Here is a 72089-nt window from a genome sequence, read left to right on the forward strand (position 1 = left end):
CCAGTCTGATAATGACCAATCAGAGTAAAACACTGCCATACTGGTGTGTACCTCCTGGATCCAGGGTGTGGAGCTGAGGAAGGACTAACGGTTTGAGCACGGGATGAAGCGTTCTCACGAAGTTGAACTTGTCCAGACTGCTGATGTGACTTGAGAATGAAAAGGACAATCGTGAACCTGGTACCCATGTCATCAGTAAATGAGAGGCAATTCCTCTTAATATCATCCAAAGTACCCTTAGGCTGGAGAACAGTGACAAAGAGAGGAGGAGAGTGGTATAGCCAGATGGCCTATCTTTGTTCTTTGGGCCTGTAACAGAATACCACAGACTGGGTGGCTCATAAATATCAGGAATTTATTTCTCCTAGTTCCGGAGGCTGGAAGTCCAAGATCAAAGTGATGGCGGATTCGATGTCTGGTGAGGAGACGCTTCCTGTGCATGGATGACTGTCTTCTCACTTTTATAAGGACACTAATCCCATTCATGAGGCCTCTACCCTCATATCCTGGTCATCTCTCAAAGGCACCACCTCCTAATTCCATCACCCTAGGGGTTAGGATTTCAGCATATGAATTCCGGGGGAGAAATAAACATTCAGAACACAACAGCCTGAGCCTCAGTGGGTCAGAAGTTTTGTGGAACAGTGGCAGAATCAGTCTGGAACAGTGTTGGGAGTAAGTAGCCTTTGGGCCCCACTCATCAGTCTTGAGATTTGGAGGAATAAGTAAGTATTTGGGAAGATGGCAGGGGGCAGTGTTTTTTGAGGAATCAGGTTTTAGATGAGAAGCTAGAGGTGATACTAAAAGAGGAGGTGAAGATATTTACCTTGGAATGGGCAGAGTTTGGAAGGAGGATAATAATAGGAGGTTCATTCAGGGAGGACAGACATGACACAATAAGAAAATGTGCAGACATTCAAGGAAAAAGTCACACGTATTCTTAAAAGTTGATTTATTTTTTCAACCTGAAATCAATCTGTATTCTACACTATTAAACAGTCTGACAATCAAAGCAAAACAAAACAGAACATGCAGACAGAGGGGCTAGATGTTGGGGTGCTTAGACTGTGAGTGGTGACTTCGGATGACCAGGTGTAAGACGTGAAGGGATTAGCAAACTGCAGCCTTTCCAGATAGCCCTAGAAGTCTCCTGATGGATAGGGGATGGGGAGGAGAGGAGCTCAGGCCAGTGTGGAGGGAGTGAGGCATGGCCTGGAGTGATTGTATTTCCAAGAAATCCCAAGATAGATGAGGGGGCTGTCGTTGGAATGGGTGCCAAGATTTTGGCCAAATGTTGGAAACACTGACAGTCTCTGTGGGACATAGACTATATCTGTTTTTTCCTGAAGCACAGTACATTTGCAGTGTGACTTAATTGTGCTAGAGTTGAGAATAGCATTCTGTCAACTGGAAGCCACAAATCCCTTATTACAGAGTGGGGAGCAGAGATGCATTTCACTGGCAAGGAAGGGTCTGAATTAGTGCATTCTCATTTTTAGCTCAGCCTGCTGCATGCAGCTTCCAGGTACAATGTCAAGTAGCACATAGGTACTCTGCTGATTACTTCGGTGGTCAGGCTTCAATTAGTTATTTGCAAAATGGGGTGATATGCATTACTCTTCAGACTTTATGGTAGAGAGGTGGGGTGGGCTTAGCCAATGTCTCACTCTGGCACTCAAGTTCTTCCTTGGGGTAAGATATCAAAGGGCTGTGGGAAATTTGGTTCATGGCAGAGCTTGAGTGTAAGGAAGAAAAATTAGTGACCCGAGGGGTATTATGAAAATAACTACGTGACAAAAGAACCAAAGATATATGAAATCTTGATGTAATTTGACTTGCAGATGGCCATATTCCTTCTGGCTCTTTAGTATGATGTCTTGCACAAACTTAGCAAATCTCTAAACAGGTTTGTGGATGAGTCTTTTGTTGCTCAGGTTACCAGGAGAAAGAAACAGCAAGTGTAAACTTTTATCAGGGCTAGTGCTGGAAAGAAATATAGTCATGTGGTGTTGTGATAAGCTGGCTGACCTAAAGATCCCCAAATGGCACCTGGAATTAATGTCTCTACTCACCATGGCGATACGCACTCCATGCCCTGTTATCCGTACGCTGTTATGGCTGCTAAGGCCCAGCATTCTACTGGAGGAAAAGCCCTGGATTAGTTGGTGGGTAATAGAAAGATTTCCTTCCTTCCTTCCTTCCTTCCTTCCTTCCTTCCTTCCTTCCTTCTTCTGCTCACAAATGCTTAGTGCATCATGCCAGCTTTGTGTTAAGCACCGGAATACAAGGATGACTAAGTTCTCTCCCTTTGCAAGCCCTCTCCAGTGCACTTGGCTATAAGCTTGGCTCTGCTGGGGAAGGCTTCCCAGGTGACATGAACTTTGGCCAATGAAAAGGAGTTTGGGGAGAAGAATATTCATGAGAAGGAATGATACGAGTGAAGGTAATAAGGCAGAAAAGTTAATGGTGTCTTTGGGGGAAGACTGAGAAGTTAGCATTAGGAGAGCCTAGGGTGTGTGTTGAAAAGAAGGGCCCAGATTTTGAGGGGTTTCAATTTGAAGTCAAGATGCTTGATTTTTGTCGTGTAGGCAAGGGAAAGCTACTAAAGCAAGGGAGTGAAATGATCATGCTTGCGCTTCAGCAACATCCTTGCAGTGGCTGTGTGGAGGGTTCTAGAATGGAGGAACGGACACAGTTATATGGAAACAGTCGGGACCTTGCTACTCCAAGCATCCTTCATGGAGCATCCGCATCACCTGGGAGCATGTTAGAAATGCAGCCTCTTGGGCATCACCCAGAAATACTGAATCACTTTAATGAGATTCCCAGGTGACGTGTATATACAGTAAATCTAGAAACACTGATTCAGAAGCAATGCTGGTAGCTCTAATGGCATTCATGTAGGTCCCATGGGAGGGGCAACCTGACCTGTTCTTTCTCTTATTCTACAGATTCACAGACAGTTCCAAAAACTCCATTTTTGAAAGGCTGATAGAAATTTAAGAAATTTTTATGTGTATTTCAATAATTGGAAAAATTCTTTTAAGCCATGGCTTTTCAAGACATTTTAGTCATGGACTCTCTTTTCTTTTTTTTTTTTTTAAGATTTTATTTTATTATTTTTTATTTATTTATTTTTATTTATTTATTTTTATTTATTTTTGGGACAGAGAGAGACAGAGCATGAATGGGGGAGGGGCAGAGAGAGAGGGAGACACAGAATCGGAAACAGGCTCCAGGCTCCGAGCCATCAGCCCAGAGCCTGACGTGGGGCTCGAACTCACGGACCGCGAGATCGTGACCTGGCTGAAGTCGGACGCTTCACCGACTGCGCCACCCAGGCGCCCCTAAGATTTTATTTGTTTAAGTAATCTCTGCACCCAATGTGGGCCTCGAACTTACAACCCCAAGATCTAGGGTCTCATGCTCTTCTGACTGAGCCAGCCAAATGCTCCAAGGACTCTTATAACTGTGTGAATGGGTTCCGGAGGGCAAACATAAGAGAATATCTTATCTATGCTATTTTCTTTTCTTTTCTTTTTTCTCTTTTCTTTCTTTGTCTTTCTTTCTTTCTTTCTTTCTTTCTTTCTTTCTTTCTTTCTTTTTCTTTCTTTATTCTTTTCTTTCCTCCCTTCCTCCCTCCCCTCCCCTTTCCTTCCTTCCTTTCTTTTTCTTTCTTTCTTTTCTTTTCTTTTCTTTCTTTCTTTCTTTCTTTTCTTTTCTTTTCCTTTCTTTCTTTCTCTTTCTTTTTCTCCTTCTCCTTTAAAAGTAGGCTTCATGCCCAGTGCAGAGCCCAACATGGGGCTTGAACTCATGACCCTGAGATCAAGACCTGAGCTGAGATCAGGAGTCAGATGCTTAACCGACTGAGCCACCGAGGCACCCTAAGGCTATTTTATTTCTCAAGCTTGGTGATGGTATATGGATGTTCATGTATTATAATCTGTCATTTTTGGTTAGTTGTAATATTTTATATTCAAATTCATAAAGTCTTGATTAAACAGTCATGTTTAGTGATCTACAAAAGAAACAGAACAAGAACCTCAAGACTCATGTCAGGAGTGGGAGTGGAATCGAAATGATGGTGATAGCATTCACATACATAGCGATACTTACATTAGTTGAGGGCACAATAAATACTATTTGTGGGGAAACTTGCTATGTGCTGGACACTTTCAGTATTTTATATGCAACTCATTTAATGTCAATGACTCCAGGAGGTAGGACTGATTTCTTAGCTCTATTTCATAGGGATATTTTAACAGCTGAAAAAACTCAGATATGAAGGTGTCAGCTACTCGGTGCAAAGCCACAGAGGAACTAGGATTTGAACTCAGTTTGGGGAGATCTCAGGTCTTTTTTATTTAAAAAAAATTTTTTTTAAGTTTATTATCCTTGAGAGATAGAGAGAGACAGAGCATGAGCAGGGGAGGAGGAGACACAGAATCCAAAGCAGGCTCCGGGCTCCGAGCCGTCAGCACAGAGCCCGACCTGGGGCTCGACCCCCGAACCGCGAGATCACGACCTGGCTGAAGTCGGACGCTTAACCGACTGAGCCACCGAGGCACCCCAGGTCTCAGCTCTTAAATAGCACACTAAAGTGTAGCGTGGACAGCCTCTCTGCCTGGACAGGTGTGACAGAAGAAGACAGAGGAGGCAGGATCATAATGAAATCAATGTATTCTTTGTCCTGGGCCCGGTCAGAGAACAGCAAGTGCCATACGTTTGTGGCCTTAGAGTGGCAACTCCTGCAGTATTTGTTATCTGTCCTGTGTGCATCTGAACTTGGAAAAATGCAGTCTGGAGGCAGAAATGAATGATAGTGAGAAAAAAGTCTGTGTTTGAATTTCAAATGTAGAGAAAATCCACAAATTGAAACAAACGAACAAACGATAGAAGAACTTTCCTTGGAAACACTACACTACAGTAGCCCTCCCCCACTTTTTTGTGACTGAATTCGTAACCATCCTTCAAGACTCAGGTAAATGTCATCCTGCTGTGAATCCTGTCCCCGTTTTTTGACATGGGAAGTTCCCTCCTTTTATCCCCATCCCCTCTCCTCGGATGCTAATCGCTGCGATTTAGTGAGCAATACCGTGTACTGGCCATGTAAGCACTTCACTTATTTTATGTTCTTTTAATAGTGCTATGGATAGTTACCACTCTCCTCATTTTATAGAGGAGGAAACCGATGTCTTTCGGGATTAAGTCATCTGACATCATGCAGTTAACGAGTGGCAGAGCCAGAACTGAAACCCCAGAAGTCTGACCCCGGAGCTGGATCCCTCCTCACCACAGAGCCATCTGCCTCTCGTCACCTTGATTTGTCTTTTTTTTCCCTCTCTCCTGAAGTCCTTCTAAGCCATTCATTTAAAGCATTGGGGGTATCCTGCACCTGGGTGCTTTTTCCGGTGCTGGGACCACATCAGTGGCTACACAAAGGGGCTTCCAGTCTGAGCACAAGGTGGAGGGCAAGGTCTTCTAGAAAGTGAGGACGGTACAAATAAAGGTCCGGAAGGGAGACCGAGCACAGCCTTAGCAGAACTCCCGCACTGCGGGAGCATAGGGTTCATTGCTGTGAAGGAAGGGGGAGTCTTGAGGCTGGAGAGCTGAGTGGTGTCCAGACCATCCAGCTTCTCTGACGTCTGGAAGGACTCTGGGGTGCAATTTTATTCTGAGGGGAATGGGAGCCACCAAATGGTCTTAAGGAAATTTGGCAAATGTCGAGTTAAACTACATTCGTTTACATATCAGCACTTAATTCGTGACTTTAAAGAAATCAATCGGCCGTTAACTTCACGTTCAGAAAGTCTCATTCAAGAAGTTTTTAAAGAATAACAATGAAAGACATTGGGGAAAAAAACAATAAAATGTAACACTTTATTTTTATTATTATTATTTTTTATCTTAGAAGGAATTCACCAAAGGCTTCATATTATGCTATGGCATCTTTAATTATAAAAATAAGCAAATAAAATAACTTGCATCTGTCATTACCATGATATGTTTCATAACCTTTATATGCACATGGAGCTTAAAAATGTAATTTAACAATAAATAATGACATATACCAGATATGCTCACTGTTTATTCCAGTACTCAGCCAAAAACCTAAATATCATTTAAATTATAAATACATAATGCAAATATAATGGCACAAAAATGTCTAAAGTGCAACCAAATCACGATAGAAGAATCATGCAAGCTGGTCTAGGTCAGCCCCCGAATCACTCTGTGCAGCAAACACAAGACGAAGCTTTGGAAGTTTAAAGGGGAGTCGGAAGGAGTGGGGTCGGATGGGGACAAGAGAAGCAAAAAACTAGCAACATCGTGAGAACTGCTTCTTTCCATACGTGTGGATATATGTATTATAGATACATATAGAAGTATCGCTGTGGGGAGAAAAGGGGGGTACCACGGTTTGAAGAGGTCACAGCAAACAAAGAGAACCTACTGGACTGAAGTAAGAGAGAATTTGGCTAGGAATCCTCGTGAACTACTTGTCGCATTGGGGTCCTGGCTTAGTGGGTTTGCGAAATGGACACAACACACATACTTGGGTAGCTTTTCTGGTTCAGAGAAGTCAGCCTTGCCTGGGGGTAGGGGCTGGGGAGGGCGGGAGGGGGAGAGTCAACTTAGCGTGTGGTCTACCTGATTTCCAAGAGGCTAAGGCAGTGTCCATATGTTTGGGGACCTGGGGATGGGACAGTTCTGAGTATAAAAATGCTCTTAACAATCCGATGTCAGCACGCTTAGAGGCTGTGTGGGGACAAAGGCAGCAACGCCGTGCTGCTCTTGCTGCTGGGTCTGCTGCGATTGCCCTTGGTCCTTGAGCAGCGCGTTACTGCTTTTAAAGGCTTTATGGTAAAGTTGTATTGCTTTTCATTTTTCTGGAGATGTGCCCTCCCTCCTCCCACCAGGAACCCTATCACTCGATTTGGTCAAATCTTGAGTTCAACCTAGTGAGAGTCAAGCACCAATAGTTTCTACCTAAGCGAGTTTGGAGTGGCCCCTGCAGTCCTACCCCTCCTCCCTCTCTCTCCCTCAACATTGACCTTTGGTGGGCAGTGACGCTCTTAAGGGACTGTTGGGTTCAAGGACAGTGACCCTGAGAAACTACTGTTGTTCATAGATAGGTTAGTCATTTGGCTTTGGTGGTTGCCATCTTGTAAACATCACGGCAGAAATAATCAAACCACCAGCTCTTTTTTCCCTCTCTTTTTTTTTCTTTTTTTTCTTTTTTCTTTTTTTTTTGTTTTTGTTTTTTTGTTTTTTTTTTAAATTTTTTATTTTTTTATTTTTATTTTTTTTTTTTGCGATCCTACAGAGATGGCCCAGCTGCCAGGACTACTTTGGCAGGCAGCGTGCTACAGGACAAAAATGTAAGAGGAGTCTATTAAGGCTGGACAGCCCAGGGTTATTTATACCCCCTCAGCCCCAAGTCCCCGGAACTGAAGACCCAAAGGCTGATTGACTCGTTCCTGATCGATTTAATGGAGAGTCTCCCATGCCGTCATCAGTTTGCCAGAGCTATCAGGCACGGATGAGAGGCGGTGAGACAAGAATTGCCACTTCCCAAGATAGAGTAGGCCTTATGACGCCGTAAGTGGTCCAAGCCCAAAGGGATGCTCTTTTCGGTTCCCGTAATTCCCAGTTGGATGTGACAGAGCCGTTTCAGGATAGATCTAAGTCAAGAGTAGCCTCTGGGTTGAGGTGGGCTGGGAGATTAACATTTTACCTGGGGTCCTTCAGATAAACCTGTTGGTTTTTCCTATCTCATACAGGCCCATCTTAAGTTTCGATGTTGAGTAAAACTACTTCTACCCCCTTAAGTTATAAAAAAGGCCACAAGGAGCATTTATGTGGATATCTGGAAGTGAGATAGTTATTCCATTCCCAGGAAAAGAAAAATAAAGCTAAGTTACAAAACTAAATCTATATGCAATAAAGTTATTATATACTGCTTTGTTTAAGCAGAGTCCTCTGGAATTTATGTACAGTACATTAGTTTTCAGCTATTTATATTCCACAGTTCGACCTTAAGATTCTCTGGTTTTAAGACAATTGTTAAAGGTACTTTTAAAGCTCTGAGCAGTTACAGTACATAAAGATGTTAGCTTTTTGTTTTTCATTAGATGCAAGAAGATGCGGGCTCAAACTCTGGTTGAAGAGCCAGGCTTGAGCAATTTGGTAAATGTGTTGGAAAGGAAATTACACACTAGAGGATCAAGACCATAAGATACTAGCTCATGAGAGATCAAGAATTCAAACACGACATTCATATTCGTCCATGGCCAGCACAGATTCATCACACGAATTCCATTTAACATCTTTATGAGCGTTTAAGACATGCATTTAAGTTAAGTTGCTTCTCATCAGCTAACTCTACTGGGGTAACCATCCTAAAAGGCCTCCACATCTTCCAATTACAAGGACTGGGCCTTACGCGAATGCTCTGTGTTTGAGAGTAGTTTGAGGGGACCCGGGAGAAGACATGGTAGAGGGAAGTGATCAAAAGGGTACTCTCTCCTGCCGAGAGGCAGAAAGATCACACGTATTCTGTCTGTGGGAACGCTGCCATCGCAGAATGTTGGGATATTGATTACAGAAGCCTAGTTTCATGCAGTTTTCTGTCAGGGGAATAGAAAATAGGAACTACTTAAAAAAAAAAAAATCAAACCAGGCACAGTACACTCAAAGTTGGTGCGCGAACACCTTTAAAATGATACTAGTTGGGCGAGGTTGGGAACACCTCTCCCTGCTTATGCACTCTCTTGTGAGGTGCGTTTGATGTGGGAGGGAGAGGCCACCTCACCTCGGAGGTTCCTGAGGAGGACTTTCAGCTTCTGTGGCTCGCTCGTGCGCCTCCTGTTGAAGTCAGCTCGCGGGTATGTTTGGGCACAGTGATCTGTCTGCAGGATGTGAAAGAGGCTGGCCATGTTGGGCCCAATTTTCTCCATCAGGCTGTCTCTGATGGTGCTGACTGTGTCTTCGTCACATTCCAGGAGGCTTCGGACAAGTCTGTTATAGTATCTGCAAGGCAGATATAGAGGCAACAGTCAGTCAGCGAGAGCCAGGCAAGACCCGGTCTTTCATCCGGGCTGCAGCCAATGCCATCCGCCGTGGCCAGACCGTGCGTGCGAGCACAAATGGTTGACAGCTGGCGGCCATGTCTGCAAATCTTAACAACGTAGACACGCATAGCTAGATGGGCTCACAAGGACCGTTCAGTGGCTACGTCATCATCTCACAGAGAAGGAACAAACGTGGGAGGAGCTAAAGCGACTCGTCTGAGGTCGTACAATGGGTTAGTGGTAGTAACAAGACTTAGTCCAACGTAAGGAGGTGCGCCCAGCCCCGGCCACTTACATGAAGAGTCACTGGCACAGGAACGGGCAGGTATTTTGATGCCTCTTTGCAATTTTCCTTTTGTTTCGTGGTGTGTGTGCAGGTGCACGTGCACCTGAGCGCATACTCAGACTTCGCTTCTATTTTCAAAGGAGGCCCCTGCCTTGGAGTGTCTCACGCGTTTTACTCCCCAACCTAATTTCCCCATCACACGCTCAGCTCGCCTTGCTAGAGGCCATCGGCTGCTCTCATTCTCAGTCTTCCTTCAGAGGCGCATTGCGGTCAGAAGGCCGAATGCCAGGCAATGAGGACACTTACATGGAAACATTGGTGGTCCTTGACGTTTTCCGCTGCAATAACTCCCCCCGAGTCTTCTCCTACTGCTCTAGCTTTTGCGGGCCTCTTCCTTTTTTTGGACATTTTACAGATCCCTGCTTAGCATCCCACGGGGCAGCAGTGCATGGTCTAGGGATGGTTCTGTTTCCCCTACTAGGCAGTGAACTTATTGAAGGCAGGATTCGTGGCTTTATTTTCGGTAACCCTCATGTGCCGGGGTCCCGGGGCCACACTGCCTGCTTCCTGTCAATTTGTTAATTTATTTCGTGGTCACTGAGGAAAAGGGGAGTTTTAGACATAATAGTTCTTTCCAATAAGTCATGGTTCCAGGAAGAAAAATTAGAGGTAGGTGTGGTTAAGTTCAAACAAACAAAAAAAATCCTTTGGGTTTGGTATAAATCACCTTCATTTTAGATGCAAGTTGTTTAGGCATACCAAACCCTGAAGCTAAGTGTTATGGCTCAGGAACAAGCTGTCTAATATTTACAGCGTATGAATTACTTGTCCTGTTCATTGGGAAGACAGTTCAGGTAATTTTCCAACGCGAGGTGGGACGTGTTTGCTCCACTTGGAGGTGGCACTTGTCAAAACCCATTAGCTCTCTGTGCACTAACAAGAGACTGTCCCGATGACAGTGACCTCCAGTATTTATGTGGGGAGACTCTTTCCTCAGAGGAGCCTGCGGGTCACTGGGGCCACAAGATCTTCCATGAAAAGAAACCTGTTTATTTTTAACTCACCTCGCAGAGCACAGGATCAAACATCCTTCCAGAATAACTTAACCCCCCAGAGAGGTCCTTTCAAGGATGTACGGTAAACAGAGTGGAACACGGGTAATGAAGCAGAGCGGTCACCCTTCCGTGGGCGAGCAGATGAAGCTGGGGGCCGAACGAAAGAGAAATCCTGCTGCCTGGGTCTCAGACACAGTCCTGGCTCTACCCCTCCCACGAGGGAGGATTATATCCAGCTGTTGTTAAAATTGGGATTCTCTGGCACAGAAACACATTTTCCAGCCCTTCGGAATTATAAAGCACATGAGTCAAAGCAGATCTCACTTGGATGGGGAGAAAGATGGTTTTGGAAAAACTGAGAATAAACTACTTTGCACCAACAGCTTCAGATACCTACGCACCCACATAGATCCCCAGGCACCCCTTTACTCTTGGGCTCTGCAAGGACATGGGTCCCCGTGATCTCTGGGTCCATTTCACAGGGCGATTAGATCTTAGAGAATAAGGTTTCTGACCTCTCACCCTCCTGGCCCCCAATCAGGACTTTGTAACTTAAAGCAAACCCTTTCACTTCTAGAAAGAACTGTTCACAACAGATGACCCCCCCCCCCCACCCGCCCTCACTGCCCCTGCCAAATGAGCTACAGAAGAAGGCCTTTCCTTAGACTGACATTGAAGGCTCTTGCCCGGATGACGAAGTCTCACCCCAGTAAGGAAACCAAGCTTCTGTCATTAGCCTCGCCTCTTTAAGGCCAGATGTGCCTCTTGCGTTCCACTTCGTTAAAGCGCTTACTCTCCCTCTTTGAGGGTGCCTACCTTTCGCTACTTTCACTGCTCACCAAGATAAGACACCTGTTTTTGGTGTTTCTGGATGAGGACCTCACCAGCCTGACCGCCCTAGTGACACCCTCCAAATCTACCCTTAGCTTCTCTTGTGGAGCTTTGTTAACGCAACAAGGGCAGGCTAAGAGGGCTCCCTGTAAAATGTCCATGGCTCCATTACCGCTCCTCCAAGTCTGGAAAACGTGTCAACCTGTCAGGCTGCCTTGAGGCCAACATCATTTGCCAGAGTGAGCCACAGTTTAGGCCCGTGGCTCTCCATTAAGGGCTAGAATACACAGGAATGGCACTGACCTCTGGGATTGTGTGGATGAATGAGACAGACCCTTCCCATCTAGAAGTCACTAAGTGAGATTATTTAAGAGATGGTGTCTCCAACACAAGTTGAATTAGCGATTGCCACGTATTTGTCGCGCACCATCGTGTACCCACGGTTTATGTTACTATAGCTGTTGGTAAGATGTGCCTTCTCTTTGAGGAGATAACTTACCAAATTTAATTGTTGATCACCATGGGGCACATTCATTCATTCATTTCTCCTTGGTAGTCTATTTTTTTCCTCTTTTTATTCTACTTGGATTGTGGAGATTTCCTACAAGTTTTACTGGTTGCCATTTTTGAAGCAGAAATCAAATAGCTTGGCTCAAGGCCACATGCATTCTAGGCCCTACTTGGTCAATTCACTAGCTGTGTGACTTTCAGCCGGTCACTTCCCTCTCTGGGCCTCTGTGTTTTCAATCAGTAAAATGAGGCGTTTACAGTCTATGCCCATCTCCGGCTATGACATTCTATGTTTCTAGGGATTTGATACATAATTTCCTTCTTAATTGAACAAGGATGGTGCAGGTCTGCTTTAGGTTCATCCTCTGCAGGAGGGTTAGAACTATTTCAGAAGGGTCCTTTCTTCACCTTTATAGGGGTTGGCAGGATGTGCCGCAGGGACTTGATGGGCTAAGTGTTCTGATCACCCAGCCTGGAAGGACCTTCTAAAGCATGTTTCTTTCCTCCCACTTTGAAAATTCCATCCCTGACCTTTTTTTTTTTTTCTTCGTAAAGAATAACATCAGATATTCTCCATAGCTACTGTTTCAGCCATGCTTTACCCAAATACACACATACTGCCTAGGAACGTTCTGTGTGAGGGTTTATAAATAGTCCTTTGTTTCCCTTGATCAATATTATTCTTCTGTTTCCTGTTCCCTATCCATGCCCTAGAGAGCTGGAAGCTTTGTCAGTTTTCCCACCCTGGATCTGGATTGGTCTGATTTCTTCCCAAGCCTCACGCCTCCCAGCTTGCCTGATCAATTTTGCCTGCGTCCCTCATGGCTAAGAGAGCAGTTTGCGAATTCAGCCAGGGGGACAGCCAACTCTCCTTTGTCTTCCGAGCGCATTTCTCCCGTGGAAAACGTCCCTGTTCTGGCTCCTGGTCCAGTCACAGGCTTTTGGATTCTCCCAGGCCCAAATCTCATGCTAGATAAGTCACAGGAAGGTGGAATGAACCTGTAACTACTTCCCTTTGCAATTCGGTGCCAACTGGCACAACTTAATGTGTCTCTGTGGTGGGACAGAGGCTGGGAAAGCAGGATGTTTCAGGAGAGTGAGGAGCTTAAATAGAGCAAACCAAGCCCAGCATGGAACCGGAAATCTCTACAGTTCGGAGCAGGAATAATATTAACCAGTTGAAGTGAAATAATGGGAGAAAGGGCTGCATGAAGATTCTGGTCTTCAAGAGATGGCCACTTTTCCCCACTGTCCGAATAAGCGTGATTTCCTGAGATGAAAAAGGGACATGACCAGGCTCCTGTGGCCATCTGATAAAGTGGTGTAAAAGAAAGCCCATTGAAAGCAATAGTGGCCTGATTAAGAACTCCTATTCCTAGTCGCTTCTTAGATATTTAAGATCACCAGTCCAGAGTCTTTATCATCCTTTCTATACGACCTCTCCCTTCCTCAACTGAGGAAGATATGACCTCAGTTGAAATCGAGAGGTTTGCATCGCCTCAAAGTTGGTCGCATGCCATATTGTAAGTCACAAATTGTCACAGGATCCTTAACGATCTAGACTTACAATGATGGCTTTGCCAACATACCCCTGCCCCCCGCCAGCTGCCCCACAAACACATACTTTGTCCTTAGCCCCTGTCTACTAAAAATTCTTTTCTTTTCTTTTTTTTTTTTTTTTTTTGTGGTGAAGGGAGACTCCAACAATTAGCCAGCGATTTTATTTTATTTTTTCCTTCTTCTCTTCAGATGTCACAAGAATCTTTTTGGGAGAATTTTAAGACCAAGATCAATATAAAGAGATAGGCCATCTGAGATAAATGTGGGATTTGATTTTCTTGTTCTGAGGAAATCAGCTAGGACCCAAGGACACGGTCGCTTCTCACTACTGAACAAATGATTTTATAAGTTGACATGAGGTTCTGGAGAGCCTTTACCGTGTGCTTCGGTGTGAATCAGAAATTTTACAGAGTTTTAGTGTCAGGGGCCTTTAGCGGTTCCCTAAGGAAGACCTACCTTTCCCGTCTTCTACTTGTATACATGTGTGTGACTAAATCACTGGTAAGCCCCTGGAGGAGCAGGCTATTGGTGCTATCCAAAGAAGGGACAGAACCTGGCTAGGAGATTAAGCAGGGAGGCTCGTGTTAGCTCTCCGGTGGTCCGGGCAATAGGTAATAGGACTGATCTTTGTCAGTGTGTGCAGATTTGGCTGGGGAGTCAAAGGATCATAGTGCTTCAGGACTAGGCGGCAAGTTCAGGCTGTGTGGCATCACAGTAGGGCTCAACGTGTCCCAGCCTCACTGTCCCTGCCATACCTCCATGCCAGCCCCACCAGCACCTCTCCTAACTTGATCGCAGATGGGGAAGCCCAGGTCTTGCTGGGCAACTTTGCAGGTCGTGGAATGAGGATGTCAGCCCTCTCGTGTCTTGGGTGTCCACTCCCGGCTGGTAAAGACAGTGAGTCGGCAACACCGAAAGGCCGGTGCTCAGATATGATTACTTCCGGGGTTTTGGGTCACGTTAGAATACTCAGATGAGAATATGAGCACTCACCAGAAACATCGTTCCAGGAAATTCTGGACTAGAGAAAGAACTAACATGGGTCTGGGAGAGGGAATCATCTAGTCCAGCCATCTCACTTTTCACAAAGGAAATCTGAGTCCCCAAAGAAGTGACCTGGCTTATTCTGGGCTACCTACTGGAATATGTGCTTGGGCTTGGGACTGCTCAGAACACATGCGGATTTAAAAGTCTGCATTATGCTCTCTGTCTCTCAAAAACAAATAAACATTAAAAATTTTTTTTGAAAAAAGGGCGCCTGGGTGGCTCAGTCAGTGAAGCGTCTGACTTCAGCTCAGGTCATGATCTCGTGGTTTGTGAGTTCGAACCCCACATCAGGCTCTGTGCTGACAGCTCAGAGCCCGGAGCCGGCTTCGGATTCTGTGCCTCCCTCTCTCTGCCCCTGCCCTGCTCGTGCTCTGTCTCTCTCTGTCTCTCAAAAATAAATAAACATTAAAATTTTTTTTTAAAAGTCTGCATTATGACATTTGACCGGGGTTTTTATAATGGCCAACTGTACCGTGCATAGTCATAATTTCAGCCAAATGTGATATCTCAAAAGCTTGTGTCCATAAACTTCACAATGCCCTTCAGGCTTATTGTGAGAAACTGACAATGAAAATGCACTCAGGGATGCCACAGATGGAGCTTTCTATTAGCTGCATGGAAAGACTTTTCCTATAACAGTGAGGAAAAAAAAATCCAGGCTGCTTAAGCTGTCACAACCAATCACAAACATATTTTCCCTGCAAAAGCTGGGAAGGCTGCAAGCTAAAATAAGATCATGACTGTGGCAATTAACCCCCTTCTGTGTCTGGCTCTGCCACCGCCCTGCCCCCCCTCCCTCCCCAGTGCAAAAAAGCGGACTCATTCTGTACCTGTTGGAGAAGTGATTGGGGAGCTGGACCACCTCGGTGATGGCTTCGGGGTTCCGCTTGGCGACGCTGCACACATTCAGCTTGCTGTAGCACTCCTCTTGCACCTCAGCAATCATCCTCTGGAAAGTGGAGCATCTCCGAATGGCGAGGAAGACCTTGGAGGTGACCCCATTGGCGATGCACTTTAAGCTCTCTTTGACAAATGCTTTTCCCTGCCAGGCAAGGGGTAGGAGGAGAAGCTTTAGCTCGAGCTGCCCAGAGAGGACGGGGCATACAATATGTGGAACTTAAGGGGGCTTGCCTTGGCGCGGTCCCCTGGCCGTCTGTATGTCTTCGCGTGCCACGACCAGGATTAAAAAAAAAAAATGTCCCTACTCTTATAGACTACCTTCAGAATTGAGCTCCGTAGAGATAATGAGCAGGAGAAAGAAAGAGACAGACCCACAATCAGCCACCCTGCAGCTTGAACGTAGCCATGATGCGGTTTTGTCTTGGGATCGAGACTTTGATAACTCAACTCACAAGCCAGTATGCTGGGTCCTACAGTGAGAACTTCTTTGTTGGAAGAACATTTTTATTTCCTCTTGAAGAGGCGAGGATTTTCTGCTCACCACCCCTCCCTTATAAGATAACCTGTGTCAGCGTGTGACAATCGTGCATTAGAGGGTGGGGAGCGTCTCGTACAGAACCGGCTTCCTGGCCGAAAGTGTGTGTGTGTGTGTGTGTGCATGTGTGTGCACACGTGCACACGCACACGCGGGAGTGTGCGTGCACACGCTGGAGCTGGGGATTTCGGTTGAGGAGGCTGAGAAGCACAGCTGCTTGCCTACAAGACTAGCTCCTAAGAACAATAGTCTAGCACACTGTTAACGACAAGCAGCCAGTGGAAGGCAGGGGTCAAGGTCTGCTTACCTGAGTGTCAAATTTAGCAGCGCTGTACAAGAAGGATTTACAGATGTCGTACATCCCATCTGTATCACAGGTGGAGTTCTCCAGGCAGGCAAAAGCCCCGCAGCCAACCTGCAGAGCACTGTTGAGGCAGCGAACCACTTCAGCTGAAAGAGACAAATCCATCCAATCTGGGTCAAACAGTGAGGGTGATTCGGAAGGGTCGAGGGGGCGCCATTCAAGGACAAGGGGTCAGAAGAACTTCTCTTCGGACGTCTGTGAGGGGGCCAGTAGCTAGACCCGTTCAGAGGGGGTGGGGTCGGGGGCAGGCCAGGCAGATCCCTCCTGCGCGTGGAAGGAGAGGGCAGGAGCTTTCCCTGTTGGTCTCACCATCACATACAATTTGGGTGGCCGGAGGAGTAAGGTGAGAGTCTGTGGAATGCACAGTGCTTGAAACAGCTCTCCAGCATCAGAGGGTATCACTTAGAGCCCGAAAGCCCGGGAAGGCAGGAGGCAATGGCTGGTGGTCAGGTTTAGGAAGTAGAAGGGCCAGGGAGTCCATCTGGCTTCTGAAAAACGCACTCCGGAGTAATAAGAATGGAATTTTAGTCTAAATGGCAGAGGACCATTTGCCAAGGAGTGCGCTTGGAGACCCTTCCAATTTAGGGCTGCTAACTTACCTTCATATTGGCAGAAAGGAATCTGGTCCGTTCATGTTTCACCCCAGCCCCCACCATAGGACAGTGCTTAGAGGTATGCATAATCTCTCTCATATTAAAAGCCATTTCTCCTTCTTTTTTTTTTTTTTTTTAAAAGAAACACAGGTGTGGAATAACAAGGCCAAGGCACCCCTTGTGCAAGACTGGAAGAAAACCGCAAAGAACTTGCATGAGGCTTTCTACATTCTGGATAAGATCTCCCATAAAAGTAATTTCTCTCCTACAGAAAGGGGGGGGGTGTTCTGGCAAGCAGCTCAGCAAGAAATGATCTGCAGCCTTCATACCATAGGATTCTCCTCTGAGATCAAAAGCCTGGTTCGGTTAGGCTTCCCCTCCCCCTCCCACCACCCGCAGCCTCTGGGATGTTACAAGTCATTTCCCTAATTATATATTTCCACGGGTTCAAATTATAACTTTGCTTTAAGCAGTTTTAATATGCATTAGGGTTGCTATTGTTTTAGGCAAGCTCGAATTGTGAATCACTGCATTTCTATAGCAACTAAGTACAAAAGGAAGTGAAGCAAAGCCCTCCTCTGGGCAGGGACCTGTGCTCTTCGGAGAGGAGCGTTGTCTGCAGCATTTGGACACCTGCGATCCCATCTTTGCTGACAGTCAGGGGAGTGGGGGCAGTAATGTCAGAGGGGCAAGCTGGACAAGTGAAGTCAAAAGGCAGAGGTGTTAATACCGGCTTCCTAAGGACTCTTTTCCTTCAGAGACCAAGATAATACACAATTAACTGCTCTGGGAGTCAGCAGAGAGCGAGACCTTCCCCTTGAAGAAACAGCTGCTACATTTCACAAATACTCTTTTTCAAGGGGGCCCTCTGGCCACGGGCTGCACTGCACGGACAGCTGAATGAAGCGCGAGAAAGCCGGGAGGAAGAGAAGGAGCAGTGTCAGGGGTGGGATGTGTAGGGTTTTCTCTGCATCTGCCCGGGATTTGTCAGCCTTGAGGGCTATGGTTCGGTAAATCTGTCTGCAGAGGGAGCTTTCTGTGTGTTCTCTGAAGGGGCAGGGAAGTCCAGTTATGGGGACTTAAGGGTGAAGAAAGGGGGACAGCATCAGACAAACCGTGTCTCACCTTAAGATCGGCTTCAGCTTCTGGAAAGTATAGAGAGCGCTTTGAAGCATGCCAACATTCAGGCCTTTCCCCCGCCCCCTCCCCCCCTCCCCCAAGAGGGTACGTGCCAGATTTCAGGCAATCAGGCTAGTAGGCTTATGCAATGAAATACCCTCAGCAGAGCGCCCGGCTTCTTCGTTAGTTGCATGCAATTTATTAAACAAAGGAGCTCCACTTCCTAAGGCTATTGGATTACACTGGCAGTTTATTGCCATCAGGCATGAAGCACATTTATTATCAAGATCAGCCGTCACAGACACAGTTGCAAAAGCGAGAGGCAAATGAGGACAGCTCTTTGGGGGAGAAACCGGTCCTGGGTTTGCCGCTTACCTGAGTTCTGAGCTGCCACCCGGGATTTCCTGGGGCTCACAGAATCATTCTGCTCCGCCTCATGGGTTGCAGAAGCACTGATCACCAGCACCAGAAGCACTGCTGAGTTTTGGAGCATTCTCTGAGAAGTTTCCGCTAAGTTGTTGGGTTTTTTTTTTTCCTCCCCCCCTTTCCTCTTTCCCTCTCCCGGCTTGCGTGAAGATGTGGATCTGGATACACTGAAAGCCTAGGTGAGGATTTGATGAGGATTTTTTGTTGCTGCTGATGCTGTTCCTGCTGACGCTTTTGCTGCTGCTGTGGCTGCTGCTGCTGCTGCTGTTGTTGCTGTTGTTGGCTGCTGCTGCTGCTGCTACTGCTGCTGCTGCTGCTGCTGCAGTGGCTGCTTCTTGCACCTCTGGCTTTTGCAAACTGGGGGCCCAAGAGCTGCACCCAGGGATTTTATAGCCGTTCTTATCGGTCCTTAGGATCAGGGACCAATCAGGTCCTTCAACTGGTCTGGCTAGCCAATCGGAGGGCACTCTCATTGGGCTGGAGCTGTTTGACTTCTTAGAAATATTTTCCAGCAAATTAAAAGTACCTGCTGCCAATGTTTTACGTGTGTGTGTGTGTGTGTGTGTGTGACGGTGTGTGCATGGATGTGTGAAAAGCTATTTTCATGGCGTTAAGGGATGACTGTGTATTGATCGAACTGAGGGAAAATCATGAAAATCTCAACAAGGTGCTTTTGGAAATACATTTTTTTCCCCAAATGATCTACAGGGGGTGGGGAATGGGCAGCATCAGCAGGATGTGGAGTGTGGTCTCTTTGGATTCGAACTGAACCTCATTACAGCCGTTTCAGTCCGATTTTACTGCACACTGTCTACGTTGTAAGCTACATGCACGGCACTGTCCCCATCTTGTTGGCACATACATATTCACAGGTCTGTGATGCACTTTGGTTGCACGTGGGCATCCTGAGTTCTCACTCACATATATGAACCCCTGAGGAGGGACGCATCTGAGTGGAAGGGCCCTGACGGACTGAGATAGGACAGCTCTGAGTGGTGGCCCCCGTTCTTCTACTGATTAGCTCTGTGACCTTGGTCAAGTCCTTTTACCTTGTTCTGCCTCTGTTTTCCAATCTGTGAAATGCCAACATCGAAGTCTAGCATCACTTCCATCTCTAAAAACTATGATTCTCCAGTTACACAAATTTACCTTGATTCCATCTTCTTAGTCACCAGCAAGATTGCACGCCCAGGAGTGTTAGTTACCGCAGGTGTACACATGCACACCTCCACACACTAAACTCAGCAGGGAGACATCGTGAATGCCTGGAAATTAACAAACTGTGTTTTCAAGCCAGGGGACTTCATAATCACGTTGAAACAATAAGCTGGCGGAAGCAAGATGAAACCTGCTAGGTAAACCAGTTCATTTCTTGGGGGCGGGGAGAGAGTAAGGGGGCAGGCAAGACTGGGAAGGGGTAGGAAAAGAGCAGAATGTGTAGGAGAGAGGGCTGCTAAGCTCTAGACTTAATGGGGAAATTACAGTGGCATCACAAATCATGCCTGGTATAGAAGCTCATATTTTCTTATAAGTAGGCAGCACTGAGGCATGTCCTTAACTTGTGAAGGAGGCTGATGATCCAGGAGAGGACTTATCAGGGTAAAAAAAAAAAGTGGGCATTACATTAAGGGCTGGGGTGCAGTGAAGGGATTAAGCAAGACAACCTTCAGACATTTTCAGGATGTAAATGCAAAAGGGCCATTGGAGATTCATGCAGGCAGGAACAAGATGATCTTGCAAAGGCAGTGGTTTCAGTTTAAATCCTAACACCTTCAAAGGTGGAAGAAACAACGCCAACTCCCCTAACCACAAACCAAGTCTCCGCTCTGTGTGTGTGAGGGGAGTGGGCTTGCTGAGTGGCTACGGCCCCGCCCTCCCTTGCAAAAAGGGTTTTTGGGGAAGGGCCAAGTTTGCTAGAAAAAAGGATAGAGGAAATAAAGGAAAACGGAAATTTCTAAAGGAAAGAAAGGGAATTTTCACATTTTCACTAAATAATAAGTACATTTCCATTTAGGTTGAGTGACAGTGTTGGTATTTCTCAAGTACCTCCTGGGCTGCGTGCTGGGGGCTGAGATACAGAAGAAGATACAGGAAAAGGAAAAGTCAGGATTCTTGTTGTCGAGCTTGCAGTCAAGTTGGGGAGATGGTCAACCTCAGTCGTGTTTCCTAAAGGGTCAGGATGTGAGGACCTTGTGTGGTAAGAGAAGGGCGTGGTCAACGCTGGGTGGCGATGTGGGGAAGGCTTCATGAAGGGGTCTTCAAGGAAGGGTCAGTGTGGGAAAGCTGTAAACTGCTGTTTTTGCTTTTTACAAATTTAGGAAAAAGCTATGATTATTTCATTTTTCAAAGAGTTCGTATCTGGAAAGCTCAGAAATTGTTTTCACTGCTTTAGGCAGGAGTGGTCGATGTATGGTAATGAAATATAATGGTTCAGTGTTCTCTCCTAGAGGGAGAACAAGAGAACAGATGCATGCATCTTTTCCCCGAGGATCTTGCTTTCTGTTCCTCAGCATTCTCCACCTCCTTAGCCATTTCTCTTCGTTAAAGGCAGCGCTGTTTGTTTCTCTCGCTGCACTTTCCCCTTGTTGGCTACTGGCTTTGTAGGGTGTAGAGTGATGATTTCTCCCATCTATATTCTTTTTCCCATTATCTGGTGCGGCCACCAGAACAGAATGTCCTACAAGTGTCTGGATGTGTTTTGTGATTCCTCTGATGTTGATTTATTGTTCCTTCTTGTTTCACTCATTGATTATCACGTGCCTGGAGGTTCATTGCCGGCTGTGTGAAGTGTTTCACAAGGACAGATAAGCTATCCTCTGAAGAAATCCAACAGCAGCCCGCCGCACTGGTGCGAATGTAACCGGGGCGGGGGGCCGGGCGGCGGGGGGGGGGGGGGGGCATCAGGTCATTCCCATCTCTGACATTCTTGAATGTCAAAGGAGGGAACTGGAGTCTAAGTGGAAACGCCCAAGGTAAAGTCTCTTTCCAAAGAGGAAAAGTTGTGAAGTTGACACTGGGCCTTTCTACTTAGATTTCAGTTCAAGGATATCTGAGGGTCCACAGTCATCGTGTTCTCGTCTTGGATTTGGATATAGCAGTGATGTAAGAGTCTGGAGGTGTAAGAGTCTGGAACTCTGGAGGTGATGTCTGGTTCTTTTGTAACTTCTCCGGGGTGGTAGGAGACAATAGGGGGAGTCTGAATAGCAGATTTCAGAGCTCGGATTTTGTCCTGCAAGCAACAGGGAGTCAGCAAGCCTTCTTGAGTAGGAATTGTTAAAGAATGTGTTGAAGTTAGTGTTTGGGGAAGATCTTTTGATCATACTTACGACGATTGGAAGGGAGAAACGAATGGAGGTTATAAGACCAGTTAGTAATATGTTTGTGTTGATAAGGCCCTGGACAGTGATGGTAGCAGTAGGAAAGGACAAGCTATTTTAAATAAAATGGAAATTATCAATTATTCCACGAACTTCTCTTGGGGGGAAAAAAACCTGTCTCCTACTTTAATGGTAATGGGGGCAATATACATCAGGGTGTTTCCTTCCCCTTTCACTGGTTATGATGTTTATAGTTGACAAGATATATGGAGCACGTCTGTTGGTCAGGCACTTTCTGGCTTCTGTGAAAGCAGTAGGCTTACCTAACAGAGGACTTGACTATATTTCCAGTAGATGAGACATCTTCCCCAGCCTGGCCTTTGTGAGCTGGAGGCGCCCCAGGTGCAGTGGGGGGAGGAGAGCGGACGCTTTGCCATTGCCCCTGAGCAGGGAAAGTGCAAAGAGGTGGGTGGGAGAATCTGCCAACACCTAAAGCTGGGTGATGATGCCCTGGCTGTGCCCGTGCAAGGCTGGCGTGAGTTCAGTGAGAAGATTAAGCCAAAAATCTCTGGAGCTTTGCTGGATTTGGCTAGCTTAAAGCTAAGTGGTGAATGGCTAATGGTGAATTGGTGAGAGGAACCCGGGAGCATGGTTTCTTGATAAATCTTTCTTTTGTTGTTAACAGAGTGCTAGACCCATCAAGGCGGGTCTGCCATAGTGACCAAGGTTGGGGCATCATTGTTATTCTGCTTTGGGAATTCTGGGCCTGACTGTATGGTTGGAATGTTGAGTCATGCCTTCCGAACCTTAAGGAAAAGAAGGAGAAGGAAAAGGAAGACAAAGCAGCAAGGTGTGTGTGAGAGTTTGTAGGTTTGCATTCAATTAACATTTACTGGGTGCCTGTCTACTCTCTGCCAGGCATTTCTGCAGATGCTTCTTATCTGTGAGAAATGAACCACTATCCTCTCTTCCCAGAGGAAGAGCCCAAGACCCAGAGAGAAGAATGGCTTAGCCCCTGGTCATAGAGTGGAAGATGGAGCTGGTCTCCTGAGATTTGCTTATTATAGAGGCAGCCCTGGGTTCTTCAGTTGTGCGAGGCCCGCATTGGAGGAGGGGGTATGCAGGCTTAGAGCACTGCCCCTCGGTCTGGGTTGGGGGGAGGAAAAAGAAATAAGCAGGATGACCTAACATGTTTAAACCAGAACAGGCAAGAAGTTGAAATTAGCCTCCGCTTCTGTGAACCTTGGCTTCCCGTTCTTTCAGGTACAAGTTACGATGTCACTTTACATCAGGGAGGACAAATTCATAGTCCTAGAGGCAATCTGAAAATCTTTCGTTTCACAAGAGGTGCCTGAAACGGGGTGAAGAGGTTACTGTGTGTCATTGAATCTGTCGTTACCTCTAGCCCTCCGGAAGGCCTAAAGTGACGTTACTCTGTTGAGACACATGAGGGCGCTCGAACCAACCAGCAAGGCGATGGCTCTTAAAAAAAAGAAAGAAAAAAAAAGTTGTGACTCCTGGCTCTGTTAGCTTGGTCATTGTTTCAGGCCATCAGGATGCTTTTTAAGGGGAGAATTTTATTTTCGTGACATGCACATTGCCTACTAGGGAGATAAGTGGCAGGGAAGTTTTTTTAAATTATCCTACCCCAGTGCTAAGGGGAGGGCGATGTCTGTACCTAACTGTTCAGGGCAGGTGGTAACACGTGTGACTTTGGGTTCTTTGTTTTCAAGAAGGAATTTTATTTCCAGGTGGTGGTGAGCATTGCACCTCATCAGTGAAGAAAACGAAATTTCTTTGACCCCTTTTTCCACTTAGCATTCTTTCTTCCAGTGGTCTTCGGACCAAAGTCAAGGCTGAATAGCTTTTCACTCTGTATCTGACACGTTTTTTGTGCCTGTTCTGTATTGGAAATCTTCCAGGGGAGTGTGGGAGGTCGACGTGGGGGCACGGGCGCTCCCCTGCTTCTCAGTCCTGCCCCCAAAACACCTTAGCGAAGAGGACATTGGCACTCTGTTAGGTGGAGGCATTGGGGCAGACCTGTCACACGACACGTGTCTGAGGAAGTCCTCCACTCAGTGCTTAACGTAGACCCCTCCAGTGAGAGATCAGGGCTTACCGCTGCTAACCAACCAATCCATCTTTAAGCTCTCTGTGCCTGGAAGGGTGTTAGCACTGTGAAAGACAGACAGTGCGGGGCGGGGCGGGGCAAGCCACGGAGACACAGATCTGGACGCAAGGCAGTAAATACACAGTGTTAAACTGTGAGCCCTAATGAGTGAGACCGATGGGTGATGCCAACGAGTTTGTGAAATAGAAATTAAGAAAATCCACGTCAACAACCTGTGCTGAAGCCTCACTCTGACATATTTAGCCTAAAGCCAGCTTGTCGTTTGCAAAATGCCATCCTGGTATAAAGAAGTGTCTTGCAGCCGTTCCTGAGTGCTAGACAAATCTATTATTACTAGTTTATTGGCTGAGAAAAGAGGATGTTGAGAGGGAGCAGCCTTTAGACAAAGTTACCTGGCAAGTCAGCAAAGGGGCCAGACTAGGAGATTATAGATTTCTTTACTTGATGTTTGGAAATCTGGCCAAGAAATTTATTGTGGCAATTCAAATGCATTTAATAATCAAGTTGCATTTAATATGCTTTAGGCTAAAGTGCAATTAAGATAAACCAGTTCCTGGCTCTGAGTGGGTATCATGGGAGTATCAACATATTCCAATGACTATATCAGAGTCGTAAAGTGCAGAATGCAGAGTCAGAATGTATACTGTAAGGGTTTTATAATGGTAGCAAAAATGGTCACCAAGTGCCATTTCGTTTGCTTTCATGGAACTCGGTTTTTGTCAGCTGTTGGGGAAATGAACTCTCTCAGCCCATTTAAAAATTAATTGTAAGGAAATTCAGTGGAATAAATGGAAATCCAAGTGCAGAGGAAACACGTTCTGGCCTCAAGGCAAGCATTTTCTTGAACTTGTCATTCCCCACTCTCTAGTGACAATAATAGGAAGGGGGAGGGAGAGAGAGAGAAAAAAAGTTACAGCTTTGGAGGAAGTGGTGAAATCCTTAAGGGCAAAAATGTCATCAGGGGAGTCGCTGTGCTAAGACAGGGAAATTTAGCTCACAGTAGTGTGGAGCAGTGGATTCTTATTCTTTTCATACAGCAAATTTTAATGATATTCTCATTCCTTATTCTCCTATTTGTGTTTATAATGATTTCTTCCCATAGTCGTAACTTATTGTCTTCAGTGGTCTCTTGTAGATTAACAAAGGAAAGGCAGTTTCCTCTGTGTGTGTGTGTGTGTGTGTGTGTGTGTGTGTGTGTGTGGGGGGGGGGGGGGGGCATTTTGTCCTTCGTTTGGTGTTTAAATCACTCACAGCAGACTTCAGGCTGACTGAGCAGGAAGTGAGAAGCTGCCTTCCATGGGGTGACAAGACTGAGACTTTGTACCTCTCCTTGTGTGTCTTCTTTCAAACAATGCAGTCCCTTTAGAAACTGGGATTGTCTTTCAGCCCCTCTCAAACCCCTTTCCCTCTCACTCCCTAAAATGTGGCCTTTGTCATGAATTGGGAAGAACCACGGAAAGCACCACGCTCCTCTAGAAGCCGTGAAGGCAAAGCCATCCGCTGTTAAAATCGGTGTCCTGAATGGCTTTTCACAGGGAGGGGTTGATTTCCTGACAAGGAGCTGTGCCTTGCTGCAGGGTTCCGTGGCGGTTGCCAGAAGGGATTTACTACAGGGTGAAGAATCCAAACTCTACTAAGTGCTTGGGCATGAAGGCTTGTGGAAGGTTGGGAGGGGGAACCCCCAACCTATCTCACTGTTAAGTGACTGAATCTGACTGCAGATGTCATGCCGGGGGCTTGGTTTATAACTTTGATTTTTAATCGATTGGAACATCTCCAGCTCCAGTGTGTGTGTGAGATACACTGTAATATCTATTTAAAGGTGTGGCTCTTATTTTTTTTTAATTCATTTTGAGAGAGAGACAGAGAGGCAGAGACAGAGAAGAGAGCGGGAGAGGAGCAGAGAGAGAGGGAGAGAGAATCCCAAGCACAGTGCAGAGCCTGATGTGGGGCTCGAACCCACAAACCATGAGATCATGACCTGAGCTGAAATGAAGAGTCAGATGCTTAAGCAACTGAGCCACCCAGGTGCCCTTAAAGGTGTGGCCCTTATTAAGGTAACTAACGGCCTTTTAAACTTTAGGCTCTAATGGAGCCCCTGAATCACAATATGGCAAATATGTTATGATGCATTCATATTCCATCAGAAGTATATTTTTATGTAATTATATATGAAGTGTTAAATAGCAATTGGCTAGGGGTATAATGTTGCATTTTGTAGACGTTTACTTAAATATCTGTTGCAAATTTTTGCAGTGTTCTTATTGTATTTTTTTTTTTCTTTTGGAACCGGCAAGGTTTCTCCCCGTTCTCGGTGATCTTTAAGCCCTGACGAGCTCAGAGACAGAGGGTACCATCCTATAGTGTCTAATGAATAGGTTGCTCCTACGGCTTTGGTTTATGAAGGAGTTATCAGACAGGACGCAGGCATCCGTTAGTGTAAATCGACATTTCCTAGAGCGTATTCCAAGAGGTACAATATGCACCAGGGTTTCGCCATGAGCATCAGCATGTTGAAGTCACCCAAAAATCCTGCAGTAAGAAAGCTTTTACATTGTTTAGTCCAATGTGCCCCAAAGGTATTATTCAGAAAGCTTTTTTTTTTTAATGAGTAGTACTTATCGACATCCTGCAGGACTGGTGTTCCTTGGAACCCACTCTGGGGAATGTTGATTTTAAGCCAATTAGCTCCTTACCTTCTCTGAGTTTACCTTGGTTCTGCTGTGGACCAGCTTTTATCCCTGGAGCCTCAAGCTCCTTCTTTATAGCTACCTTCCTATTTAGACTTACCTTTCCTTGAGGGCCTACAGGACTTGAATACCTCATATCTCATTGAATTTTCTAAACAATGGGAGAAGTCAGGTGTTATGATGCATATTTTACCTAGCAGGAAAGGGAAGTTCAAAGAGGCAGGGTTATTAAGAAGGAGTGTCTTGACTCAACATTGGGTCTGACTCCAGAGGGCATGGTTCCGACCGGTGGTATTCTACAGAAGAACGCTTAAACACTCAATTTCAGATATAAATATACTTAGGAAGATAGTACAGCGTGTTTCTCTTTAGGTTCCCGAAAACTGTGCGTTCAACTGTACAAAACTCTTCTAAAACTGCCTGGTGGAGCACAGCAGGGAAGGAAGGGGCAGGGGCGCTCCAGAATGGTCTTTCTCTTCCAGCTTAGACAATTCTCTGCTGCTACCCATGATTCAGGGTCGTCGGGCCCGGCTGCACCCAGATGTGTAGGAGTGCTGCTACTTTTGGAATTTCTCTGCTGGGTTCGGCTCCCCACTGGCTCTCTCCCCACACTGCTCCTTCTAGCACTCACAGCTGAGGGCTGCTGGCTACCCCAAATACTGCAGCAGAACAAGGCTATCTGGATTACCCTTGTCTGTGTTTCTCTCACTGCCCCCTCGCAATTGTTCTTGCCTCTTGCTTAGGGAATGGCTCGATCTGATTGAGGGTTATTTTCCTGTCTAGAGAAAAGGGGAGGAGGAGCACAATGGCCGCATTGATGAGTCTGGGAGAGTGTGGTGGTTTCTTGGCTTGCTCTCTATGTAAAGAAAAGACCTTTAGAGTGACAGCCATTACTGCTTGAGGGGTTCCAAGCTCTTGCTCCTTCAAACTGCTGGGGAAGCTCTGAGCTTACACCTTTCCCCATTCATATGTAGTATGGTGGGTGTTCACCTGGTAGAGTTTCCAAAGTCTAGTTTTCTAAAGCACCTCTTTTGTAGAAGGGCATCTCTGTGCCATCCAAATAGCTGATTCTCCGTTGGTGAGGTCTTTTGCCCATGCTTGTTTTGGAAGAATGAGTAGAGAGGGGACAGAAATTTGTACATGTATATTCTCTCGGCTTCCTAACTGTATGAAATGACAAGTTTAAAAGGCAAATTATTGGCAGAGACAGGATTATCCATGTTATTTTACTTTTTTCTTTCACACTGTTTCTAAGCCAAGAACATCAGCAGGGATAGGAAGAAAATAGGGGTTGTTAAATATTACTTCGGCATTTGACATGTTATGAGGGGGAAAATCCAACGTACATTCTTATGTACAACATTATGTTCAGTCCTTCATTAATGTCACTAGTTTGGCTAAGTGGCAGCCACAGGCTAACATAAACAAATAGTCACAAATGTACCGGGTGTCACAGTTCAAACATTCAAGGCAATAATCGGACTGAACGTGGGTGGGTGGTCAGAGGAGATTCCTGAAGAGGAGGGTGTTTGAGCTGAAGTCGGGACAATAACAAGAAGCAGTTAGGCAACAGTGGGGGCCAGGCGGTTGGGTCGCTGAGTCCTCGGGATCACCGACCACGGCCCGCATTCTCTATGAGTAGGATGCCATCTAGTTATTCACCTGTGTTGTGGAAGTGGGAGAGGTTTATAGTGAGAAGGAAGCAGAACGCATGGTCATCCTGAGATGCCGTATGGGGAGTCCAAGGAACTGAAAGAGGTAAGAAGGGGAAGAATGATACTGGATGAGACCAAAGAGGTTGTGTGGGGCTGGATCAAGCATGGGTTTGTAGTCCATGTTAAGACTTTTCAACTCTTTCCTACAGGCAACGAGAGACCATTAAAGAGTTTAGGCAAACAAGTGTCATTGGGAAGATTGGCATTTAAACATTTTTTTAAGTGTTTGTTTATTTTTGAGAGAGAGACAGAGCATGAGTGGGGGAGGGGCAGACAGAGAGGGAGACACAGAATCCGAAGCAGGCTCCGGGCTCCGAGCTGTCGGCACAGAGCCCAACACGGGGCTTGAACTCACGGACTGCGAGGTCATGACCTGAGCTGAATTCGGACGCTTAACCGACGGAGCCACCCAGGCGCCCCTGGTAAGATTTGCATTTAAAAAGTGTGTATTTCATACTACACGATGAAGACTGGATTTATCTATCTTGAGAGCCAAGATAGAATAGGTACACTCATAGGACGTGAGTGAGGATGAACGGCATTTGGACCGAAGGGATAGTGGGGTTGGAGAAAAATGAGTGGCTCCAAGAGACATAGGTTAGTGGATCAGTGAGATCAGGTGATTGACGTACGGGGTGGGGAACAGTGAGGAGAGAAAGAGCACACATTCAAAGATAATTTCTGGGTTTCTCTCTTGAACTGGATGAATGGGGGGGGGGACATCCGCTGAGATATAGAACACCATTGGGAGAGAGTTTTTGTGTGTTTAGATGCAAAATGATGACCCCAATTTTGGACTGAGTTAAGATGCTGAGGTGCTTAATAGAAGATGTTGAGTAGGTGGTTGGGTATCTGGATCTACTGGTCAAGAGGGGCATTTGAGCTGGAGTTATAAATGGGGTGGTGGTTGTCAGGGCTTAGAAACCATGGAAGTGGTTGAGATTATTGAAGGAGAAAGTATTGGGTGAGAATTGAAGAAGGCCATAAAAGGAAGAGGTTTGTGGCAGACATGAAATGGTTGGGTAGAGGAAGAGGAGGGTGCAAGAAAGTCCAGTGACTTTCTAAAAGGCAAGTCCAGTGAGACGAGAGGGGGCAATCACCAAATTAGGAGAAGACAGTGTTTCACCAAAAAGGAAATATAGTTAGCTGTTAAACGCTAGTGAGACATCGAGGGTATAAAGTAGATCCCCTCAGCGGCAAATAACGGAATCAAACTTGCTTAAACAACCAGGGTATTGACCCTTCTAACTGCAGTTTACGAAATTCGTAAGGCTTCAGGTTCACCTTATCTTAATAGCTCTGTCTTTGTTACTCCGGATCCCCTCAGGTGCACCCTCCTCTGTGGCTTTTATCTTGAGATGATTTCCCTCATGCAGACAAAATAGTTGTATTTGCTTCTGGTTTCACATCAGTACTTCCTGGGGTTCTGAAGTGATAGCCTGTCTTCCACTTGCTCACGGTTGAGAGTCAACTTATTTTACAGAAGCCCTCACCATGCTCCTTCTGGCTTGTTATTGCACGGACCTGAGTCACATGCTTATTCCTGAACTAAACCCTGACCTGAAAAACATCTTGCATTTAATGACTTAAATGTGATTTCCTGATGCTATTACTGCTAAGGGGGACGGGGATAAATAGAGCAATAAGGCTCATTTCAGGAAATAGGGATAGAGGTATCTTCTCTTGAGGCACAAAACTGGAGTTCTTTGGGGAATGATAAAGAAGAGGTCGGGCAACCAGAAAAGCCCGATATATTAACACAAGTAAGAGCCGAGAACTATTCTTAACAGTTTGGTGAATATTCTGCTAGATACAGTGTACTATACAATGTTCTCATTGTTTTAAAATTTAAGTAGGATTACATTGCACACAGCCCTCCCTAATTTGCTTTTTTTCCCCTTTAAAAACACTTTTACATGACACTTTTACTGAAGTATGACAAAGATAGACATTATTTTAAAACTGTTATATGAAATATATAGCCAATCCCATAATGGGGGACATTTAGCTTGTTCCAATATTTTCAATATTACAAATTATTCTACATCATTGTAAATGCCTTTTGGGGCATGTGTAAGCTTTCTGTATTCTGTAGAATACATCCTTCATGGTGAAATTTCTGGGCCAAAGGCTATGCATGTAATATTTTATAGAGGCTGAAAAGGCATCCCTCTTTATATTACTATGTAAAAAAATTTTTTTTTAAAGTTTATTTATTTTATTTTTTTAACGTTTATTTATTTTTGAGACAGAGAGAGACAGAGCATGAACAGGGGAGGGGCAGAGAGAGAGGGAGACACAGAATCTGAAACAGGCTCCAGGCTCTGAGCTGTCAGCACAGAGCCCGACGTGGGGCTTGAACTCACGGACCGTGAGATCATGACCTGAGCCGAAGTCGGACGCTTAACTGACCGAGCCACCCAGGCGCCCCAAAAGTTTATTTATTTTTGAGAGAGCTAGAGACAGAGCATGAGCAGGGGAGAGGTCGAGGGAGGGGGAGACACAGAATCCAAAGCACGCTCCAGGCTCTGAGCTGTCAGCACAGAGCGCGACGCGGGCCTCGAATTCACGAACCGTGAGATCATGACCTGAACCAAAGTCTGACAGTCAACTGACTGAGCCACCCGGGCGCCCCTACACTACTTCTTTGAGCAGTCTGTGAGAATGAACATTTCATCCATACACTCACCAATGCTGAATAGCAGTAATTGGAAAATATTTGGTGAAATCAAATTGTCATTTTAATTATTTCCTAGATTAATATAATGTCTTTCTAAACTTTTAAAAATATTTATTTATTTATTTTGAGAAAGAGAGCAAGCACTGGGGAGGGGCAGAGAGGCAGGGAGAGCGGGAGAATCCCAAGCAGGCTCCCCACTACCAGCACAGAGCCACGTGTGTGGGTGGAACTTACCAACCTCGAGATCGTGACCTGAGCCAAGGTGGGACACTCAACCGACTGAGCCACACAGGTGCCCCTATTTTTCATTTGTTTTCATCTCATTGCTCTATTTGGATATTCTACTCTTTTTTGAGTAATATGGCAATTTATATTTTTCCAAGAAAAAAAATTATTCATCTGTATTTGCATTACATTGGTATAAATTTCTCCATGGTATTCCCTTTGAATTAGTAAAGTTTCTTCTGTACCTGCGATTAAGACCATTTGTTGGCATTTAATGTTATTTATTTGTATCTTTTCTCTGTTTTTTTTTTTTTTTGTTAATCAGACTTGATAAAGATTTGTTTATTATAGTGTTCTTTTAAAAATGTTTATTTATTTTTGACAGAGAGAGAGAGAGAGAGAGAGACAGAGCATGAGCGGGGGAGGGGCAGAGAGAGAAGAAGACATAGAATCTGAAGCAGGCTCCAGGCTCTGAGCCATCAGCACAGAGCCTGATGCGGGGCTCAAACTCACAGACCGTGAGATCATGACCTGAGCCGAAGTCGGACGCTCAACCGACTGAGCCACTCAGTCGCCCCTATTATAGTGTTTTCAAAGCACCATCTTTTTGGTTTTATCAAGTCTTCTGGTATTTTGTTCTAGATAATTAATTTCTACTTTTACCTTTATTAACTTATTCTAATTTTGCTGTTAGTTTTATAGCTTTTTCGATCGGAAGTTTAGTTAATTTATTTGAAACACTTCTTGTTATATAATACAGTAAGCATACATATTTTCATGAAAGCTATTTTGACCATGTTGTAAACATTTTGTCATCTGGTACACTCACTTATCATTTTTTTCTCAATAATTTGTAATTTCATTTCAGATTCCCTTTAACAATGAATGATTATTTAGATCCATTTTAGTTTCCGAATGGTCCCACTAATATTATTTAAATTGTTTTTGAGAGGGAAGCAGGGAGAGAGATAGAGACAGAGACAGAGACAGAGGGAATACATGATCAGAGGAGGGGTAGAGGGAGAGAGAGAGAATCTGGGATCAGGACCTGAACCGAAATCAAGAGTCAGACGCTCAACTGACTGAGGCAGCCAGGCACTCCACCACCTGGATATATTTAAACGTGTATTTTAAACATATATTTAAACATATTTGGACTCATGGTTTTTCTAGCGATGGCTCATGTTTATGTTCTTCCTCACAAATATTAGCACGCTACAATGTTCACTTTTTCCACTTTCACCGTGTTCCAATTTTATAATAATCTTCCTAACATTGGTTCTTTTCATACTACCCTGTTTAGAGTTTACTGAGCTTCTTGGATCTCCAAGTCAGTGTTATTCATCAAATTTGGGAAAATCTCAGCCTTTATTTCTCCAAATATTTTTTCAAAAAAAATTTTTTTTTTCTATTTTCCTCCTGAAACTCTTATTACTCATATGGTAGAACATTTTACATTTTCCATCCCGAAGCATGTGCGCATTTTTCTCCAGTCTTTTTTTCTCTTCCGTCCCATAGACTGAATAATTTCTATTACTTAAGTCTTCAGACAGACTGGGCTAAACATCCGTATGACACATTCGGAGGACTAATAGCAGATGTGGGCGGTCAGCTAGAAACTCCCTTGGAGTTGTCACAGACAGCACCTACAGGTGGCCGGTCCATGTAGCTTGAACTCATACGATAGCAGCTGCATGAGTGTTCCGACAGACACAGATGGAAGAGCTGTAGGGTTTCTTATGACCTAGCCTAAGAAGTACTATAATGTTACTTTTACTGCCTTCTATTGGTCACATGGGTCTCAAGTCAGATCATGGGAGAGTTACTTTGAAGAAGACCAGGTAGGATGGGAGACAGTATTGTAGCCATCTTTAGAAAATACAGTCTGTTCCAACTTCTTTAGAGTCTTTGTCTGCTAAATGTACCATATATATGGGCCATCTTGGGGTTGGTTTCTGTTGATTACCTGTTTCCTTGGTAATAGGTCACATTTTTTAGTTGCATTGCCTGTTCAGTGGTTTTTAACTGAATATTAGACATTTGGAACAATACACTTTAGAGACTCTGTATTCTGTTATCTTTCTCTGAAAATTATTAAGGCATGTTTTAGCGGGCAAGGAGATTACTGGATGATCGTTTTGAATTTGTGTTAGCTTGCTTTTATGCTTTATCTAGGTGGATATTTTCCAAAGCCCCAATATGTCTTGGCAGTCCCCTATAACAGGAGGGATCTCAGCTTCCAATAAAGATCTCTTCCATAAAGATCTTGTCAGGGCGTGGCTTTAGGCATTGTTGGTTCTCAGAAGGTCTGGAGTATGTCTTACACGAGGGCATCATCCTAACTTCTAAGGAAAGCTTTTGTGGTCATTCAGCCTGATGTCGGGCTATTAATGAGGTCTTTCCACTCCAGCAGGGTCAGAACTTTCTGGTACTGCTCTTCACTGAGCACAACCCAGCCTCTAGAATCTTGGTTCCAATATCACTTTGTGGTACTTGTTCTCTGGTAAGCCTCGAATGGAATTGTCCTGTGGAGGTACAGCCTTGCCCTCACCATGGAGGTACCCAGCACAGATTATTGGAGTCCCCTACTTTGCACATCTTGCCCTCTGTCCTGTGCTTTACCCCAAACAATCCGTCATTTCTGCTGCTCTGAACTCTGCTATCTGCCTCCCCAGCTCAGCAGCTCTGCAGGTTTCTGCTCACCTCCCGAGTTTCCGTTCACTTAGAAATGGCAGTCTTGTCCTGCTTGTTATCCGAAGCCTGAAAAGACTTGCTTCTTCTATCTTGCCCAGCTTTATAGTGGTTTATGGTGAAGAGACTAATGTAGTACCAGTTAGTCCATCATGGCCCGAAGCAGAGGTTCTATCTGTCTTATTTACGACTTCTCAGTTTTATGTTATATTTAGAAAAGCTGTCTTTATTCTGAGATTACAATAAAACATCCTGTCGTAATTTTTTCTAGTGCTATTTATGGTTTTAATTTTTAAGGATTTAAATCTCTGGTCTAGGATTTATTTTGATGAGGTATGCTATGAAATATGGAGCCAATTTCATTTTTACCCTCAAGAGGGTAGTCCCAAAGCCATTATTTAAAAAATCCTTAATTTTTAACCACTTACTTGAAATACTTATTATATAATTTGCTGTATTTTAATTCTTATTGCAGTACACTTCTTGACTTTTTGGTCTGTTCTGTCTGCTCGCAGGCTGGTATATCATTGTTTAATTGTAACTTTATGATGCATTTTAACGCACGACAAAGCTATTTCCTCCTCATTCATCTTTTTCTGCTCAATTGTGATAACTCTTCTTGATTAGCTTTTCATATCAACCTTGGAGTCAACTTGCATTGTTGAAAAACCTCACTGGTGTTCCTTCAGTTTGTAACTTAAGTTAGGGACGGTTGTTATTTGGTAATGTCATTTGACTCTAGAATGCGTGTTGCCATTTATGTAGCTAAGTGTCCTTTTGCATCCCATAGTAGGGACGTTTCTCGTTAAATTCACACCTGGGTACATATTTGTTGTCATGTTTTTCATGTAGGTCATTTTTCCACTGTAATTTCTAATCAGTTGTTGTTCATGTATAAGAGAGCCTTTGGCTAAATAATATTCCATTGTATGCATCTACCACTTTCTTTACCCATTCATCTGTTGAAGAGTATTTAGATTATTTCCACATTACGGCTATTGTGAATAGTTCTACAATGAACATGGGAGTGCTAGTATCTCTTTGAGGCTTTGATTTCAATTCCTTTTTTTTTTTTTAATTTTAACGTTTATTTATTTTTGAGAGAGACAGAGACAGTGTGAGCGGGGGAGGGGCAGAGAGAGGGAGACAAAGAATCCGAAGCAGGCTTCAGACTCCGAGCTGTCAGCAGAGAGAGTGATGTGGGGCTCGAACTCACGAACCGTGAGATCATGACCTGAGCTGAAGTCGGACGCTTAACCGACTGAGCCATGCAGGTGCCCATGTTTCAATTCTTCTGGATTAATAACCAGAAGTGGGGTTTCTGGATCATATGGTAGTTTTATTTTTAATTTCTTGAGGAACCTCCACACTGTTTTCTGTCGCAGCTGTACCATTTTGCATTTCTGCCAGCAGAGCACAAAGGTTACAGCGTCTCCGTATTCTTGCCGATACTTGTACGAAGTTTCAGTTAAGCAAGATGAATAAGTTCTAGAGACTGGCATTGTAGCTAAAGCCAACATATTACATTATACAATTAAAATTCTGTTAGGGGGGTAGATCTCATGTGAAGTGTTTCTTACAACCATAAAATACAATTAAAAGAAAAAGAGGAAGACTTAAAAGATAAAATATGGGTATTGGTTTTTCATGGTCAACCAGTTTTTAAGAACTTCCTGTGATGTTGTAGACGTTACCCTTTTAATCTATCTCATCTCACATTTGCAAAACTTCGGAAGAAATCCCCAAACAATAACACATGATATTAATCATGATGCAATCTCCCCACCTACAAATCCCCTCTTAGCTCTCGAGGCAGTGAGAATTCGTGGATGCTTTTTACTCTGTATTCTCAGTTGATGAGATTGCTGTCATTTGGTCTTTCACCTTTTCTTTCTGTTTAGTTTCAAGCCAAGAACCTGCTTTTTGAAACTCCAGTGACACGAACAGGTCCTCAAGCGTCCCCGGATCATGGTGATCACTCCAGACATCCAGAAGGGCCGGTGCGTTTCTCCCATCACATCCGGATCTCTGGAAAACAGCCTATTTGCCTTCATCCTCCCCCACTCTTTCAGTGGAATTTGGACCCGTTGACCCTTTGGGTGATTTGTGTTTACCTCTAGCTGCTTGGCCAACTCAGTGGTGGGCACTGCAGCTTTAGCTGGGGGTCTGGTTTCCTGGGGCTTCTGCCACTTTCGTGTCAATCCAGGTGAGGCTAAGAACCTGGTTGCCAGCGTTTCTGGAAATATTGAGGAAAAAAGGGCTGGAGTCTTCGCTTCCTTCCCTTTGAAGGAAGTTCCTCTCTAGAACCCCGTGTGCCTACACAGTCCGTGTGCAGAGAAAAAAAGATGATGGAAGGTTCTCACGTGAAGCACTGAGGGTGGTTGGCTGTAACAGTATTATTGTAGGGGACAAGTTCCTTATCTCTGATGCCAATGATATCAGTGACACCACCATCTCTAATTACTGCTGCTGTTACTGTCACTCTTTTGTCTTCAGACCTGAGAATGTAGTGGGTGTTGGGCAGAAGGTTCAGGACCTGGAATAATTCATGTCCCTGAAGGGAGGGAGTCATCCTGACGCAGTTCTGGATGCCCTGTTTTTCTCCGTGTGACTGTGGGTCATGCCTCTCTGCTGCCACTGCCATGCCACGCCATGGGCTGCCACCACTAGGAATGCTGCTCTCTTTCTCCTGTGCTTTCAAAACGATTTGTGAATAATTCAAGTCTGAGACATGGTGGAGTAAAAGAATTGTCTCTCTGGACAAGTCCTGGTGAACATGCTAATATGTTCCTTGGAGGGATCAAAGGTTAATATTACTCCCTCCCACCTGGGTGGCTCAGTCGGTTGAGCGTCTGACTTCGGCTCAGGTTATGATCTCACAGTCCGTGAGTTTGAGCCCCGCATCGGGCTCTGTGCTGACAGCTCGGAGCCTGGAGCCTGCTTCGGATTCTGTGTCTCCCTCTCTCTCTGCCCCTCCCCTGCTCACGCTCTGTCTCTGTCTCAAAAATAAATAAACATTAAAAAAATTAAAAAAAATATACTACTCCCTCCAACATTCACCAACGAATCTGTAGATTGTATCAGATTAGCTAGTTGTTGTACATCGTGGTATAATAGTGGATTCACAAGGGGGCGGCTGCACAGTGATGGAGAAGAAGGTTGAGGATATATTTAAAATTATCTAATCCTAATGAGGAGGTGCTTGTCTGAGTCCATTTGGTTGCTGTAACACAGTACACAGAGTGGGTGGCCTATCAACAAGAGAAATTTATGTCTCATAGTTCTGGAGGCTGGAAGAGTGAGTTGCCAGCATGGCTATTTTTTTCATAAGACACCTCTTTCTGGTTCATAGCTGGCTCCTTCCCACTGTGTCTTTACCTGGTGGCAGGGGCTAGGGGTTTATGTGGAGCCTCTTTTATGAGACACGGATCCCATTCGTGAGGATTCCACGCTCACGACTTAAGTACTTCTGAGCGTCCTACCTACCAATACCATCACTTGGGCATTAGGAACTCAACAGTCATATATAAACAGTTAGACTGTACCAGTGTTCAAGAAGACAAGTAGAATAGTAAGAAAATACTAGGAGGTAGAGAGCAGTCGTCTCTGAATCTACATTTTGCCTTTGAACGGGCCTCCTTTGACAATGATTTAATGAATGTAAGAGTTTACCAAGACTGTAGATAGCCCTTTGGTGGCGAGGCCGGGTTTTTGTCTCCTCCTCTCCACTCGCTGCCCCGCCTGGTGTCAGGTGACCATGGTCAGCCTCAGTTTCACTCACTCCTTTTTGTTCTTCACAGCAGAGCGTTGAGCACACTAATCGGGTTCTACCCCATCATTTGATATTTGAGGAAACTGAGCTCTCTGTGTCTCAAAGTGACTTTACCAAGACCTCTTCTCTTGCAGTATGTGATAGCCACAGCCTCCCTCAAAAGCGGTCAGCTTCAGCCCCCAAGCGCGGCCGTGGAGGACAAGGACCCCATGTGAGGCGCCTCCTTCGGAGAGACCAACCTCGGGGAATCGAAGCACAGTTTTACAAAAGCTGCTGGTGGGCTTCCTTCCATGCAGTTTGTTTTTCTTGAGCTCTTGGAATTAACTTGAAGTAGAACCATGGTAACCGTGACAGCTTTTGACAGTGACGACCTTGGGTTTCAGTGGACTAGTAAAACGAGAGTAATTAAAGGGAAATGTGAGAAACTGGTACATAGTGTCCATGAGTTGATGTCCATATATGCAGGGAATAGAGGTATTCATTTACCTGATATTTCAGAGTGAATGTTGTCTGGAGAAGACTAGGAAGGAGGCAAACATATTGGGGAAGGAAAAGTAGATCTCTGGAGACTGCCACTAAAGAAAAAAACTGGAGGTCGGAGTCCTGAGTTGTTTGCTTCCTTGTGGCTATTTCTTTTTTCTTCTCTCCTTACCAGAAGTTGGTTTAATTTTATTGTTTATCAGATTCTCTCTCTCTCTCTCTCTCTCTCTCATCCTCTCTCATTAACAGAGATAATTTCCAAAGAATTTGTGTATGTGTCTATTCACCTCTCCATCTATCCATCATCCACTATCACACTTTGAGTTGCCATAGAGTTTTTTATGGGTTTACTTCTCACTTTTTTTTCAATATATGAAGTTTATGTCAAATTGGTTTCCATACAATACCCAGTGCTCATCCCAAAAGGTGCCCTCCTCAATACCCATCACCCACCCTACCCTCCCTCCCACCCCCCATCAACCCTCAGTTTGTTCTCAGTTTTTAAGAGTCTCTTATGCTTTGGCTCTCTCCCACTCTAACCTCTTTTTTTTTTCCTTCCCCTCCCCCATGGGTTTCTGTTAAGTTTCTCAGGATCCACATAGGAGTGAAAACATATGGTATCTGTCTTTCTCTGTATGGCTTATTTCACTTAGCATCACACTCTCCAGTTCCATCCATGGCCATATTTCGTTCTTTCTCATTGCCATGTAGTACTCCATTGTGTATATAAACCACAATTTCTTTATCCATTCATCAGTGGATGGACATTTAGGCTCTTTCCACAATTTGGCTATTGTTGAGAGTGCTGCTATAAACATTGGGGTACAAGTGCCCCTATGCATCAGTACTCCTGTATCCCTTGGGTAAATTCCTAGCAGTGCTATTGCTGGGTCATAGGGTAGGTCTATTTTTAATTTTTTGAGGAACCCCCACCCTGTTTTCCAGAGTGGCTGCACCATTTTGCATTCCCACCAACAGTGCAAGAGGGTTCCCATTTCTCCACATCCTCTCCAGGATCTATAGTCTCCTGATTTGTTCATTTTGGCCACTCTGACTGACGTGAGGTGATATCTGAGTGTGGTTTAGATTTGTATTTCCCTGATGAGGAGCGACATTGAGCATCTTTTCATGTGCCTGTTGGCCATCTGGATGTCTTCTTTAGAGAAGTGTCTATTCATGTTTTCTGCCCATTTCTTCACTGGGTTATTTGTTTTTCGGGTGTGGAGTTTGGTGAGCTCTTTACAGATTTTGGATACTAGCCGTTTGTCCGATAGGTCATTTGCAAATATCTTTTCCCATTCTGTTGGTTGCCTTTTAGTTTTGTTGGTTGTTTCCTTTGCTGTGCAGAAGCTTTTTATCTTCATAAGGTCCCAGTAGTTCATTTTTGCTTTTAATTCCCTTGCCTTTGGGGATGTGTCAAATAAGAGATTGCTACGGCTGAGGTCAGAGAGGTCTTTTCCTGCTTTCTCCTCTAGGGTTTTGATGGTTTCCTGTCTCACATTCAGGTCCTTTATCCATTTTGAGTTTATTTTTGTGAATGGTGTGAGAAAGTGGTCTAGTTTCAATCTTCTGCATGTTGCTGTCCAGTTCTCCCAGCACTATTTGTTAAAGAGACTGTCTTTTTTCCATTGGATATTCTTTCCTGCTTTGTCAAAGATGAGTTGGCCATACGTTTGTGGGTCTAGTTCTGGGGTTTCTATTCTTTTCCATTGGTCTATGTGTCTGTTTTTGTGTCAATACCATGCTGTCTTGATGATGACAGCTTTGTAGTAGAGGCTAAAGTCTGGGATTGTGATGCCTCCCGCTTTGGTCTTCTTCTTCAAAATTACTTTGGCTATTCGGGGCCTTTTGTGGCTCCATATGAATTTTAGGATTGCTTGTTCTAGTTTCGAGAAGAATGCTCGTGCAATTTTGATTGGGGTTGCATTGAATGTGTAGATAGCTTTGGGTAGTATTGACATTTTGACAATACTTATTCTTCCAATCCATGAGCATGGAATGTTTTTCCATTTCTTTATATCTTCTTCAATTTCCTTCATTACTTATTTCTCACTTTGTACTGCAATTGTCTCATTATATGTATTTTTTTAAACACCAGACTGAATTCTTTGAAGAGAGGGTCCGTGTCTTATTTGAAATCTGTATCCCTGGGGTCTAGGATCCCATGGGATGAATGAATGAGCTCGTAATATAGCGAGCAGACACTAGACACGATGCCTTTATTTTAAATTAGTGTACGTGTCTGTGTGTGCACATGTGTGTGTCTGTGTGAGCTAAGTAACTAACAAGTGGCACCAATATAAACCGAAAGAAGAATTGAGAAGAGCAAGAGGGTAAGAAGGCATTAGAAGAATTGGGCGCTCAGCTAGTCCTTGAAGGATGCAGAGGAACTGGACCAACAAATAGGATGTCAGAGGAGTTCGAGGAAGGAAAAAATGAGCTAAAAAGAGGAGGAGTCAGGAAAGCATGAGGTGTGTTTGGGGAACAGTTGGGATCAGCATGTCTAAGGTTGATGATTTGTGTTGGGAAATGGTGGGCAGAAGGTCCAAACTTGGGTCTGGTTTGTGAGCGTCTTGACTCGCTCTAAGAAATTTGTCTTTGCACCTTTAAACATGGATGAGAATGTCGGGGTACGAAGTGGGATGGAAGGGCCCAGCAGCCTTCATGAGAGAGCCACAGTGGAAGCAGAGGGGTAGGAAATAGTTTAAAGGCACTTTATTCATTTCATATATTCCTATATGCCAGGCGCAATGCTAGCTGCTAGGGGAACAATACTGAATGGGAGTCTGTAAGGATACACCATCAAGAGCTGTAGAAGAGACAAATAGACATTCACAGTACCCAACATAAGTTTTATGGGATCCATATGAGATAATTAGAGGGAACATCTGACACCTCCTTGGAGGATGGACAGGGAAGATTTCTCAGAAGTGACATCTTGGGGCGCCTGGGTGCCTCAGTCGGTTAAGCGTCAGACTCTTGGTTTCAGCTCAGGTCGTGATCTCACAGTTCATGGGTTCGAGCCCCACGTCGGGCTCTGCTCTGATTGCAAAAAGCCTGCTTGAGATTCCCTCTCTCCCTCTCTCTCTGCCCCTGCCCTGATTTCACACACACACTCTCTCTCTCTCAAAATTAATGAACTTAAAAAAAAAAAAAGAAGAAGTGATATCTCAACAGTCGTAAAGGATAAGTGCCAAGTGGCCAAGTAGAGGAGGGTTTTTGAAAAAGAAGATCCAGCATGCCATTGAAAGAACGTGGCAATTTTAGGACATTCCAAGTAGTTTTAGACTAGTATGAGTATGGAGAAAATGAGGATGCATGGGAGATACAGTGACCAGGAGGAGGTGACTCAGGAACTGAAAAGGTGAGCACGAAGGACCGGGTTTGCAACCCTAACCTCATTAGAGATTGCATTATTCATATTTATTTTTTATTTAAACATTTTAAAAAGTTTATTTATTTATATTGAGAGAGAGAGAGAGAGAGAAAACATAAGCAGGGGAGAGGCAGAGAGAGAAGGAGAGAGAGAATCCCAAGCAAGCCTCCTCACTGTCAGCGCAGAAACTGACGGGCGGGGGGGGGGGGGGGGGGCTCAAACCCATGAACTGCGAGATCATAACCTGAGCTGCGACCAACAATCCAATGCTTGGCCGAATGAACCACCCAGGCACCCTTGCAATATTCACATTTAAAGTAGTATTCTTCCCCATAGCCCCTCTGAAATGTTTATCAGGTCCCTCTTCTTTTTCATACTTGTCCCCTAATTCATTGCCCTAAGAGAGAGGGCTTTATTTACAGGTACCCGAGTCCGAATCAGAGGACTTCTGTCCAAAATGTGGAGACTCTAGTGTTCTTCATTGACAGTCTGAATTCTATTAGTAGATTTCTAATAGTCTTCTTTTTCTTCTTCTTCTTCTTATTGAGCTCCTAGAATAGACCTTATTTTATTAAAAACACATTGCTTCCTGATAATTGGTGGATTCATTGACTAGAATCTATTCCAGATTTTTGCTTTTGTGTTTTGCTAAAAAGGTTGCTTTGCAGCCCTGTTTTTGAGGGGCCGGATGTCAGAGAGGGTAAGTGAAACTTGGTGAAATGAATCACCAAGTAACTTTATTGTGTTCTATGGTCTAGTAAATTTTAAACAGCACAGGTGTGCTTTTTCTCTGAAATTTTGAAAGCTTAGTAAGAAAAGGTCCTGATGAAGTATGTAGGGTTTTTTAATGTATAAATTCATGTCGTGTGCAGTAGAGACAATTGTACTTCTTCCTTTCCAACTCCAGTTCCAAACCTCTGCATCTGTTGAGATGATAATATGATTTTTAGGTTTTACTCTATTAATGTGATGTATCACATTTATTAATTTGGGTAAGCGTCGTGTAAGTGCCTGACAGTTGGCTTTTTTTTTTATTGTAATACAAGTTCATAATATTAAGGCTTTTCCTTCATCAGTTTTATTAAAAAATCTTTGACATACATCATTGTATAAATTTAAGGCAGGCAGCATGATGCTTTGATTTGCATATATTGTGAAATGCTTACCATAATAGGTTCAGCTAACATCCATCTTCTCATACAGATACAGTAAAAATAAAGAAAACAAAGGGAAAAAGAAAAAAAAAATGTCCTGGTGATGAGAACTTTTAGGAGTTACTCTCTTAACCTTTCTATAGAGATGGTCCCCGACTTAGCGACCATTCAATTTAGGATCTTTACCCACGGTGCAAAAACGATGCACATTCAGTAGAAACCACGTTTTGAATTTTGATCTTTTCCTAGGCTAGCGATACTCAGTATGGCCCTCTCTTGTGATACAGGGAAGTAGGCTGTACGGTATTCAGTACATGACATGAGATATTCAACACCTGGTTATAAAATAGGCTTTGTGTTAGTTACGTGATTTGTCCAGCTCTGGGCTGACGTAAGTGTTCTGAGCGTGTGTAAGCTAGGCTAGGCCAAGCTATGATGTGTGGTAGGTCAGGCATATTGAATGCCTTTTGCTTTATGCTACATTTATTGGTATTTAACCCCATCGTAAGTTGAGGAAGATCTGTGTATCATACAACGCTGTTAGCTCTAGTCGTCATGTTGTCCGCATGGATGGCATTATCCCTAGCACTTAGAACCGGAAGTCTGTACCTTTTGACCGCCTTCCTCCGTTTCCTTCTTCCCCTACCCTGACACGAAGCTTTTGCTCTTTGAGGCATCATCTTCAAAGACAGCTACCTCGAATAAGGATGTGGCCAGCCACAGGAGTAGACGAAGAGCTAGCCGCCCCAGCCCTCGAAGCTTCCTTTTACAGACTTGTTTTACAGACTTCTGGGTGACTTAAATAAATGACCATTTGACTGATTGTTTTCCCTGCCTGCCCTTGAATTCCTGCTTTCCTGTGTTAAATTCATGAATAAAGAGTGAACCTGCAAAAGCTAGGCACCCCACCCTTGGGTCCTAATAGAAGCATAACCACAAGCACATCCTCTCTCTGTCTGCAGTCTCAATTGTGTGGACCCCACGCATGCCCTGTGCCTTCCAACGACATGCGAATAATACACCTAATTTTTTCCCCAGAGTTCTGTGATGGTTACTGCTGAAGTGTGTCTTACAATCAGGAAGTATCGCAAAGGCTGGTCGAGCCACAACATTGGTTGTGAAAAGAGAAATGTCTGTGTGGGCGTACCGCAGACCCAGATGAGTGCCCCCAGGCATTTCTATCCCAACCATCACTACTGTTAGGCTGAGACCAGCACAAATTAGTACGTAGAACCATTCTTGCAATCCCACGGGTAAATCCCAGTTGATCATGGTGAATGATCCTGCTCATGGGCTGCTGAATTTGGTTTGCTAGCATCTTACTAAGAATTTTTGCATCTATATTCATTAGGGATATGGCCGGTAGTTTTCATTTCTTGGCAATATCTGTGTCTGGCTTTTGTATCAGGGTAATGCCAGTCTTGCAAAATGAGTTTGGGAGTGTGCCCTTCTCTTTGATTTTTTGGAAGAGTTTGAGAATGGTCAATGTTCATTCCCCTTTTAAATGTTTGGTAAAATTCACCAGTGAGGCCACCTATTCCTGAGATTTTCTTTGTTGGGAGATTTTTGATCACTAATTCAGTCTCCTTACTGGCAATTGGTCTGTTCAGATGTTCAATTTCTTCCCGATTCAGTCTTGATAGGTTGTGTGTTTCCAACAGTTTATTCATTTCTTTTAGGTTGTCCAGTTTGCTGGTATACAATTAATTGTTCGTAATAGTCTCTTACGATCCTTTGCATTTCTGTGGTTATCAGGTGTAACGTTTCCTCCTTCATTCATAACTTTGTTGATTCGGGCCCTTTCAGAAAAATGTCTAATGGGATCATTTCTCCTCCGAGAACCACCCTGGCCCCCAAGTTTTGTTGTGTTACATGCTACTTGTATCTTATGAATTTTCCAAATAATTTCAGACTGTGATTTGTATTTCCAATAATAAAAAATCGCTTAAATCTGTTTTCTAGTTTTTAAATTGGTTTCCTGCCATGATTTGAAATGGTTGGTATAATTATCTTTCTTTTTTAGAAATCATGTTGTGATAATAGATTTTGGTCTTGATTGGAGGTCAGCAAATTTCTGTAAAGGGCCACATAGTATGGCCCTACAGGTATATAGTTTGTGTTTCAACTACTAGACTCTGTCACTGGCAGAGTTTCTACTCTGGCAGAAAGTAGCCATTTTGACAGTATTTAAAAAAAAAAGAAAAAGAAAAAAAGCTGTGTTCCAAATGGTTATGTTCCAGTAAAACTTTACTTACAAAAGCAGATGGTGGGTTGAATTTTGCCTGTTGGTCATAGTTTGCTGACCCCTGGTCTAGAAAACTTTTGATTTCTGTAATTTAGTAACTTAAAAAAAATCTTAACATGTGATTAACTTTGATAAATACTTTCTGATCCCTAGACAAGAGGGCATATTCTATATACGTATGGTAAAATTTTAGTCTCTTAAATCTCATTTACATATAATTCAGGCCATTTTAACTTTTTTGGGCGTCAAGTTTCTTAGTCTTTGACAAAGCAGCTCATTTCTATCAATGACAACAATTTTATGTGGCACAAAGAAAAATTTTTCTAGTTGTCTTTGCAAAACTCCTGGGAGTGAGCCAAAATATCTTTGTACAAAAGACTTTGAACTGTTAACTCATCTCTCCAGCCCACAGGTATTTCTGATTGGCCTCCACAGTGTGATTGAGCGAGTCATTGATTGACCTAGCTTGAATTAGTTACCAATGTCTTGTTATCTGGAGATTTTACATCCCACACTCCATAAAATCTAAGATGTCAGGACTGATTTTAAGATGTGCCAGTATTTTCTATAGCACCGAGGAAGAAAAAAATTGCTGCTAATTATAATTGTCAGCCATCCCTGATTGTAAGACGTATCTCGATTTTAAAAATACTAAAATGTGAAAAAAATGTGCATCTTAGACTCAATGAATTAGCGTAAAATCTGCATTTGTGGCTTTATACACGGGACGATCTAACAGCATTGGGACTACACTGTCATTTCACAGTAATGAGGCTGGGGTTGAGTACTAGCTGCTGCTTTTGAAGGTTTGAGGTTTGCGTGTTCCAGGATCCGCAACCCACCCACTAATTTGTCTAAGTTGCATTCAGGTGTGACCCCTGCTATATGGTGATAGACCCAAGCCAGATGCACATTTTCTATTCCCCGTGGAAATAGATGACCCCTTGCAACCTTGAGAGAATATTTGACGTCTCATTCTGCTGTGTTTGCACTGCAATGACTTCACAGCATCTGGAGCTTCCTTGACTAAATAATGAGCACTTTAATAAAGTATATCTGCATGATGGAAGAGACTCTCCTTGCGCTACGTTCCAGAGCAAAAAGTGTCTTCCTTTATCTTTAGATAGATCCAAACTTTCAAACTAAGAATCATGGAAAACGTGGTCCTTGGTGTCCTAGAATAGTCACTTTGTCCCTCTTTCTTGCTACTAAATGGTGAGAAACATTGAGGTTTTTTTTTTTTTTTTTTTCTGTGGAAGGCTGGAATATTTCTGTAAGTGATTTGTGTCCAGTAGGCTTTATTTTTCACGTAAAGACATGAGGCTAAAATATTTTACTGTTCAGTTTAATACAAACACTTTGCAATCCAGGTCTTTTTCCCATTGCATATTCTTGCCTCCTTTGTTGAAGATTAATCGACCATGTAATCGTGGGTTTATTTTTGGGCTCTTTATTCTGTTCCGTTGATCTATGTGTCAGTTTTTGTTTCAGTACCATACGGTTTTGATTACTACAGTTTTGTAGGGCATCTTGATGTCAGGGCTGGTGATACTCCCAGTTTTGTTATTTTTCAGGATTGCTTTGTCTATTTAGGGTCTTTTGTGGTTCCACGCAAGTTTTAGGATTATTTGTTCTAGTTCTGTGAAAAATGCTGTTGGCATTTCGATAGGGACTGCATCAAATCTGTAGATTGCTTTGGGTAGTATGGACATTTTAACAGTATTCGTTCTTCCAATTCATGAGTATGGGATGTCTTTCCATTTGTTTGTGTCATCTTCAATTTCAGAGTACAGGTTTCTGGAGTACAGTTTTATATTTATAGTTTTCAGAGTATAGGTCTTTCACCTCCTCGGTTAAGTTTATTCCTAGGTATTTTACTATTTTTGGTGCAATTGTAAATGGGATTGTTTTCTTCACTTCTCTTTCTGCTGCTTCATTATTAGGGTCGCAGCCCTCTTTGGAATGTTCTATGCTTTTGGCTACAAATCCTAATTTGTCTATCATAAATATAGCTACCCCTAGTTTATTTATGGCCACTTACCTGGCCTATCTTTGCTTATTCTTTTATTTTAGAACTTTTTGGATCACTGTGTTTTGAGTTTGTGCCAGGAACTGACAGAGGGTCGGAGGGAACGTGACATTTCCCGACTTGCACTGCATATGGGGTTTCTCTTTCTCCAGCATACAGTGCTTTAGGCTCACCCCCGGAAGACCGCCTTCCTTCTTTCCCACTTATTTCTGTAAGATCTCTTTTCCTACTTGTTTCAAAGACAGGCCTGGTTTTGGCATGAAGAGAGGTCTTCATTGGGTGTTTCCTCTCTTTCCTGGAAATTACTAACAGAGAGTGATATTACAGTGTCCTTGGGCTTTAAGTTTTAGTGCAGTAAGTTTTTATATGTCTCTGTACCCTCAGTGATGTTTTAGTGTAAATTTGGTGGAGACGGCTCCATTTTAATCAAGAAGTTCTAAGGGTTGTTTTTCATCGCGGATCCTTCTTCAACTAGAAAGGGAGTTAACCAGCTGTGAGTTAATGTATCTGACTTCAATGTTCTTAATTTTTTTTTTTTTCCGTTCAGCTTGAATAATTTGGGGGAAAACAATTTTTTATTTATTTATTTATTTTTTTCTTCGTATTTCCCTTTCAAGAAACATCAAGTACGTTATGACCATTACTTGGAAACAATGCATAGTTTGGGTCTTGTGTGTTTGGTATGTGTGTGTTTTTTCTAAACAGATGTTAAATAAAATCTTCAGGTCATGTGTGAGGCAGAATACTTAGAAGAATGTTTCAGAGCCCGGCCGACTTTAAACAAATTGTTAAATCCACTGTTTATTAAAGTGAAACAATGGAAAAGAGGAAGTGGTGGAGAGCTGCTTGGTTAATATTAAATGAAATTCATCCCTCTCCCCCACATCAGACATGTCAAACCACAGTGAATTATAAGCTAAATGAAGTTTTGAGAGCCAGTTTAGAAATCTTTGAACCAAACCAAAGCAAAACACAGCCCTACCGGCATGAGTTTCGTGTGCAATGTTTTGCCAGGTTGTTTTGCACAGACTGGCTGGGAGTCTTTGCAAGAGGTGGATTCTCAGGGTCAATGTCGGGGCTGCTCAGCCAAAGAGAAGAGGGGAAGTCATACGCGCCTCAGAAAAAGTGGATGTAGGAAGACAGAGAAGATTTTCCTGCTGAGGCAGAAGATCTGGCTCCCCTTTTCATTGACTGGCTGCTTGTTTTTTATGTTTCTTCAAGTAAGCTCAATCATCCCCTCCAGAAAGACTGCAGATTCCCCCCAGGAAGCTGAGCCAGCAGGCAGAGGAGGCAGCAATGGAGGGATAACAATGATTCCTGGTTTCCCTACGGTGATGGTTAATTTTGTGTGTCAGCTTCCTTAGGCCACAGTACGTGCGTACCAGTCTAAATGTCACTGCTAAGGGGATTTTTTAAAGATAAGATTAGCATTTAAATCAGTCGCCCTTGAGTAAACCAGATTATCCTCCATGATATGGGTGGGGATCAACTAGTCAGTTGAAGGTCTTACCTAACTGAAAAAAATTGGGGTTTTCTGAGGAAGAGACAATTCTGTCTTCCAGACTGCCTTTGGACTCCAACTTCGGCGTGAACTTTTCTCTGGGTCTCCAGCTTACAGTTTTGCCCTGTAGAATTCAGATTTGGCCAGCCCCCACAATTGGCATGAGATAGTTCCTTAAAATCTATCTATCTATCTATCTATCTATCTATCTATCTCTTATTGGGTCTGTCTTTAGAGAATCCTAATTAGTACACTGACCAGAGTATAAAGAAGATACATTACTCCATAGGCCACCTAGGCAAATGCCAGCTTCTCCTTTCTTTGGTAATAATTCAGTCATCTTTCTCAGGCTATCTGTAGTTCACACCCGAATCAGAGAAGTCCTTAGAATGGCTCCCCATGGTCTACAAAGTCAAGTCCAGACGTCTCTGGCTGTGAGTTAGTACCTGTTAAATTCTGGCCTCCTGTTCACTATCTTACCCATCACTGTCCAACACAAAACCTCTGCTCGAGGTCAATGGTTTCTCCTACTCTACCTGCACTTTCCAGAAGAATTTCTTTTTCTGCCCTGACATAGTCTGTTTCTCATGCATAGAATGTCCTTCTGTTTTTCTTTCTTTAATGCTTCCACCCCTTCAAAGAACAGCTCAAATTCTACCTTTTCTATGCAATGTCTCCTGACATTTCCTATTGGGCAGTTCCACTTGTATCCCTAGTCTGCCTCACTTGGCGATTATTCATTCTCCAATGTTGATTCAAATATGTGCGTTAACTCAACTGTAGGATCCTGGGAAGAAGACACCAAGTGTTTTTACTCATTATGCTTATCCTATTATGCCCACTAGACCTCTCAGCACATGAAGGCATCATATAGTACTTGATAATCAATGACTGAGAGAATGTCATCTAGGGTTATGCAACTTACCTTCTGTCTTCTAGACCCCTAGCTACATGTTCAACTGTAGCTGCCATGTACTTTTTTTTTTTAATGTTTATTTATTTTGAGAGAGAGAGAGAGAGAGAGAGAGAGAGAGAAAGGACATGTGTGGGGGAGAGGGGTAGAGAGAGAGAGAGAGAGAGAGAAAGAGAGGGAGAGAGTCCCAAGAAGGCTCCACACTCAGAGCAGAGCCCAAGGTGGGGCTTGGTCCCACGACCCTGGGATCATGACTGAGCCGAAATCAAGAGTCGGATGCTTAGCTGACTAAGCTACCCAGGTGCTTCTGCCACATACTTTCTATTAGGACAAAATGATCCTGTTTTGATGTGCTTTCATTGCGAACAATGCCAATAACTTCCTAGAAGTTACTGTCCCTCTCACCCATTAATAAATTGCCATGTACTGCCTTGTGATAACTTAGTCTGGTATAATGATCTTTTAAGGTGTTGTTTGCTTATCCTGTGCTTTAATATTTCATCAGTTTATATCTCAGAGTTAGGATTTAGTATGCCCCACAGTGCCTGACACATGGTAGGCTCTCCATGAACCCAACTGTGGTATGAAGAGCATGGGGAGATGTTCCACGCTTTGCTGCAGTGTTCTCCCATTTTATGCCTTTATGCTTTTATTCACGTAGCTTTCCTTTGCCCGGAACACTCTTCTGTCTCGTCTACCTCCAGATAATTCATCGTGTCCCTCAAAGCTCAGCTTGAATTTCACTCTTCTGTGATGCTTTTTTCACTCAGGCCGTGTTAGTTGCCCCTTTCTGGAGGTTCACAGTTAGAACTCTGTTGTAGAACTTGAATTGTGGTCATCTGCTTCTTTGTAGTTCTGTGTCTCAGCCCTGCGTAGGACATGAGGTTCTTGAGGGCAGAACCTGTGTTTTATTCACCTCTGAATTCCCAGTCCTTGGCACATAATGGGTAATAAATTCTTGATGAATGAATGAAGAATGAATGCTAGTTAAAGTAGTTGAATATGCATGTTTTTGGAGTCTTGTGCCTAAAGTAAAAGTTCAGATGATACAGTGTAAGGGGGGGAGGTCTTAAACTTTTCCAACTGCCCTCCAATTCTTTTCTCGCTGGTGGAAGATTATACTTGCCTTTAGTAGGAGGGTGTGCAATGACCTTCACTTTGCTATTATAAGAAGACAATATAGAATTACCCTCGGAAAAGGTCACTAACTGTTTCTCACCATGAATGGTTGTATAATTAATACCAGAACGCTTCTGAGAGGAGACTTTGGTGAACGACAGTGAAGGAATTGGGGTGCAGCATCAGGGTCCTGGGTGCTTGATGATCTGGAAAAGGATGCTGGGGATTCCAAGATGGCCGCTGGTTACTCTGAGATCCCTTGGCGCGAGAACTCTGTCGCTTGCAGGTACGTGTTGACTTCTCTTAGTTACACCAGCTCTGCTACCTTATGTTCACATAATCTCATCTTGAGTTTTGGAGCCTCACTTTATGTATAAAGGGGGATTACAAGGTATGACTCAGAAATCAGTTGTAGGGACTAACGGAGATTGTGTATTTAAGAAATGATACACTTCTTTGCAAATGGAACAGATTAGTGTGCTATTTTGTGTTTCTTTCCAGTAACCCGGTACCATGCCTGGCATATAATAAGCATAGTTTTTAAATGTCACATACTTCACATATACAGTGCACAGCTGTGGCCACGGTTGGGATTCCTGCAGGCCTGTTTCAGGATTGAACCAGGAAAAACGTTTGCAAGCAGAATACCTGAGCCACCTTTTTTTTTTTTTTCTTTTTTCTCCCCATCAGTATCGTATTTTCCACTTCCGATGACCAGCCCGACGCAGTGACCTCCTTTTTCCCTTTTGCCCATTCACGCACACGCCTTCTTTTTTAGGACCCTCTATTGTTACCTGTTGGATGCAGGAAACTTGGCGATTCTTTTCTCAAGGCCTCTCTGCCCGGTGACAACATGGACTAGAGCGGGCCATGGCCAAGGAGGGCTTCTGGGAGCATGTCCAGCATATATTTTCATCAGTCTTTAGGGACTGGACGTCCTGTGACCCCTTAGCACACGGGAGATGCCCCTGACCTGAGGCTATGCCTCCTATAGCGGCTCCTTTCTAGTTCAGAGGCCGCTCCACTACTCCTGAGCCCATATTATTCATTTTTAAATACATGTCTGATTTTTGAGGAACTGTCCCTCATTTCCTGAGCTACACCCGAAGAGGACAGAGTTGAGTTCAAGGAAGAGGGGCTAGGATTCAAGGATAACAGTGGATTGGAGATAAGGTCAGCGTCTATCCTTCTGCACGAGCTCTTGGACACCATAGAAGGGATCCCACACTGAAATCATCCATCCTGCTGTGGGTGTGGGCCATTCTGCCCCACCTCGCTGCTGGTCACTCAGAGCTAGTATCTCCTGAATGCGCCTTGGGCAGTGATCGTGAACAGGTCCGCAGTCTGTGGCTGTATCATGTGGAGAAAATTTCTCTGGGGAGGAGGGGATCCTACAAAACAGGAAGTGAATAGTGGCATAGGTCAGAGTGTGTTGGAGTTGGCGTACTTTTTCCTCTGTAATTGGACAGTGTGTAAATGTGGTTGGTGCCCCTGGTGTGATGGTTAATTTTACACGTCAACTTTACTGGGCCTTGGGGTGCCTACATATTTGGCCAAACATGATTCCGGGTGTTCCTGGAAGAGTGTTGACACTAACATTTAGGGGCACCTGGGTGGCTCATTTGGCTAAGCGTCTGACTCTTGGTTTCTGCTCAGGTCATGATGTCATGGTTCCTGGGATCAAGCACTGTGTCAGTCTCCATGCTGATGATGTAGAGGCTTGGGATTCTCTCTTTCCCTCTCTCTCTGCCCCTCTCCTGCTCTCTCTCTCTCTCTCTCTCTCTCAAAATAAATAAATAAACTTAAAAACAAACCACAAGAAAACCCACTAACATTTAAATTGGTAGTCCAGGCAAGACTGCCCTCTTTAATGTGGGTGGGCCTTGTCCAATCAGTTGAGGGCCTACCCAGAACAAAAGGGTCGAGACTCCTCTGAATCAGAAAGAATTCTTTGTGCCTGACTGCTTTCAAACTGGTGTCACAGTTTTTCCTGTCTTTGGACTCAGACTGAGACATCAGCTTTCATGGATCTTGAGCCTGCTGGCCTTTGGAACTTCATTGTCAAGTCTTTTGGTTCTCAGGTTTTCTAACTCAGACTAGAACGGAATCATTGGCTCTCCCAGTCTCTAGCTTGCCAACTCACCCTGCAGATTTTGAGACTTACCAGCTTCCAAAATCGTGTAAGCTAGATCCTTATAATAGATCTCTATCTTTCTATATGTACATCTTATTGGTTCTATTTCTTTGCAGAACCCTGACTAATATATCTGGTCTCTGCACAGCCCTGAGCTCTGCCTAAGATCTGCTGATTGGCCAGAATGACTGATAACGACATAAAGTTCACGGAGAGGTTATTGAACCAGCTCTCGTGGCCCTCTCCGGTGCCTAGTTACTAATTCCTGTCTTGTGTTTCCAGTTTGGCAAGATCAGAATTTCTGGTACTCGAGCATGGCCTGACCTAAGGCCTGACCCTTCTCTGTCTATGTCCTTCCAGAAGGGGATTTCCTAGACCACTAGGGAATCTGGAGCCTCTCTGACAACAGAGGTGGAGAGAATCTCTGCCTAATGGGCCTATAATATGGCACATAAGGATAAAATCAATAGAATACCAGAATTTGAAGGGAACCCGTGCAATTGGTATAAGCAGTTTTCACCTGGGTATGCTCCTTGGTGTATGTTCTTAAAGGACAATTTTTTTTTTTTTACTCTAAGACCTGATATTTCAAGTGTGGAAGGTTCAGAAACTTTTGCCAACTGTGACTGGGATGAGAGTATGTGGGGAGAATACTCTGACAGTGACGTTTTACTGAATCGTGAAGGAACATGTCCAGAACAAGAAACAAAAAAAGAAAAAAGGGAACAAAAGCTAAAAAAGAAAAAAAGTGGTCCTTGAACCAGCAGTCTCTATGTCGCCTAGAAGTTAAATTTCTAAATTTGAAATTTAGAATCTCATGCCCTACCCCAGACCTACTGAATCCAGTATGCGTTTTAACAGGATTTCCAAATAATCTATTTACGCCTTAAGTTTGGCAAGCACTGGTGTGCAGGCAAGAGCATAGCATTTTGGGCTAATTTAGAAACTACTGTTTCTCTTGGCCTGGACACTTGTACGTGACTTTGTTCCTGTCGCTGAAACCCCGAGCCTCGATTTTCCTATTTGATGCCTGGGTATAAACATATTTGCCTACAGACCTAAGGCAGTTTTCATGAGGATAAAACTAATTTAAAAGGTCAGACACATGTATCGAGTGACTGCTGCGTGCCTGGGTCTCTGCTAACCACTGCAGGGTAAGGAAGTGAGTAAGGCACAGTTCTGGTGTCCAGGAACTGAGCCTCTGGCACAATGGGAAAATATGTAGGAAAGCACTTTGTAAATGCAAAGGGCCACCTAAATGTTAGCTATTATTAGTATTAATGGGGATAATAATACTTGCCCTACTTATGCTGCATGGTTATTATTAAGCTCAGGTGAGATAAAGCATGTCAAAGCCATTTGAAAAGCTGAAAAGTACTGACGTAAGAGCTTATTATTAGTATTATTATTGCCATCATGGAGTGAGTGATAATTAAGTCTAGTAGGGGAAAACCTAGATTTAATTACATTTACTCAGGCCTCCGAAGATCCTGGAGTTTAAATACCAAACTTGGGACTCTTAGTTGGACATACAAGGAGATTCTTGCTTGCTTTTGCTTCCGTAGGGGACCTGCATTGAGAAATGAGTCTGTTAATACTTCTGCTATTTCGGACTATCTGATCCTGTACTTCTGCTATTTCGGACTATCTGATCCTGGAAGCAAGGATTTCTTTGCAGTTTATTGGCGACTCACTGAAATGCATCGACCTGTGAGGTGGAATGTTCTATCTGATGGGCAGCCTGAAATAGCACCACCCCTGCCGAATAGGATGTGGTCAGGTGGAAAAAATAGGGGAGGCTTATGTTCCGCGAGGTCCTCTATCTTGGGCACATGCTTAGGGGCGAGCTTCCGCTCTGTGTATGACTGTCCACAGAGCCCAGGGCATCCTGCTGTAACCCTGGGTGCTTGGTGGCTGGCGACCGAACTTGGAAATCACCCAGTCTTCTTCAGATGAAGACACAGGCCTAGAAGTTGACCTGTCATGTGTACCTTGCTCTGGACCACACTTCGTGTTGATGGAGAAGGAACTCGACACTTCATTTCTCCCAACTTCCAGTCTAGTGGCCTCTCATCACATCTTAACGCGCTGGAGACCCTTTGTGGTGGCGGTTCTTGTCGCTTTGAGTAATGAATGTCCCAGTGGGCAGATGGGTCTCATTGCAGTGTTGCTGCGGAGGTGTCTACCCTTTGATTTTTGCTCTTGATGGTGTAGACGCAGTCCTGCTTTTCTTCCTTACTGGCTGTAGATCTTCTCTCTCTCTCTTTTTAAATTTATTTTTTATTTTTGTTAATGTTTATTTATTATTGAGAGAGAGACAGAGCACGAACGGTGGGGCGGGAGGGGGGCAGAGAGAGAGGGAGACACAGAATCCGAATCAGGCTCCAGGCTCCGAGCTGTCAGCACAGAGCCCGACGCGGGGCTCGAACTCGTGAACCGGGAGCTCATGACCTGAGCCGAAGTCGGACGCTCAACCGACTGAGCCCCCCAGGTGCCCCCCCGTAGGTCTTCTCTCTTAATGCTGCTTGGGACGTGGCCAGCGGAAATTTTAAAGAGGCAGAGAAGGGGCAAGAGTAACCTTTCCCTCCCCTGTAGTCGTCCTGAACGTTGCTTATTCTTTCGTTACAAACTTACAAGGGTCAGCTTTGCTTTTGTGTGATTTCCTGTGTGCGTCTACCTTCTCCATCATTTTATGAAGCTCTGGGGCTCTGGAAGTGGCAGCTTCCCTATTGAAATCCCGTTTTGTCGCTTGGTGGCCCTGTGATCTTGAGCAGGTGACGTCCTCGCTCCGAGCCTCCGTAAATTGAGACACAACCATACCCGCCTTACAGACAGTGAGAATAAAGCAGTGCACATAACGTCATTGATCTGTGGTAGTCCGTGCTAACTCCACCTTTGCTGCTGTAAAGTGTGTTTTGGCGGGGGGTGGGGAACCGTATCTGATTAATTTCAGCCGCCCCCGGCCCACCTCCCTTCCCCCCCACTATACTCATCCAAATAGACTCCCAAAGTAACAATGGCTTGAGCTCCCAGCATTACAGACCTTTCAGTCACCAATGGGTCACATATTCTGGTTATTGGTACTTTTCCAGGGAGTCAGCTTCTTCGCTAAGGCAGGCACGCCTACCCCCCACCCCCAAGCACCTTGCATCTGGTAGAAACTCAGTACGGAGTGGCTTGGTCCCTGCTTCTTAAACTTGACACTCCTTAATTCAAAGATGTTTCCCCTTCGCAGCAGACTTCTGAGGATATCTGAGCTCCTTTCCCAGGAAAATGCCTTCTTAGCCCACTTGGGGTAGACATTGAGCCCCCAGGGCCTGGACGAGCTGTGGGGGCTGAGGTTTCTGAAGGAGAAAGATACTTTTATAACAGAAGGAAGAGCGACTGTGCAGGAGGATGCGGTATTCAGGAGGAAGGTGGTGAAGAACGCGGAGAGAGAGATTTCGCGGACAGGGTGAGCACGATTGGCCGAAGACTGTGTCTTTGATGGGATGACCTTTACCGAGATCCCAAATAACTGGAGGAGCCCCATGTGGCTGGCTCTCCTGTGGCCACTGGTGAAAGGCTGATTCTGCCCGTGGGTAGAGGGGACGGCAGACCTCGAGACTGTACAGCTCTGGGGTTTCACAGAAACCTGGGGAGGACCTCTCCAGACCTTAGAACCTGCGGTCTGATGCACGGTGTGTGGCATATAACAATTCAAGTAATCGAAGTCTAGAATGCAAGGGGCAGATGGCCCTCAGCTGACCTCTGGATCAGACTCACGGAGAGCCTGGCACAAAGTCACGCGTTTCAAACGATATCCTGCCAGGGTTATTGTTTCTTTAGAAAGGGAGATGTCACAATTTCAAGGGGGAAACTGTTGATTCCACAAGGCCACTTTGGGTCACCTCATCCAGGAGTCTGTGCAAGCTCCCGTTAGACCCAGCCACGAAGCCGGCTTTAGGCACTGAGGCCTCGGCCATGATCCTTGCTGCCCTCTATTTCAATATATACCACGGCAGCTCCCACTGGCTGTCAGGCATCCGGGACCTCTTAATCTTGCTTGCGCCAAAGGTAACTGTTACTTGCTCAGAACACCACCGCCCTCTCTGCCGTTGAGAGCTGGGGAGTGAGGCTGGCAGCAGGTCCTGCAGAACCATAAAGGGCAGTCACTAGAGGGTAGGGGTCAGTAGAGAGTAGGGGTCACTGGAGCCTAGACTCCCTGTTCACTCTCCTTGCCTGCATGATCAGAAAGAAAAGCGACCAAACCCATGTGCATATTTTAAGAATGAACGGGAGCGCCTGGTGGCTCCATTGGTTCAGCGGCCGACTTCAGCTCAGGTCATGATCTCGCGGTTCGCGAGTTCGAGCCCCTGCGTCGGGCTCTGTGCTGACAGCTCAGAGCTTGGAGCCTGTTTCAGATTCTGTGTCTCCCTCTCCCTGACCCTCCCCCGTGCATGCTTTGTCTCTCTCTGTCTCAAAAATAAATAAAACGTTAAAAATTTTTTTTTTAAATATGAGCTTTTAAATATTCTTGGACTGACAGAGAAATCAAAGCTGCAATCATAGATCACTGAGAAAAGAACTTGCAAGGAGAATACCGTTTACAAAACTTAACACCAGTGTTGTTCTCAAAGGACGTGTCACTGTGCTGAATGTTTTCAGAAATAAACACCAAAATGTGGGAAGAATTAAATTAAGAGATGCAAGAAATTAGAAAAAAATATATATACCTGAAGGGAGTAAGAAGAAACATTTGAAAGTTGATATTATTAAATTAGAATTTAATTCAGGGGGCACCTGAGTCGGTTAAGTGTCCAACTCTTGATTTCAGCTCAGGTCATGATCTCATGGTTTGTGAGATGGAGCCCTGCATTAGGCTCCATACTGACAGCACAGAGCCTGCTTGGGATTCTCTCTTTCCCTCTGTCTCTCTCTGCCCCTCCCCCATGTGCTTGCTCTCTCTCTCTCAGAAGAAATAAACATTAAAAAAATCGATTACCTGGGGTGCCTGGGTGGCTCACTTGGTTATGTGTTAGACTTCAGCTCAGGTCATAATCTCATGGTTCGTGAGTTCGAGCCCCACATCTGGCTTTGTGCTGACAGCTCAGAGCCTGGAGCCTGCTTTGGATTCTGTCTCCCTCTCTCTCTGCCTCTCCCCAACTTGTGCTCTCTCTCTCTCTCTCTCTCTCTCTCTCAAAAATAAATAAGCATTAAAAAAATAGAATACCTAAAGGTAATATAATGGATTAATAAACCTTATAGATTGTACTTTTAATATAATACAATTGAACAAACTCTGGTTAATGTACCTTACAAAGGTAGTAGGGATACAAATATTTGATATCAAAAATAAGAAGTAGGATATATACCCTACAGAAAGAGGTGACTTAAAGAGTGAAAGAAATATTATGGATTACTTTAAGTCAGTAATTCTGAAAATACTACATAAATGAATTATTTCCTTATACCTGTATAAAGATCACCAAGTTGATTCAAGAAAAAATACAAAACCAAAATGGAACAGTAGCTATAAAATAACTGCAAAAAAGAAAAAAAAAAGAAATTTAAAGCACTACTACTAAAAACAGATCCTGGTATGCATAGTTCTACTATGTTCTTCTTTTAAATGTGTAAGGAAAATCCTGTGATCATAAAGTAAAAATGGACAATTTGATTTTATAAAATCTAAAATTGTATTATGGCACAAGCTAAAAATATATTTCTAAGTAAAATGATAAATGAAAGGAAACACATTCGATATATATATATATATATATATATATACACACACATACATATATATGTATATACATATGTATATGTATGTATATATGTATATACATATATACATATATATGTATGTGTGTATATATATATATATGTATATATTTATAGTCAATATAAGTATTTGTCAATAATAAGCAAAAAGATACACATCCCTACTAGGAGCCAGGGAAAAACAAAACGAGATTGAAATACTGTGTTTCACCCATCAGATTGGCCAACTGGAAGATGTCTTCAAACCATTAAACTGTCCTTTGCTGACGGGGAAGTGACTGGTACTCTCACACGTAGTTGTGGAGATTATAGACTCTTAACAACCTTTCTCGAAAGTACTTGCTGGTCCTTCTTAACAATGCAAAACATGCCTCCCTGTTGACCCCAAAGCCTACCCTAGGAACCTATTCCTCGGAAATAGTTACTAGTTTTTAAAGATAAACGGGTCAGGATATTTATTGCGTCATTGTCTTAAAACACCAAATGTCCTGGAAACGATCTGAATGTTCAGTATGGGGGGACGATTGTATAAATTACAAAGGTAGTAATACCCAAATCTCTGGAGCCGTTCTTTACTTCAGTTTTTATGTATACGCCGTATCCAGTCTACCAACCAGTTTTGTTGGTTTTCCCCTAAAACTGATTCCAAATCTGAATGTCCCTCTCACTTCCGTGGCTACTCCTTGGCCCAAGCCCCTATCATCTCTGCCCTGAGACTCAATAGGCCACCCGGTACCCCTGCTTCCACCCTGCTCATCCTGCTGTCAGTTATGCGCACGGGCACCGGAGTGAGGAATTGAAAATGTAAAATAGATGCCCCCTTTTGCTCAGCACTCTCTGGTGTGTGTCCCCCATTTTGCACTTACGACGATATCTACAGTCTGACCAGGGCTCACGAGGTGTCACTTGATCCTTTACCTGGCCATTGCTCAACCTGATTTCCTCCCTGTTTTTTCCCTTTGCTCACTCCTCACCCTTTGCTCAACAACGGCTACTTGCTGTTCCTTGAACATGTAATAAGGACCACTGAATTTGATGTTCTGTCCGCTTGGAACCATTCCCCCCCCCCCCCCCCCCCCCCAGGTTATTGGTGTAACCTTTCCCTTCACCTCCTTTGTGTCTTTGTTTGATTTTACCCTTCTCAGACCATCCGGTTGAAAATAGCAGCTCTCCTGTGATCCGATCTACATGATGACACATTCTGAGGAAACTCAAGTCCCAAATCTAAGAGAGCACTGAAGTATAGTTGAAATCGTTGCTAAATTCCTCCAAATAGCTCCTAAAGGTGGGTGACAGCAGTGTCCCCCATACCAATTTAAGTGTTTAAATGCCAAGCACTTTACGCAGATTGTCTCATTTATTTTCTGTGTATTCGCTTTACTTATTCGCAGGTCATGAGTCCAAGGTTGACTGAGGTTATACAACTAGCTCATGATCTCCTGGAAGTTTAAGGGGTGGGAGGCAGGATCTGAGTCCCCAGCAGTGAGGCTGGGTACTAACAGGCTGTCCCATCTCACAGGGCACTAGGCATTTCTTCACTTCTCACTCTTGTGCTGTCTCCCAAAGCACAGCAGCTGTCTTTAATTTCATATTTCACTCTCCAAATTTCCCCAGACTTCTTCCTAAAAGCCAGCCCACACTGGCTAGTGGCTCTCCCATATACTGTGCTCCCTCTGTGCCTGGTTTCTTCCTCCTTGGCCACGTCACGTGTAAAACACTTCGGAATCCTGGCTTCCTGAGCTCTGGAACACTCCCCACTTTGTCCTCATTTGCACAAAAAAACCCCAGGAGGCAGCCCAGGCACGCCACAGCCTCCTACAAGCAAGGAAGGGATGGCAGAGGATCCTTGTCCCACTTACTCTTAAGCTCTTAGGAGATGCTTCTGTAGTGCAGAAATACTGAGCACATATTTGTTGAACTACTCCAAGGGGACACGATTTCACCTCCTTCTCAATTTCTTTTTTTTTAAGTTGATTTATTTATTTTGAGAGAGAGAGAGAGAGAAGCAGAGAGAGAAGGAGAGAGAATCCCAAGCAGGCTCCACACTGTCAGCGCAGAGCCTGATGCGGGGCTCAAACTCACCAACTCTGAGACCATGACCTGAGCCGAAACCAAGAGTCAGATGCTTAATGGACTCAGTCACCTAGTCATCCCCTACCGTCTTCTCAATTTCTATAAGACCTATTACCATTTCCATTCATTTCACCCTTGTATTCGACTACACAAGGCAACTGGTAGCTGTGTTGCCTTGAACAAGTTATTTTATTACTTTGCATCTCTTTCCTTCTCCGTAAAATGGGAGGAGTAATATCCACATTTCAAGTTCACTGTGGGGATCAAAGAACAAAAGATACCTATTAATACCTGACATATGGCTGACACCTATTCGATATGAGTGATTTGGAGTCAAAATCTGAGGGCAGAATATGCATCTTTCCTCATTCTGCAGTGCTTTGTCATTATATTAGCCCTGAGGAAATCTCTGGAAAAGTAGCCTAAATTTCACAGCAAAGAAACTGGTTTGATGAAGATTACATGGTGTGTAAAAAAAACAAAACAAGCAAACAAAATGCATATAAACATGCTTCCAACTCTCCTGTACGTGACTTCCGGTCAGACATCTCTAAATACAGCTCCTGTGGATGCATTTGAGCATTGGATGCATACATAGTGATGGGGAAAGAAATGGACCGAGAGAGGGGGTTTGAGTTCTGGTCCCACCTGCCTCTAACTAGCTGTGTGATCTTATTCAAGGCACTCACTTTCCTTAGGGCTGTTTCTGTTTGTTCGTTTGTTTGTTATTGTTGTTTTTGTCTTCGATAAGAAATACCCCGAAACTCAATAGTCTGAAAACAACAGAAATCTTTGCTTGCTTCACAGGGTGGCTGGGTCAAAAAAGGTAACCTGTATTAAGATATCTTATCTATCATAAAATATTATCAACTATGAGAGGGCATCACAATAAGTTAAAAGTCTTCTCTTCAATTGAGGACAGCTGTAAATATTCCCTCCAGTGTCAGCTTGCCAGGCACAGAAGGTGTTGAGAAGCTTCTACTCCCTCTTCTGGGACGATGGTGCTCCAGAGTAACTGTACCAGCATCAGGATTAGGAAGGGCACCATCAGCAACTGGATCTTGAACTTCACAGGCCATTGGATGGCTCCCTCCACCTCTGATAGCACTGTGACTCAGCTTTGGGGGCAGGGAGGGGGATAATGGCCTGTTGGCCATGGGATGATCTCTCTCTCTTCTATCTATCTGCCTGTCTATCTTTCTAATCTTTTTTTTTTTTTTTCAATCATGTCAGAGTTTCTTGATCCAAATGCCTCTTTTTGCTGTAAAAGCTAAGTTTACTCATTGCCATAAAATAGGAATGCTCCAGAATGGCTGCCTGCCACACCAATAAAGACACACATGCACCTATTATGTCTGTTTCTGTCTGTCTCTCTGTGCATCCTCCATCCATCTGCCGATCTGTCCACCATTCCAAACTTTTGTTCAACCCCTCCATTCGATCCTACCTGCTAGAGTTTATCCTTTTTTGTTATCTTTTGCCTGCCTCTCAGTCTCACCTGGAATGAGAACCTTGGCTTCCATCCAGGCAAGCTTCATTCAACTTGTTCTCAGCCAAGTGATGGTCTAAATTTGGAACCTCGCAAAGTTTTGAGAATGTCTTTCAACCTTCGGGTGATTATCTGAACTCGATCCAAACCTTCATGCTTGAAGACTCTGCTATTGTTAATCACGGCTCCTGTTCACTGCTGGTCACTCACCTGGCTATTTTCCTTTTGCCTGGGAACTGACCTTGCATAAATTCCCTGGATTGTTTAAAACCAGCTGCATGGCAGCGGCTGGTTGATGATGGGTGAACCAAAGAAGGTTGATAGCTTGCAGCTCAGCCTTCCCTGGACCAGGGCCCAAATCTCTAGGCTTCATATAAACAAGTGCAATTCACCTGAAGAGCAGCTTTCCCTAACAATTGTTTATGGTGCAGTCTGAGCTCAAAAGCTTCATGAGAACTCTTGACCAGAAAGCATGGGCATAGATGAGGCCAAGGCGGTGGGGGGGGGGGGGGTGCGGCAGGGTAGGGGGAGAAGGGTAGCTGATTACAGGGTACAACCCACGCACCCCCATCATTGGTGTAACTTTGGTTTGGCGGCTTGATTTTAGTACGTCCCAACTTAGTCCCCTCCACAATGAATTCTAGTTGAGGACTTGAGAAAGAGCTTTTATTTCATTCTTGGCTTAAAAAAAGAAAATAAAGGCAACATGTTCTTTTAAAAGAGAAAACAACAAAACAGGTTTTACAAGGGCTGGATTTTTCAGTTCTGGAGTTTCCCACACTATCTATGAAAGGCCTTGGCAAGGGCTATTTAGGGTGAAAAAGATAAAAATAATATCTTACAGTCATGGAAAGCTTTATACTTTAAATGGCTTTGCAACTATCATTGATTGCATGCATAATCTCTCCTAGGCCCTGGGCTAGGGGAACAAAGAAATAAAGCAAGGTCCTAACTTATAAGGAGTTTGCAGCTTAGTAGAGGGAGAGCAGCTCTGAGGTCAGCAGACGGAACACCCACTGTTCCTGCTACCACACCTGGGATCCCTGCAGGGGAGAGGAGGGAGGAGACGGTTGGTTCTGTTGTGTCCAGCGTAGCACTGTTTGAAGAGTAAGAGAAAAACACTGTAAAATACCGAAGGTCGAAGGGAACTTAGATGTTAAATAATCTTACACACTCATTTTAGTGATGAAAGAACTTCATCCAGCCACAAGGTGACCCGCCTGAGGCCAGGCAGCCAGGTTTGCAGGGCAGAGGGACTAGGACCTCTTCCTTCAGTTCCCAGGCAGTACTGGTGTTCTCCCCCAAATACCGTGCATCCTCCAGAGGGGACTGGCGCGCTCTGGTGGGACATTGCACTCTGCTGGTGGGGACCCACTTCTCCTCTTCCACCACGCAGGGCCCATTCAAGGCCAACGGCGCCTCCAGGCCCTGCTCTCTGCCTGGACCCTCCGCACTCTGCTGGACGACCAGTGCTTCGGTGCTCAGGGTCTCCCCAGGAATCATATTCTCAGGCACTCTAAGATGTTACTGATTTCATTTTGGAATCTCTCCGAGTATAGCATTCAGTAGCAGGTCTCAGGAAGAGCGGCTAATAGTGGACTTTCAGGAATTTCCTACAGATAAATGTGGGGGGCAGGGGAGTTCCCCTGTGTCCTCTCCGTCCCACCTCAGCTACGACCACTTTAGTTTTAGGGGCAGTGAAATTGTGTGTGTGTGTGTGTGTGTGTGTGTGTGTATGTGTGTGTGTGTGGTGGGAGGGCGCAGAAACCCTCTGTTGTTAAAATCATTCCTTACCTCGCGGAGGTATGCCGGGAAGCCATACGGTTGCTCACAGGGGAACTGGGCAGAGAAGTTACAGTAGTTTACAGGAGAAGATAGAAGTGAAGTGAAAGTCAAGGTCACAGTTGGTACGGGACCGACCTCAGTGCACACGCTTCTGGATGGAATGACACTTCCTGCTTCCCAGCCCCTGGCTCAGTGCAGACACCTGCAGGTGCAGGGGAACGGTGGCTGGAAAACCAGATTTGGAGGCGACCATGTGAATCCTTCACCCTCGCTCGGTGCACTTCCTGTTGCCTCAGCCTACTCCCCTGCACTGATCTCGAAAAGATAGTTTATTTCGCCCGGTATTTGACAAGCACTTTATTTCGTGGGCCTATTTTGTTGCTTAATTCCTGGTTGCTTTCTGGCTCTATGTGCAGAATATTAGCTCCTGGGACAGTGGTGTGTGTATGTGTGTGTTAATCTCTATTAGTCGACATATTAAAACAATAAAGTTCCACAGTTTCCACAGTTTCATCTGGGCAGCTGAGTTTGGTGCTATTTGGATTCTGAAGGCCTGGATCCCAGAGTATCTAGGCTAAAAGTTTCCAATTTGTTTAAAGTCATAGAATTTTCAGGTAAAAGAAAAATCCCAGAGTTGTGGCTAAGAGTTATATCTAGATCTAGATCTGTATCTTTATCTGTATCTCTATCACTGGATCTATTTCTAATTTTTATTTTATTTATTTATTTTGAGAGACAGCATGTGAGCTGAGGAGGGACAGGGTTGTGGGGGGGGGAGCATGGAATCCCAAGCAGGCTCTCTGCTGTCAGCACATAGTCTGACTTGGGGCTCAGTCTCACAGACCCTGAGATGATGATCTGAGCTGAAGTCAAGAGTCAGATGCTTAACCAGCTGAGTCACCCAGGCGCCCCTGGATCTATTTATATTTATCTCTCTCTATCTTGTATATTGTGACTGGCCCTTATTACATCGAGTATAATGCTAGAAAGGAGCCAAGGATGGGAGTAGGTATAGGAAGAAGGTATATGTTATAATTTTTCAGTATAGCATGACTGAGTTTTTATTTTTTCTGAATAAAAATATTTATCACATCCAACACAAAAGGGAACCTATCCATATTTACACATATTTAAAATATCAGCTAATAAGGCCGAATTGATATCAGTATATAGCAAAGATCCCTGTAAAGGCTACAGGTCTCTAATGATCAGATGCTTCAAAGAAGCCTGATGTTTTGCACAAGAGACCGGTTTCCTGCTAAGGCTTCAAGCCAAGTTCTCTGCTTTCCAGCTCTGTCAGTTTGGGAATATTACTTCCTATGGGCCTCAGTTTCCTGCTCTGTAAAACCAGGGGAAATGCTGTTATCTCAGACAATTATGAGAATTAAACAGAATATTAAATTGCTTGGCACATGGCCAGCATTCGATAAACATTAGTGTCTTCATAATCTTCTAACCTTTTCTGTTTATAAAGCATTTGCACCTTATTATGGACTGAGTGTTTCTGTCCCCCCCTAGAAGTCGTATGTTGAAGCCCTAAGTCCTCATGTGATGGGATTTGGAGGTGGAGCCTTGGGATATAATTAGGTTTATATGAGGTCTTGAGGGGTGGGCCCCATGATGAGATTAGTGCCCTTGCAAGAACAGATTTCAAAGCTCTCTCTATGATGTGAGTATAAAGCAAGAAGGTGGCCGTCTGCAAGCCAGGAAAAGAGTTCTTGCCAAGCACCAAATCAGCGGGCACTTTGATCTTGAACCTCCCAGCCTCCAGAACTCTGGGAAATAAACAATGAGTAACCAGAGCTAGAACAAGAAGGCTCAGGCAAGTCATGAAGCCCCACCTTAACAACATGGAGGCTGATTCAGGATTAGAGCCCGTGTCTCTAGTGGCTAATGTAGCATTCTTCAGTGATCTCGAGCCGCCTCTCTCTCTATGACGATAAGGGCTGCAATGTCAGACCCGGAGAGGGAATGGGGCTTAATCTTATTTTGTTGTTTCTGATTCAATTCCTTACTTGGATGGCAGCAGTGCCTCTCGATCTGGGGCGATTTTATCCCCCAGGCAATGTTTGATTGCCTCCTTTTTGATTGGACTCAAGGTGCCACTAACATCTAGTGGTTAGAGATCAGGGATGCTGTTGACCCTCCCACAGTGCCTTGGACAGACCTCATGGTTGTGAAACCCTGGGTTATGGTAGTATAACGGAATGTGTCCTTCACCCATAGATGACCTTCCTTGGATTGTTTGTCTTCTGCTATGGACTCTGCCGAGTCTGGGGATAAAATGTCTGGCCGTAAAGTAGAGTATAAAAGCTACAAGAGAAAAATAACCAGTCTCAGAAATAAGAGTCCTTGAACACTTTTAAAGAACACAACGGCCTTGACAAACTCATATTAGAATAATAGGAAACACCTCAGATAAATGATTTCTCAGTCCCATTATCAATTAAATCATCCTTATACATACTAAAAATATGAGACATCTAAATCTTAAACCTTGTTAGTAAATATTCACAAGATTCTAGAAAATGGCTGTAGATCCTGAACAACTGACAAACCATATTCTAGAACACTCCTCACAAGTCTCTTTATTAAAGAAACAAGCTGAAACTTGGATTAATTGGGTCCCTGGCTAACTGGAATTGCTATAATCTTGTTTCTCGGAAAAGATAGTAGTAGCAGGGAAAATAATTCATCAAGGGATTTAATTGTGTCATTTTCTAGGATTGGTACAAATTCCCACACCCCCTGATGGTGCTGGAAAAAATTGGTATAGGATATAAATGATACTAGAGCCTTGAGACACTCAGTTTTCCTGGACAGATTTTGCATGACTTCGCCGAGGCAAGAAAGTAAACCTTTGCATAAGCATAGACGATTGGGGGGAGAAATGTTTCAAAATGTTTCCCAAGGGTTCCACGTTGATTGCCTGGAAAAATCAATACCCCAGGTGCTCTGGTTAATGGGGTTTTATTGCAAAACCCTGCCTGTGTGCAGGATTGAGCGGGGGCTTGACAAGGGTGCAATGGATATACTAGAGTAAAATGTTTTGCTAGTGTTTCTGCAAGACACTCAAAGAATCCATCCCCAGAAGAGCATCCTGGGAGGTATTAAGTTGAGGGATGTTTCATGACAGTGACCTTCACAATTCCTCCCCCGAAGCACACTCAGATTGTGGCAAAGGAATTCTTCCTTTTGAGGAGGAGGTCCAAGGAGCTCATGGAAAGATCTGAGGGGTGGCTTGGCAAACCTCTTCTTTTAAGTGACTTTTTATTTTAGAAAAATTTGAAATCCACAGGGGGAAAAACAACTACAGTGTTTTTGAAAACTGTCATGAATGTTACGTACTTTTTAACCGAGGTTTTCCAACTGATACGATCTTGCAACACCGCCTCCATATCACTTTCTCTATAGAAACACGCTAGCGTCGTGCCAAGCCATTCGAATAAGTAGGCTACATATATCGTCACTCCTAAATACTTCAGCATGTGTCTCCCAGGGGAAAGATAACTGTCATGCACACTCACACCCTTAACAAACCTAAGGAAATTAGCACAAATTTAATATTATCACCCAACAGTCCGTACTCAAACATTCCCTATTGTCCCAATAATGCCCTCTCTAACTTTTCACTCTTCCGTTGCATGTTGTGCCCCTTTGGTTTCTTCTAATTTAGAACAACTCCCCAGTGTTCCTCTGTTCGACATGACGTTGACACTTTTGAAGGGTCTGAGATTGGTTTCCTCGTGATTAGATTCAGGTCAAACAACTTCTGGCAAGAACATCGCGTACGTGATGTTGTGTGTACTCACTGCATCACACAAGAAGGCATAGGGATGTCAGCTGTCTCACTACTGGGGGATGTGAAGCTTGACTGTTTGGATAAGGTGGTCTCTCCACTGAAAAGCAAATTTACTGTCCCCCCCCTCCCCAATTAATCAGTAATCTATGGGATGATACCTTGGGATTGTGTTTTTCACAAACATTGATGATCTTTGCTTGAATCCATTATTACATTGGAGGATTTTTTACTTTTATTAGTTTTTTTTTTTACATATACTAGTTGGCCTTCTTGTTCAAAAAGAGATTTCACTTTTGTCCCTATTTCTCTTCCCTCCCCTCCCTTCTTGTCTCCTCTCCTCCCTATTCCCCTGTTTCTCCCTCTGTGTCTCTCTCTGTTTCTCAAGTATCAGTATTAACTTATGCATTTTTTTCAATGATTTAATTTACTGCCGTTGTGATTCTTTTCCCTGCTGTCCCCAATTTGGACAATGAGAGCCACTTAAGACAGTTCTTGTGTTCCTTTGAACTGTCTCCATTGGTCTTTAAACACTTGCTTACCTTCTTCCTTATACCCCCTTGGCTTATTTTGTCCTTTCCCTGTCCAGGCCTGAAATCAGTGTTTTTCAAAGAATTCTGGTTCCTGCTGGTGGGGAGTGATATTCAGAAATATACACAACATTTCACACTTATGCACCTGATTCACGTAGAACATCACAGAATTTTTCCTCAGCTTCTCTCATTCCGTACTTATATTCTCCTCCCCTGACTCCCTACGACATTAATTTATTGACACATTTACTCTCTGTTACATCACAAACAAAATAGTTTTAAAATTACAGTGCAGGGTGCCTGGCTGGCTCAGCCCAAAGAGTGTGCGACTCTTGATCTCGAGGTGGTAGGTTTGAGCTCCAGGTTGAGTGGAGAGATTACTAAAAAGAAAAAAAAAAAGCAAACTTAAAAAATAAAATTATAACACTAATACCACTAAGAAAATCAAGCCTGATTATAAATTTCACAATTTCTTTGTAACCCCTCTTAAACTATATCCCTTTATGTTTACATGACTTGAAATGATTATTTTTCTCTGTCTACATATGTTTTCGATTTCATATAAAGGTAAGGTCATTTGTTACTGTTTCTAGAGTTTGTTTTTTACATCATTTGTGATTTTTATTTTTATTTATTTCTTTTTAAAATTTTATTTATTTATTTTGAGAGAGAGAGAGAACATGAGCAGGGGAGGGTCAGAGATAGAGGGAGAGAGAGAAAATCATAAGAAAGCTCCGTGCTCTCAGTGTAAAACCCTATGTGGGGCTCGAACTCATGAATTGTGAGATCATGACCTGGGCCAAAATCAAGAGTCAGATGCTTAACCAGCTGAGCCACCCAGGTGCCCTTGTGACGTTTATTTTTTGACTATGTAAATCTTGGTATGGTTCAAAAGTCAGAGCTATATAAAAAGATACTCAAAGCAATTTCATTCCTTTCTATAGTCCCTCTACCCAATTCTCACCACCTATAGGTAAGCATTTTTATTAGTTTCTGGTTTCTCAGACCTATTTTACCTGTTCAAAAAAGTAAATGGCTATGTAGGTATATTCTTGTTTTCTCACATTTCTCTTACAGAAGGCAGCATACTCTATAACCTCCTAAACAGGTTAACACGTAGCATGAGAAATGCAGGTTACCTCTCTCTTCCCTCCCCACAGTGCTCCCACTTTCTCTGAGCTCCTCACTGTTCCCGGTTTGCCATCCGTCCTCCTCGAAGAGTTCTAAATGTGATGGGCTCTGTTTGGAGAGCATCTCTGAGCACCGCATTGGAAGCCCTGTGATCTAACCCCACTGCTGCCCTGTGATGCTTACAGTGTTTTCAGTATGGTCCATATTAGTCTCAAGCTTCTTGTGCCTGCAGTGGTTCCTCATTCAGAAGCCTAGGTTGACCCTTAATCTTGACACAGATTTCATTACCTTGCAAATTTCAAGACTCTCCTGTTAGGAGTTAAAATATTAACAAGTATTTTCACTTAGGATGTTTTATATATTGTTCCTTCTAGCATGATGGTGGGGAAGCGGTGGGGGGGGAAGGCACACATCATGTTTCTCTTTTAACAATGCATGGCTTCCAAGGGAGTTTGTGAGGATTAATTTTCTGAGCCAATTTAACTGGGGCAAATGGTGCCCAGATTCAGTATTATATTTGGGTGTGTTTGGGAGAGCGGCTCTGGAGGGGATTAGCATTGGAATTGGTGCACTCAGTAAGGTAGATGGCCCTCCTGGGTAGCCTCATCCACTCCACTGAGGGGATGAATGGAACAAAAGGGAGAGGAAAGAGGGATTCACCCCTGTTTTGCTTTCTACCTGCCTGATTGAGCTGGGACTTCAGTCTTCTGCCCATGAACTGGGATTTAAACCTTTGGCTCTCTTGAATCCCAAGCCTTTGGACTCTTTTCAGCAGAGCTGTGGCAAGAGTGGCTTCCTTAAGGGATGGTTTGCTAATGCCTTGGAGAGAAGTACAGGGTCAGGATGACCGCAGAAAGAAGGGGCTGCTTTGTTAGGCTGGAAAATGCCACATGAAAACATGGCCCTTTCCCCAAGGATCTCTTAGAGAGGAAATCATAAACACAAGCCTTTGAAGCAGACTCTCCTGGAAAACCATTTATTGCTATAGCTTCATGGGGTTGGCTTTGGAATCCCATCTCCAGCACAGGCTCCAGTTCCAATTTGTTGTGCCCTGCCCAAGCAATTGGGTCATGTCCCCAGCAGCGTTTTGGCCACTCAGATAACTTTTAGAGACCAAAACAAATTATGAGCACACGTGTCTCCTGGTGTCCTACATATAGAATACATGTCCTTTTGTTAACATATCTGGACGTCTGCCAGAGTCACCATATGCCCATCTCAAAAGTGCTGCATTTTGTTCAACAAGGAACCAGTTTAACTCTGGGTCCCAGGGTGAATGAAAGCCAGAGGGGCTTTTGCTCATAGCATGAAAGTTGATCTGAACACTGAAATCAACACTGAAGATCTCCCGGCGCATCAATTTTGTATCATCTTCTGCCTCCAAGAAAAAAATAATAATAAATAAATAAAAGCAGAATTACTTGATGAATATGAAGGATATGACATAGGGAAAGAGTTTGTCTTTTCCCAAGCTCCCTGGTACAGAAGCTGGAGATGGTGGTAAGAATTATAATCTCCATTCCAGATGGGGGTTTGGATGGTCTGTGGACCACAACCCTACCTTTGCCCAGATCTCTTTGACTTTGTCAGTGCCCTGGAAAGTGGAGACGTGATTCAAGAACGTGAATGGTGGGAGAAATAGGGAGAGGAACTAAAATTTGTTGAGGGCCTCCTACAATATACTTTCCTTGGGAAAACCTAGCAATAGCCCTGTAGGTTAATTACTCCTATCTATGTTCTATAGAAGAGTAACTGAGTCCCAAAGATGGTGAAGGTTGGAGCCAGAACTTGAACCCGGGCTTGCCAGCCCTTTCCAGTAAACCACACTGACTCTCCACACTGGTGTTACAATGAAAGATCCCCATAGAAGTGAAAATGTTGGGAAACTATAGAACAAAGCCCAAGTTGGGAGCAGAGGCAAAACATTGCTTTCCTGTCCATTCTTTCCATTATCCCAGGACTAGAGGTGGAGGGTGGGTGGCAGAGGGTGGGACTTGTGAGGTGAGAGGTGAAAAGTATGCAAACAAAGGACCGCTGAAGGACACTCCTGAGAATCTTGGGAAAAGGACAAAAACGAATGGTCTTTTCCTCTCTCTTCTTTACGTTTTATTGTTTTTTTAAAAATGTTTATTTATTTTGGGAGAGACAGAGAGAGAGTACGTGAGCAGGGGAGGGGCACAGAGAGAGAGAGAGAGAGAGAGAGAGAGAGAATCCTAAGCAGGCTCTGCACTGTCAGCATGGAGCCCAATGCAGGGCTAGAACTCATGAACCATGAGATCGTGACCTGAGCCGAGATTAAGAGTCGGACTCTTAACCCACTGAGCCACCCTGGCACCTCTTTTATTGTTAAGACTTAAGTCCAGGGTGCATTAAAGACACTTTAAAAAGGTGCTTAAAAGACGCTTTTGACAACTGGTAGCTAAGAATAGTGCTTCTCAAACTTTTTGGTCTCAAGGTCATCTCACTTCATAAAAATTGTGGAGGGACCCTCAGTGGATTTGCTTATGCAAGTTACATTACTGATATTTTACTAAGGCAGAAATTAAAGAAGAGAAAAGTTTATGCCATTTAACTAACTCATTTACTAGGAACAGTAATACAGCTATCACATGTTAACTTAAATAACACAAATAAAAAAGCCTATATTTAAAAAAAATTATGGGGCTTTTTTTAGAGCGGCTTTTTTCTCTTTTTGCAAATCTTCACGCATGGCTTGGAAGGTGGTGACATTCTCATATTTTCTCTTGTATTCAGTCTGTTGCCACACACTTGAAGTTTATGAAGTAATACTTGGTAGGAGCTTCATACAGATATGTAGTTGGGAAAAAAAGAGCATTTTATTGTTAAAAAATTTTTTTCAATGTTTATTTTGGGGGGGGGGAGGGGCAGAGACAGAGGGAGACACAGAATCCGAAGCGGGCTCCAGGCTCTGAGCTGTCAGCACAGAACTTGTGAACTTGTGAACCATGAGATCATGACCTGAGCCAAAACTGGATGCTCAACTGAATGAGCCACCCAGGCTCCCCTCTTGCACTTTCAGAGTA

General features: G+C 44.0%; 1 protein-coding gene across 1 annotated transcript; it reads right to left on the bottom strand.

The window, feature by feature from the left end:
- Positions 1-5395: 5395 nt before the first annotated feature.
- On the bottom strand, positions 5396-18678 carry STC1 (stanniocalcin 1). The gene is made up of 4 exons (XM_049631592.1): positions 18250-18678; positions 16106-16248; positions 15194-15405; positions 5396-9033 (listed from the first exon to the last, which is right to left on the bottom strand). The coding sequence occupies exons 1-4, from the start codon at positions 18365-18367 to the stop codon at positions 8763-8765; spliced, it is 744 nt and encodes a 247-aa protein (XP_049487549.1). The 5' UTR covers positions 18368-18678; the 3' UTR covers positions 5396-8762.
- Positions 18679-72089: the final 53411 nt, after the last annotated feature.

This window comes from Panthera uncia, chromosome B1 (assembly GCF_023721935.1).
Source record: "Panthera uncia isolate 11264 chromosome B1, Puncia_PCG_1.0, whole genome shotgun sequence".
Lineage (NCBI taxonomy): Eukaryota > Metazoa > Chordata > Mammalia > Carnivora > Felidae > Panthera > Panthera uncia.

What these genes read in the sequence shown, in the direction of transcription:
- STC1 (XM_049631592.1), bottom strand. Translation starts at nt 18,367, where the DNA reads ATGCTCCAAAACTCAGCAGTGCTTCTGGTGCTGGTGATCAGTGCTTCT. An exon ending in GGTGGCAGCTCAGAACTCAG is followed by an intron (nt 16,249 to 18,249) that starts GTAAGCGGCAAA and finishes TGTCTCTTTCAG; the next exon opens with CTGAAGTGGTTCGCTGCCTC. An exon ending in CCCAATCACTTCTCCAACAG is followed by an intron (nt 9,034 to 15,193) that starts GTACAGAATGAG and finishes TCTGCCTTGCAG; the next exon opens with ATACTATAACAGACTTGTCC.